The sequence below is a fragment of the Panthera leo genome, chromosome C2 (genome assembly GCF_018350215.1).
Source record: "Panthera leo isolate Ple1 chromosome C2, P.leo_Ple1_pat1.1, whole genome shotgun sequence".
NCBI classification, from domain to species: domain Eukaryota; kingdom Metazoa; phylum Chordata; class Mammalia; order Carnivora; family Felidae; genus Panthera; species Panthera leo.
This window is the reverse complement of record NC_056687.1, coordinates 99,778,449-99,850,537: the sequence shown is the minus strand read 5'-3', so window position 1 is coordinate 99,850,537 and position 72,089 is coordinate 99,778,449.

Sequence of the window (72,089 nt, the reverse complement as noted above, 5' to 3'; positions counted from 1 at the left end):
GCTACTCTGTAAGAAGATACGTAAACAGAAATCTGAATGAAGTGATTGAATTTACCTGCCATGCAAATATGTGGAGGAATGGTTTTTCAGGTTGGGGAATAGCAAATGCAAATGCCCTGAGACAAGGGTGTGCTCACATTACTTTAGAAATAGCAAGGGGACCATTGTTGCTAGGGTGAAGTAGATAACTAGTAGAATGGGAGGAGATGAAGAACAGAGAAAATTAGAGGTAAGGCCAGGCAGTGGCTTATAAACAATAATAGGAACTGAGGAACTTACTCTAAGTGTGATGGGAAATCATTGAAAGCTTTTGAGCAAAAGAATAACATTATCTGATTTACCACTTAGAAGTATCATTCTTGCTGCTGTGTGAATAGAATGAGGGATGAAAGGAAGTAAGCAATGGGGCAAGTTAGGAGACTATGGGGGTTGTCCATGTTAGACATGATGATGACTTCAATGGGTTGTTGTTGGTGGTGGCGGTAGAGGTGGTGAGAGGAGTGAAAATAAGAACATATGCTCAAGGTAGCTCTGGTTACCTTTGCTCTCTGGCTGCTATGCACTGAGGGATTAGATACAAGGTTATGCAGCATTTAAATCCTGAGCAACTAGGTAAGTGGTGGCACCATCTTCTTTCAGAGGGAATACTGGAAGACAACAAAGTTGAGGGCAGAAAATAATAGGAATTGATAGATTATGTTTGGAGATATTGAATTGAGATGCCTAAAGACATCCAATTAGAGGTTATTGTGGTTTATGTTGGATCAATTGAGCTAATCTGGAATTGTTTCTCCAAATTCCCTTCTCTCAATTATTGTAGATGGGTCATAAAAGATTATTTTGCATTACGTATGGAAAGCAGAAATGAAGCAGTGGTCATACTGTTTTCATTCTCAGAAGGATAATGCAGGAACTTTTGCAGTGCACACATGTGGTCACTGATCTGCTGACTCACCTTGCTTGTGTGAGGCAGCAGTCACCTCTCAGATAAGTATAGAAAAGAAAATGAATATCTAGCACTAGTGACATATTTTCCACTGTTTACCTTTTAATGGATAGATGGAGAGTAAGAATGAAGCATATTATTAACTAATGTGACAAGGGATTTAAGTCATAATTAAAAAAACAGTCCTTGGTCAGAAAGGATAACAAATGCCTTTATACAAAGCTCTCATCGGTCCTAGAGCCTGGCAGGTGCTGGCAGCACCTTTAAGAAGCTACAGAGTGAAATCTGCTGCAGTTTTGCTGGGCCTGTTAAAAATAGCCCTAGGTCAGACACATACCATCCATCAGAATTAAGTGGATCACTCAGCACCTGCTTCCTGTACCCTGTCTTCTGTTATTCCATGTGCTTTCCCAGATACTGACAGGTCCTTGGCCCTTGCTTCTAGGTGTAACAGTGATCTCTGCCCAGGAGGAAGGTAATAATCCCTGGGACAAGATATGAGAGCCAGGCATATATTTATCATCTCAGGATTGAGCTTCCATTGCTAATAATAGCTGTCTTGTATTGAGTCCTCATTCTACGCCAAGCTCTTACAGAACACATTCCAGATCTTATCTCATTTGATCCTGGCAACAGTGGTATAAAGAAAGTTCTAGTATGATTCCCATTCTGTATTTAAATAAATTTAGTTGTAAACAAATTAAGAATTTTGTGCAAGATCTCACAGTGAATGACAGAAGAATAAGGACTTGACCAGGTGCCACCTGCCTTTAATGACTGACCTCACTATATTAAATTGCTCTCACGGGCTTAAGGAGAAGCTTCGAGCAAGCTTCTTTCTTTAGAGACCTCTGAGAGTATATGACCGGTTGCTTTGAAATTGAACTCAATGGCCCTTAGATTCATTGAAACCTTAAAGGAAGGAGAACCTGTAATAACTCTTGTGATGTTTCAAAGGAAATGAAGAGTTTCCATTTTGAAATAGGACTACAGATACATCTTTATGACAGAATCTTTTATTCTAGAAAAATTGCTCAAATGAACCATATAATGAGATAAAAAAAGTAGATTCTACCATCAGTGAAGTTATTCTGGACTCTTCATTGTAAGTCGTAAAAAAATGTTCTGTGTAATAATGGAAAATATGGTCAATATCATACTTCTTTGCAGACTGACATTTCTGGGGTTTTTGTTGTTGTTGTTAATAGGATAAAACTTGACTGTTCTAGGAAACAACAGCTTGTCCTGTGGAGAATTCGGAGTACTCACCAATGGAAAATTAGAGGCTACATACCAAAAGTCAAAGAAGCTGTTTTCCAGAGTCCTTCTGGGACCCTGGGTATAAGCCATGGTGAGCTTGGTGGCAAAGGTGATGTATGGAGCTGGAAAACCAATAGCTGGGAAGGCAAAAGGTATGATCGGCCAGGAATATGTAGCCATCATGAGCATGTATGTATTGAAAAAAACATAGCTGTAAATCATATACAGCAAAACTGTTAGAAACAGAACCTCTCAGGGGCGCCAGAGTGGCTCAGTCAGTTGACTGTCCGACTTCAGCTTAGGTCATGATCTCATGGTTCATGAATTAGAGCCCTGCATCAGGCTCTGTGATGACAGCTCAGAGCCTAGAGCCCGCTTCAGATTGTGTGTCTTTTTGTCTCTCTGCCCCTCCCTTGCTCACGCTGTGCCTCTCTCTGTCTCTAAAAACTAAATAAACATAAAAAAAAAAAGATAGAACTTCACAAAATAATAGATTGGAACATTTCTAGTAAACAAATAGTATAGAAATTTTCCCTCAAATATTCATAGAATGTTAGTTTAAAAATCAATAAAATGCAAGAAAAATTCATAGAAGTCATAGTACTGGAAGACAATAAAATTAAAATTTAAAAGCAAAGGGGCCAGAATTAAATAATGTTTTGAGAATAAAGATAAATGCTTTTCTTTATTATTTGTGTTAAAAACGAAATCAAAACTTAAATTATAGATTATTTAGAAATGAACCTCACTACATATCAAATCATATGTTAAAAATCATACTCAAAATAAATTTTATAGCATTAAATACTTTTTTAAAAGCCTGATAATAAATGAAAATTACATTCATCTCAAGAATCCAGCAAAACAACAAAATAAACTATAAAAAAGAGAGAGAGAGAGAGACGGAACCAAAACTAACATAATGTGTAGTCATTATGTTAAATAAAACTGGATCTAAGCATACTTTCTTGTTTCCCTATCAAACAATATAGAGCACAAGCAAAAATAAGTCAGTCACTTGCTCTAGGAAATACATGCTCTTGGAAGATAAGACTGTGAACCAACTAAAATAGCTTTTTAATGGAGACTAATAGCTTGTTCATCAATACTCATTTCAAGACCCTCACTTCATGGTGGCCATCAATCCAAAATTATTATTTCTCAAATCCTGCCAAATTCAAGCTGGTTTCCCTCCCGGCAAGATTCACTTTAAAATCATCCAGTCCAGGCACTAAAATGTAATAAACATATCTCTTTCCTTCTGACTCACTTTTTGAGACACTACACTAGTTTTCTGTCAAGGTAGTATTCTTCTTTACCACATTAGGTCTAAAACCTTAGTTTTGTTTAATTGATGTCATTTCTGGAGGCATTTTAGAAAGTTAACATTCAATGGGAGAAAAAATCCATAAAATTAGAAAAAATTTGAATGAAGTAAAGTGACAAATATTTTTCACAGAATTCCAAACAATATATGGGGATACTCACTCTTCAGGATGTGGGACCTAATTCTCTTCTCTTCCCTGTATCTCCCCATTAAAGATGTGCTAGACTTGCTGATATCTTTCAAAGAAGTATATAAGGAAAGGGAAAAATGGTAAATTTACAGTGGAAGAATCTTGACCAAATGATGAGGGTTAATATCACCAGTGATACCATGTGGGCATCGTGACCCCCTGATATGATGTGATAAAAAAAATACTTTCTTCTGTGGTATTCTTTCCCCAAACCCAGAACCCCAATCCAAACTTGAGAAAAACAAGACATATTTATATTTCGGAATGTTCATCAAGATACCTGCCTAGTATACCTCAAGGCTTTCAAGGTCATGAAAATTCGGAAAGACTGGGAAACTCTCACAGATTGGAAGATCTTGTGGAAATAGAACAGTTTTAAATCTACAGATTTAATGCAACCCATCTCAAAATGCCAATGGCATTTTTCACAGAACTAGAGTCAACAATCCTAAAATTTATATGGGACCACAAAAGACCCTGAATAGCCAAAGCAATTTGAAAGAAAAGCAAAGCTGGAGGCATCACAATTCCAGACTTCAAGTTATATTACAAAGGTGTTATAATAAAAAGAGTATGGTACTGGCACAAAAATAGAACAGAATAGAAAATTGAACAGAATAGAGAACCCAGAAATTAATAATTATATGGTCAATTAATCTTCAACAAAGCAGGAAAGAATATCCAATGGGCCAAACACAGTCTCTTCAACAAATGGTGTTGGGGAAACTGGTCAGCTACATGCAAAAGAATGAAACTGTACTGCTTTCTTTTACCATACATGAAAATAAACTCAAAATGGATTGACGACCTAAATGGGAGGTCTGAAACCATAGAAATTCTAGAAGAGAGCACAGGCAGAAATGTCTCTGACATAAGCCATAGCAGCATTTTTAAGGGTGCCTGCATGGCTCAGTCAGTTAAGCGTTGGACTCTTGGTTTTGGGTCAAGTCATGATCTCATGGTTGGTGAGTTCGAGCCCTGCATTAGTCTCCATGCTGGCAGTGCAGAGCCTGCTTGGGATTCTCTGTCTCCCTCTCTCTCTCTGCCCTTTCCCTGTTTCCTCTCTCTCTCTCTGTCTCTCTCTCTCTGTCTCTCTCTCTCTCAAAATAAATAAATAAACATTTTTTTAAAAAAAAGAATGGAGGGGCGCCTGGGTGGCTCAGTCGGTTGAGCGTCCGACTTCAGCTCAGGTCACGATCTTGCGGTCCGTGAGTTCGAGCCCCGAGTCAGGCTCTGGGATGGCCCAGAGCCTGGAGCCTGCTTCCGATTTTGTGTCTCCCTCTCTCTCTGCCCCTCCCCCGTTCATGCTCTGTCTCTCTCTGTCTCAAAAATAAATAAATGTTAAAAAAAAAAAAAGAATGGAAATGTAAGGAAAGCCATGAATTTGTTTAAGTGTTGGAAATGAATTATTTAGAGTGGTGGGATATCTCTGGCAGATAGCTAACACACTATACAGTTACATTAATTAAAACAATATAGAAGAAAAGTGTTGTTTATGGATAACTACAACCATGATTAGTTGCTAAATGACAAAAAACATAGTAAAGTATGCATTAATAGCCATTATGTATTAATGAATTATGAAATCAGTGAGAAAATATTTAAACAACATACCAGAGCAGTGAACAAAGAAAGTGAAAGTATGTCATAGAAGGAAAAATAAGTAAGAGTAACAATCATGAACAAGATAAACTGTTGATAAGGAAATGTATGTGAAAACAATGAAATACAGAATTTCTCTAGGAGGTTAACTTTAAAAAAAAAAAAAAAAAAGCAATGATTGGTGAATGTGACAGTGTGGGGAAGCATAAACAGTTGATGGAAAGTAAATTGAAGGACAAAGTACCTTCTCCTACCAACATTTGAAATGTGCAGATGCTTTGTCTCAAAATTTCCACTTGCAGAATGTAATCCTATAGAAATTCTCCCAGTTAGCTGTTAATGATTGCATCATTTTTAGGAAAGAAAGAAAATGAAGTCCTCTCATTTTTTATTAATATGAGGATGGTTTAATAAAGTGAGGCTTACTTACAATTTGGAGTAGTTGGCTACTGTAAGAATGAGATGGTCTGGTGTGCAAGGAAGGCCGTGGCACTTTCTTTGTGGGATTGAGAAAAAAAGCTGCAGAGCAGTATACATAGTCAAGTTTAATTTTGTGAAAGTAAATATATTCTTGTGTATTTTTCCTATCACCCAGTATGCATGCATATACATACACATATATACTTGCATGTGCAAATTCTAAACTGTACACCTGGTGCACTCACAGATTATGACTAGTGTGTAAGCACTTCAAGGATAGGTATGACAAATTTACTTTTACTGTATACTTGTCATATTTTCAATAAGCAGTCACTTTTTTAAAGTTACTTGTTATATTTTATTTATTTATTTTTAAAGCTTATTTATTTTGAAAGAGAGAGCACAAGTAGGGAAGGGGCAGAGAGAGAGAGAGGAAGAGAAAGAAAACTAAGCAGGCTCTTCACTACCAGGACAGAGTCCGACACGGAGCTCGAACCCACAAACTGTGAGATCATGACCTGAGCCGAAGTCAGACACGTAACTGACTGAGCCACCCAGATATCCCCCAAGGTTACTTATTTTAAATTGTTGGCCAGTGTTACTGGAAACCTGATACCCTCCGCTCCCTGCCTTAGTAAGATTAGATGCTCCTACTGTTATTGTAGTAGTTATCACTCTATGCACTCTATATAGGAATTTCTATTTAAGCCATCAACTGCAGCATAGTAGGTATGTTATGACCACAAAATATTCTTAATGCTTAACTCAATGTAAAATGATTTAAAAATGTTGAACAATGAAATGAATAAAAAAAGAATGAGTGAACAAATGATTCAACAGGAGAAAGAATGAATGGAAAAATAAAATAAGGTAATGGCAGAGGAAATAAAGAAAAATGAGTATGACATAATTAGAACGTTACAATCTTCTATAAAGGACAAAAAAATAAAAAAAATAAGTAAGCTAAGCATCAAAATTTAATTGGGCAGGAGTAGTAACTATTTGAAAGTAGTGGAAATTATTTACTATTTTTGTTTATTTTGCAAGCAAAATAGAACCTGATCATGTACATTATGTAATGAAACAAATTAACTTTGCTCTAAAATTGATTAAATTGTAATAACATTTATTTCATTCATTGAATTTCTTCAAAGCATTAGGATTTTCTTATAATTACATAGATGTATCACGAGTAGAAAAATTACTATTTTGCTGAAATAATTGAATTATCAGTTTTTCATAACATCTGGACTAGTCAAATTTAATATGAAAACTTATTTTTGAAAATTATGCACTTCCCTTGGTTATTTGTGTATTGGTTTTCTATTAATAGCTTTCAGTTGGCAAGAAGGGTCAGTACCTGATATGTTACATTTATTCCTTCTCAGGGTAATCATTGTTCAAAAGATGTGAAATGTGTGGTCCAGAACCCAGAGTACTTAGAATGTATTACTAGATACATCCATGCTGACATGGGAAAGCTGGTTTGCTCCCATTACTAAAATATGTTACCTTACGCATTTTTTTTCTTCCAAGAAAAGTAGGCACATTCCTAAAAATATAGCCCTGAAACTTTCTGAAAATTTATTTTTAAGAGAGGAAAATGAAACACTGGCTTTAGGAATGGTGATTGTTTCTTTTTCAGTATTTTATAAGCTGGTTAATGTAGGGCATTGTGAGTTCTTTGGGTTTTGTTGTTGTTGTTGTTTTGGTTTTGTTTTTTGTTTGTTTTACCCATACAAAGCCTGTCTTTTTTACTTCAGGTAGATTTTGTTCAACTTGTTTAAATACTAAACTATTTCTGTACTGGAAATTTTTATTTGTCCTTTCATTTTTTTTTTTTTTTCTGAGTAGTAAATTAGTGGCATTAGGTTCCCTGTTTTAGAAGTTGGAGTAATAGGCGACTTACTCTTGAAATAGTTTATTAATAACATATTAACTCAGTCCACTGAGCTACTTCAGAGGTCAATAAACTACAGCTCATAAAGTCAGTCTGGCCCAGTGTTTATTTTTGTAAATCAAGTTTTATTAGGGCGTGTTGGCCTTTTTTTACATATTACATGTCATGTATTTTTTGCTGTAATAGTAGAGTTGAGTAGCTGCAACAAAGATTAAATGGACTGCAAAGCCTAAAATATTTATTATCCAGACCTTTCCAGAAAACATTTGCTCACTCCTGATCTTAATTAATCAATTAATTAACTGTGTCTTCCCCATCACTGTAACAAACTAATACCTAGAAATCATAGGGAGTATACATAAACTACAGTGGCATTTCTTATACTTGAAATATGAAAATAATCTCTTTCAAGGATGAAAAATATTCTCTTAGACTATGAGTAATGACTTAAATGACTTTTATTACGTATCTGAATGAGCATATAACTAAGTATATAATTATATATATTACATGATTATATTGTATATATTGCTAAATGAAGAGGAAAATTAAACTGTTCTCACTAAGAACTTGTAGATTGCTAACATTCTTTTGTTTCAGAAACACTGACCCACACCATAGTGAAAATATTTCAAAATAAAGGAGTTGCAGGTTATTGGTTATTCAGAAAAATAAGGATGGAACATGCTATAATGTTACTTAATGCTGGAATAGCTTTTATTTCAGACTTCTAAGAGACTCAGAAGCAAGTCTCTGTATTTCAACAAAATCCACCTTCCTAGAAATAACCTAACAAATTTAATAAAATAAGCATATTAGTAGTTAACTCTGCATAATACAGAATTACGAGGGAATTGAAGAGATTATGGAAGATATGCTTCCTGTACTGTAAATGTTTATAGCCAAACTAGAAAATAAACCAAAGTTACCACATTAAATGGCTCTCTAGTACAGGATTTCAACTCTATTTATGACTAAGTGCCAAAACAAATGGTAAAAATAATCAATACTTTAAAATTCTGAGGGAGTTTGATTAATTAGAAGAAATGATACAAGGTAAAGGAATTTTCTATAGCAAAAGTTCTTATAATAATGAGCCACAGTAAAATTCCAATTACTATAATGTAATACAAATCCATGTAGTAAAACAACTGGTCAAATTATTATATTTCATCAAAAAATGGATCAATATCAAATTTTAACTCACACTGAGACATATTTTGATGCTGCTTCACATCTTTAGAGATGATTAACTGAGATCATTATTTATAAGACTATAGAATTACTAAAATAATTAGGATATTATGATTCTTCTGGGTGATTCATCTCTGATTTGAACATGTTCCAGCTACCAACAATCTCCACAGTTTAACCAACTGTTCCAGAACAGACCATAGAATTTGTCTGGCGTGAGGATATCTAAGAATGATGAATTGAACTCAGTGCTAGCTTACTTTTACTTTTACTTTATCCAAAGCAATAAATACACAGAGCGGCTAATGTAAATGAAATAAGAAAGGTGGATACAATGACATGATTTGCCTCTTGCACTTCACCAAGTTATTTCAAAGTTTGGGGGTCTTGGCAAACCACTAGGAATGAGATGTTGCCGAGACAGAGTGGAGATCTATGGGCTCACAGCCTTTTATTCTTTAGTATACTAACAATAGTCATATTAGTACCCAGAAGCAAATTACATTATCTTGAAAAGCAGTAATTCCATTATTCAGGAAGTTGCATCCCCAGCCATCTCTGCAGAGCCTGGGAGGTTCACTTTTATGCACACTTGGGCATAGTTGGGCCTATCATACCAATATATTCTGCATCTCTAATTACCAATAAATGGAAAAATTACATATTGAAACAAAGGGAAAATGCAGGTACAAGGAATAAGGACAACGAGAAAGAAAAACAATGGTACATTTTTAAATAAGTTCCTAATTATTTTGATAAAAAATATACTTTAGATTATTATCCCATCATAGATTACCCTGCAAATTTTTATTAATTTGTAATTCTCTTAATAATGTCCATAATGTACTCAGGAAATTTAGTACACAAATAAATTTATTATCCCAAATGCAATAATGGCCACATTCATATCAAGAAATGATATATGAACTCCATCTGATATGGTAGCATCTTTTACACTCCCTCTTCCTCTCAGAATAGACTGTGGCACATTATAAAATAGATTCCCTTTAGTTCATGACTTGTTCAGTTGCAAATTCATGTAAACTACAGGACCAGTTTGGCACCTGCTGTGATCATGAGTCTACTGCTGTTTCTCTAATCAGAAAACATTCCTATTAGATAAACCATCTGGCTTGAAAAGCATCCCCTTTGCATTCAAAATGGTTTTGGTAGAATTCAGCCAAAGTATATTTTAAAAGGAAAGATGTGTCAGCAAGACTAGTCTATTTACTAATGGAATAGTCCTCTATTACAATACCATTTGTGGATAGAATGAAAATACTACACAACCTGAATATATTCTAGTTACATGTGAAAATGCAGGTGGTGGCAACCTTTTGTCTAGGGCCATCCACTGAAATTGTTGGAATTTAGTCAGTCATAGTCATCATCTGGTCAGAGCCAACTAAACTGCATGTTATTCTGATTGCACTCATTCTCATTGAAGCGTGACATATGAAAGTTGCTTCATTACCAGTGGGTACTAGGTTACTACTTGGTTGCCAACTGAATCATGTTTATTCTTGTGGATATGTGTCATTTTCATTTATGGTCATATTCTTCAGGCTATGTACATTTGATATCACTTAGTCAAATAATAACAACATAATTCCACTTTAGAAATAATTCATAGTGGGGTGCCTGGGTGGCTCAGTTGGTTAAGTGTCTGATTTCAGCTCAGGTCATGATCTCACAGTTCATGAATTTGAACCTTGTGTGGGGCTCTGTGCTGACAGCTAAGAGCCTGGAGCCTGCTTCCAGATTCTGTGTCTCCCTCTCTCTCTGCCCCTCCCCTGCTCATGCTCTGTCTCTCAAAATTGAATAAACACTTGAAAATATATTTTAAAAAATAAAGAATTCATAGGCACCTAAAATATCTAGCCTTAATATTTTGAGTGAATTTTGGGCACTACTAACAGGAGAAATAAAATATTGAGACATAAGACTCTTAAAGCTAATTTAAAGCTTGACAATTATGCTAAAAGAAATGCTGTTCTTTGATTTTTTCAATTAATGTGTTTATCAAGATCTTATTGTATGCACACACTTGGTAAGATATTCTTAGTTATAGTTCCAAAAACAGAGACCTGGTTTCTGCCTTCAAGAAGTTTGAATGAGGGGTGCCTGGGTCGTTCAGTTGGTTGAGCGACTGACTCCTGATTCCTGCTCAGGTCATGACCCCAGGGTTATGAGTTGAACTTTGCACTGAGTGCAGAGCCTGCTTTGTGTTTTTCCTCTCTCTGTTCCTCTCCTCTGCTCGCTCACTCTCTGTCTCTCTCTAAAAAGAAGTTTGCATGTTTTCAAAGAAAGCTAATATTACAATAACTGCCTAGTCATGAAGGAGTTCCTGTGGATTTTTGAGATTCACTTGAATATATAAAGATCAGAAAAGGAGAAATCAGTATGGTGGACATAGAATTTAGATTGTTCTGATGATCAAGTTGGTGATGGAAGCACACAAAGCAAAAAGGCAAGACAACCTGGAGGGAGCACAAATAGGAGAGCAGAAATGTAGGATACAGGTATGATGATATTTTATAGAGCATAAAATGCGATTTGCATTTGGATACATCAAACTTAAGGTATTTTTTTCAAACGTAAGGTATTGATAGCTATCTAGAATCCTTGAAATATTAGTCAAACAGTTTAACGTTTGCCCACAGAAGTCAATACTTTCATTTTTTGTTTTATTTTCTCAATTGGACTGTAAGCTTCTTGCCCACAGGGCGTATATTATTATATTCTGGAGCATATCATAACTTATGATGCATTGAACACTGGGGCATTCACATGATATATTTTTCAAAGAATGAGTGTTTAAATGGGCACATAATAAATGCTGGTCGTGGTGTGTGTGTGTGTGTGTGTGTGTGTGTGCGTGTGTGTGAGTGATTAAAAGCACCTCTGTCATTTTTTGCTAAAGATCTAAAAACTTTTTATATTGACAATGCCTGAAGTGAGTATGATGTAACTTTGTTACATTAGTGTAAAGATATGGTTATTGCTAAAATGAAAGAAATTGTAAGGATGAAATTGGAGGATCCCTGAGAATCGCTTTTTTCATCCTACCTCGTTATCATTTCTTCTTTTTGCTGGCTTTAAATTCACACCATTGAAATCATTCTTTTGGAAACTATAACAGATTTGTCTCCAGGAGGCTACCAAGTACATGCTATATATATTTGGAACTGTTATATATTATCTGGATCTAGAAATAGGTGCTGGAATACATTGCCATCACATTATTAACAGGGATGTTTTCATCGTATTTAGTTAAGTAACAACTTTGCAAACAGAGAGAAGAGTTTTGTTTTGAAAGAAAATGTTGAAGTACAGTTAAATGTCAGTAGGCAAGGAAAAAAGTTATTAATTCCAGGACTTACGAAGGGTGTGCCATAAGTAACTAAGCATAAGGAAAGACACATCAAAACAGGTCTACCTGCATATTCAGTGTGTGTGTCTGTGTCTGTGTGTGTATGTGTGTACATATACACTGGTATGTGATATGCAAAAGTTTTGTCACCTATAAATAATTTAGCAAAGAACAAGAATAATAAATGAAATAGTAAATAAGAAATGAATGAATGAAATATAATGAATGAAATATAATGAATATAATGAATATATATTATATGTAATGAAATATAATGAATGAAACAAAAAATGAAATAATAAATAAATAATAAATAAGAAAAATAAATGAAATAATAAATAAACACATGAAATAATAATACATAATTACTTTAAATAATTGATACTTCTATTCAATCTCAATATAAGAATCTTCTATTTTCTAATAAAGAGTACCTTGAGAGCTGGTACTCAATAAAATTAACCAAAAACCTGTTTCTGATAGACACATAGGTTTAATAAGACTGACATAAGCCATTTATCAATTATTTACATATGTCAAATACTGTGCCAAGTATTTATGTTCATATTTTTAATTTACTTCTAATTTATCATATTTATAATTTATTTCAAAGTAACTTATTTTGCTTAAGTGTAAAATTTATTTTATCTTCCTATGGCATTTTATAGATGAGGAAACTGTCACACAGAAGTGCAGGAGTCTCTGTAATGAGGTAGAATGGGGCCTATGAATTTAATTGCCCTGAATCCCAGATGCATATTGATGCAAATCTAGAAGCAAAGGAGAAAGTGGGTGACTCCTAGGGTTGTTTTCTTTGTTAACGTTGAGGTTTTCCAGACCTAGTGGACTTCCAAATCAGGATACTGTCAAGCAAAATACAATCCGTGAAGTTACTGGAGTGAGCAGCAAGTAAGTGTTGCCACTTGAAGGATGAGAACCCAGGATGAGGCAAGACTTCTTGGAAGTGATCAGTAAACCTGTAAGTGTGGACCTAACTCACAGCACCCAAATCAGAGTTATTATAGCTTCAGGGCCTTATTTAAATAGTCACAAGAATATAATGTTGGATTCTTCTGAGCTCACCTAAAAGAAATGGACTAAATAGGAAAGTATTCATGAATGCGCAGTTGAATAATGATATGTTTTAACCATGGTTATGCATTTGTATTTTATTTATTTATTTTTATTAAATTTTTTAATGTTTGTTTTCTTTTTGAGAGAGAGAGAGAGAAAGAGAGAGACAAAGTGTGATCAGGAGAGGGGCAGAGAGAGAGGGAGACACAGAATCTGAAGCAGGCTCAAACCCACAAACTGTGAGATAATGACCTGAGCTGAAGTCAGACACCTAAATGACTGAGCCACCCAGGCACCCCATGTATTTGTATTTTTAAATCATCATGGATTTCTATGCAGTCCCAAGCAGAATAGTATAGTGATTAACATCACGAGCTCTTCTGTCTGTGCTTCATTTTGAATTCCAGATCTGTCACTTTCTAGCTGTGACCTAAGGTAAGTTATTTAATCTCTTTGTGCCTCAGTTTTCTCATCAAGGGTCAGTTTGAGGGTTAAATGAGTTAAGAACTTAAACACTTAGAACTGTACCTGACACATGATGAGCACTAAATATTGTTAGTCACTATTACTTTGGTTTTTATGTAGATACTCTTATGTGAGATAGATGGATACGTTGATTATATTAAATCACTGATTTTTGACTGGGTGAAAAGGTGACATATCTAAGGAAGGACCAGGAAAAGGTTTTTCTCTATCTAAACCTCCCTGGATATTATAAGTCCTCTCTCTCCCAACTCCTACCCTGCCCCATGCCATGATCCTTATCCTCCATCCAGCAGAGAGTCATAAGTTCTAATTAGAGATCTTACTGGGAGGCCTTTCTAGCAAATGTGAATGGTACAGAGACAGAACAAGATTAGAAGCGTTGATTTAAGTAGGGCTGGATCATATGTTAGCTGCCTAAATAATAGTTTTTTCCACTCAGGTTTTTTACTTGCTTTATGAAACAAGCATTGAACCTTGCTGTGAAATGTAATCCTCAACAGTGAGTGTAATATCCACTTTAAGTGCCCTCAGTTTGAATCTCCAAGTGAGAAGCTGCTTACTTAGCAGCTCCAGAGGTAGAAAATGTATGTCTCTTGAAGAACAGGAATATTCTCTCCTCATTGGCAAGAGCTTCATATAACTGATTGTCTCCTTGTCTTTGACTTCCCTTTAATGATATGCAAAAATAGTGAATACACATATTTTTAAATATAATATGTCAGAGACATAAGTTACCAAGAGGTTGTAAGGAGCATAATCTCCTATAACTGGAGGAAGCCCCCATGAGATAGCAGTTACAGTATTCCTTTGTGATCACTTATTTTTTAACTTAGAGAAAAGTATTTTTTGCATTATCACAAAAGAAAACTGTGAATATGTTTGTAAAGTTCTAGCCCCTGGTAGTTGCGAATGTGACCTTATTTGAAAATAGGGCCTTTGCAGATAGGATCAAGTTAAGATGTGGTCATAGTGGGTTAGAGAGGCCACTAAATCCAAAGACTGGTGTTCTTCCAAGCAGAGGTGGGTTTGGACACAGACACACACACACACACACACACACACACACAGGGAAGATGTATATGTGAAATGGAGGTAGAAATTGAAGGGTTGCAGCTAAAGCCAAAGATGCCAAGGATTTCCCACCACCAGTACAAGCTAGGAAGAGGCAAGAAAAGATTGTCCCCTGGAACCTTCAGAGACAACATGACCAGGCTGACATCTGGGTTTCAGAATTTTTGGTCTCTGGAACTGCTAGGGAATAAGTTTCTTGTGCTTTAAGCCATCAGCTTGTGGTGATTTGTTGTAGCAGACCTAGGAAACTAATAACAGTTTGCATCCTCCACGACACTCCAACCACAATGACCTTCTTTTAGATCCTCAAACACATGAAGTACTGTTGTGCCTTGAGGTGCACAGGCTGTTCACTCTGCCTAAGGTATCCTTCCCCAGGTACCTCCATGACTGGCTTTTGCTTTTCATTGAGGAATTACACAGACCAGAGACCCTCCCTGAGGACCTAAGTTCAAGAAGCCATCATTTACTCTACACTGCATCAGTTTAATTCCTACGTAGAAATTATTTTGGATATTTTTTCTTTTTTTTTTCTTTGTGTGTTTACTTAGCTTTTGTTCTTACACCATTAGAATATAAATTATATGAGAACAATTTTATGCATTTGTTTAGTACCCAGAATAGAGTCTGTAGAATGTAAGCACTCAATAGATATTCACTGAATGAATGAATGAAGTCATAATTTTTTACCCCTTGAAACACAGTATTGTGATGTCATAGGACAAGGCCCTGCAATATATTCATTGTCTTAGTTTTATAAACAACTATTGTATAGCTATTACACATCTCTATGAGCATGACATTTATGGTATTTTATTTTTATTTTAGTCAGTAAATATAGGCTTGCAAAAAAATTATTTCATAGGTATTCTTTTACATCTGAATAACTAGCAGATATTGTCACTATGTCAGGAACTAAAAAGTACATTTTCTATTGTGTGGTTACTCTTATTTTTTCCAAGTTAGCTACTGACAAGAAAATAAGCTTTTAGTAAATTTTCCTTCTTTTATTTTTAATTAATAAAAAATTTAATGTGTAATTATTTTTGAGAGAGAGAGACAGAACCTGAGCAGGGGAGAGGCAGAGAAAGGAGACACAGAATCCAAAGCAGGTTCCAGGCTCTGAGCTGTCAGCACAGAGCCCAATACAGGGATTGAACCTACAAACTCTAAGATCATGACCTGAGCCAAAGTCAGACGCTTAACCTACCGAGCCACCCAGGTGCCCCATAAAATATCCTTCTTTTAGCCAACATATTCCTAGAGATAGTCGTCAATATATTCTGTAGTGTTCACTTGTCATGAATATAGAGTAAAATCTGATTTGCTCTTTCTTGATAACCTTAATGTAGTTAGGTATAATGTATGAATATGGAATAGTGTGCTTATGAACGAAGATGATGGGCTGGATGGACTGAGAGCTTCTCTAATTTCTTCTCCAGGCAATGTTTTTCAAAACTATTTCCAACTCTATTTATATATGTCAGATACACTACGACTTCCTCTATTTGATAACTGTGGGTGAATTCTTGCTTACAGCAAGAATTTATAGAGTATGGTATTAACATCCTTCCTAGAATGTTCTGGGCATTTGAGATATTTTTAGTCTTGAAACGACCAATATAAGCTAGTGTCGTTAACTTTGACATTCATCAGAATTTGTGTGGGGATTATTTTAAAATGCAGTTAACTTAGAAACGTGTGTTATTTTGTCATGTTGCAAGTTTGATTTACATGAATGAGTTAAGTATGTTAGTTCTTTTAAATGATACCTTGAGATCTTCCTCCAATATTTTCTTTTTTTTCTTTTAGGTTATTTTTTTGGGGGACACCTGGGTGGCTCAGTTGGTTAAGCTCATGATCTCACTGCTGGTGAGGTCAAGCCCCTCATCGGGCTCTCTGCTATCAGTGCAGAGCCTACTTTGGATTCTCTGTTCCCCTCTCTTTCTGTTCCCCACCCCCTCCTCGCACATGTACGTGTACACACTTTCTCTCTCTTTCAAAAATAAATAAGCTTAAAAAATTTCTTCTAAAAAATTAAAAAGTTTTTTTTAGTTAAAAAATGGGCAGAAGACATGAACAGATATTTCACCAAAGCAGGCATCCAAATGGCCAACAGACACGTGAAGAGATGCTCAGCATCACTCATCATCAGGGAAATGCAAATCAAAACCACATGAGATATCACATTCACCTGTCAGAATGGGTAAAATAGAAAACCCAAGAAACAAGTGTTAGTAAGGATGTGGAGAAAAAGGAACCTTCTTGCACTATTGGCAGGAATGCCAACTGGTGCAGCCCCTGTGGAAAAGAGTATGGAGGTTCCTCAAAAAATTAAAAGTAGTCAATGTAAGTAAGGCCTTTCAATTCTTCCTGCTTTGCCCAGATCTGCTGGTTGTCTTCTCAGTATTAGATTATAGCTCAAATATCACCTCCTCAGAAATACCAGTCTTTAACTTCTCATGTAAAATATTCCCCTTCACTGTCACTTTCTGTAACAGACAACTCTTCATCCTATTCATTTCTAACAATGCCCTGAGTTTTTTGACCCACTTTGCATAGCCACATGTTTCAGAGGATGGGGACTCCATCCCCACTAGTCTAAATAAATCTTATGGTATTAGATCTTTATAAATGTAACCCAGTAATTTTCAACCAGGACAGAACCCCATACACAGAGATGTTGATACCATTATTTTGAGGTTAAAGACCATTTTTTCTAAATCAGTTATGGTATTTTGAGTACATTTTAAGTGATCTGGTACAGGAATGGTCACAGACTGCAATTTGCTAAATGAAAAATGAAAGAAAAATTGCTTATGGGATTCTGAGAAACGCTCTTTGTCTTAAAAGGGGATGAAAGAAGATCTAAGTTCTCAACAATCAGCTGCATTTTATTGTGTAAGAATGTGAAGTACGGTACTATTGCAGCTTTCTTAGGCCTAGAAAGGTGAAAGCCTGAAGGATAAAAGCCAACATCGGGATGGCAGAGAAAAAAGACAGACAGAATCAGAATCCAAATGATATTGATGAGTTAGGTAACTCCCACACCACACCAACTCTAGGGGTTTTGTTTTCTTGTTTTTTGTTTGTTTTTTTTTTTTTTTTTAATGTGAGATAATAAATCCCGCTCTTACTTAAGCCATTTAAAGTTGGGCCTCGTATTTATTGCAGACCAAAGGACCTTAATTGATATGTTTTCTAGTTCATTACACAGTCCAGTTGTCTTAGTGCAGGCAGTAAAATCTGGAATTACCTTGCTTATTTGTGCATTTCTTTTTTTTTTTTTTCTTTTTTTCCCTACATTTTAAGAAAAAGAACATTGTTTTATATTCACTTCTGACCCAAGGCCTAGAATGTTGTTTGGCACATTGAATGAGTATGTAAAAATATATGATGAATACATTCAATCTATCAAATTTATTTCCTAAATCTCTAAAGGTAAGCTTTTCTGTGCTCATTTACTATCACAGCTTTAGTTTATTAATTTTTTCCAGAATGCTTTAATACTCTCTATTAAAATATGTTTTCCTACAGTCATGCTTCACAAATTCATCTTCCACACTGCTGTTAGAGCAGAAAATATCTTACCTGCTTAAAATCTATCTGTGGTGCCCTATTAACTCCAGAGGCAAATTAATATTCTATTGCATGTATACATCAGGCCTCCACCTACTTATCTGGAGCTTGTCTGCCTCTAGTTTGTACTACAATCATAACTAAGATTTCAAATCTCTTCCAACAAACCATATGTAGTAAGCAGAATTCTAAGATTGTTCATAAGATTTCTACTTCCCAGTGTCCACACTTTGTATAATACTTCCCTTTGAGTGTAGGTAGATCTAACTCAATCAGGCGAGCTCTTTTAAAAGAGGACGTGGAAGTAAGAGACAAAGAATCTAGAGATAGACAAAGCTGCAGCAGATGCCCTCCTGGCCACAGGAGACTTCAGTCCCATAACCACAAGGAATTGAATTCAGCCAACAACCTGAATAAATTTGGAAGCAGACCCAAAACTCCAGAGAAGAACTCCATCCTAGCTGACATTTTGATTGCAACTTTGTGGGACACTAAACAGACAATTCAGCTAAGATATACCCAGAATTCTGACATACATAACTGTGAGATAATATATGGGTGTTTTTGTTTTTGTTTTGAGCTAAGTTTGTGGTAATATGTTTTGCAGCAGTAAAACACTAATACATCATACGTTCTCATTTCTCCTTACCTTTCATTCATTGTTCTCTTTAATTTCAGTTCATGTCTTCCTGATATTTATCCTTCCTTATTTATCCTTCAAGATCCAATTCATCCATTACTTTATTTAGAAATCCTTCCTCTGCAAAAGACCTTTCTCCCAATGCTCGCTTCTTTTGCCATGCCTCGTTCTCCCCTTCCATGGTTTCTGTTGTTCTAACATTTCCTCTCTCGCATGTCTATTATATTAGAAAAATAGCGCTCTCATTTTGAACTGAAGCTATAACCTCCTCTCTTGGCAAAACCAATGCCATACTGGAACCAGGTTATCAGGAGTATCCTAATAAAAACACACCCCAGGTATGCTGAAGATACTTGATTGATTCAACAGCAGTGCCTCAAGTTTTTGTGAGGGTGTGACAGCAGTGTTACTGTTACTCAGATTTCCCTCCACATTAACCATCAGCAGACTAATGGACACAGAAGATGACTGAGTCCACATATGACTGAGTCCACAGATGACAATGGACATAGAAGAATGTAACAAAATTTTAGGAACTGACTTGTGTTTTACAAAACATAATAATAACATCTGTATTGCCTTTGCCTCTTCTCTCTGAAATCATTCTAAAACAATGACAATTACAAGAAAGCATTAAGAAACACAGCTCCATCTTTGGTGAAACTAGAAACTATCTATAACCTTAAAAAATACATGAAGAATGGCTACCAAATCCAGTGGCAATAATAATATGATCCAAGAAAACGTTGAGAAAAGAAACTTACAGCTGTACCATCAGGTAATGCTGGCATAGAGAAGTCTCCAGTGTAGGTGGTCACCTGAGGAATAAAATATCATTAACAATTGCATTTTTATATGGTAGGATGAGCTGTGGGAACTTCTCTAGACTTTGTTTATCATCACAGAGAAATAAAGAGATGTTTGAAGAAGAAAGCACACAAATATGGCAAAAGTACAGAAAGCAATCTGCCAGGGAGACCAGATAAAGGAAAGCCTTTCAACTGTAAGCAGCCCTGAGACTGCTGATTTGTTTCAGTTGGAGAAGTAAACACTAAATAACCACTCTCTGTTTCTGTATATTTCTATGTGTACACATGTGTTGGTGTAAATCATAATCACACACACACACACACACACACACACACACAGAGACTCAAAACCTTGTGTCATAAGAAATTTCTCCATAAGCCAGGAAGACATCCTGGTAATCTATAAACTTTTCACTCCTATAACACAGAAACCTACTACCAAGAGATGGTAGTATAGACAGAAGTCACCTTACTCACAGTTAATTTTAAAATATTCAATTAAGCATCCACAGATATTTCTACAAATTAAAAATTATGGAACAGACAAAAATTCAAGTGGCAAATTAGGAAGACCTAAGCAGAATAATGTCACCTTGGAGAAAATACAAAAATTTGACCAAACTATATGGAAAATATACAATCGAAAGTAAGAGCTCAAAGCAGAGAAATAAGAGAATGAGGAAGACATTGGATACACACATACCTACAATATACAAACATACATACATACACCTATACATCTAAAGAGACAAGAATAAGAGGGGTGCCTTGGTGACTCAGTCGGTTGAGCGTCTGACTTTGGCTCAGGTCGTGATCTCACAGTTCATGGGTTCGAGCCCCATGTTGGGCTCTGTGCTGACAGCTCAGAGCCTGGAACCTGCTTTGGATTCTGTGTCTCCCTCTCTCTATGCCCCTCCCCCATTCATGCTCTGTCTCTCTCTCTCTCTCTCTCTCTCTCTCTCTCAAAAATAAATAAACATTAAAAAAATTTAAAGAGACAAGAATAAGAGAAAACTGAATCTTCACAGAAAACATCTAAGGGAAAGAAATAGATTCTGCTGGAAAGAAAGTGAAAAGTCAGACTGGGAAAATGGAGCAAAATGGAATTAAAAAGAGAATTAAAAGAATTACAGAGCACTGGTTGATAAATAAGAAACTCAAAGCCTATCATCATTATATCACCAAAATAGATGTAATTGGTATCCTTGAGTAATAAAACTGAAAGATTAAAATTTCAATGTATAATTCAAAGAGTTTGTATAACTTTAAGTATTGATAAGAAAAATGTTAATGCATATATTGAATGAGAAAACGATGTCTCCGGTGAAACTGCAGCAATGCCTATTATATTTCCTGGAGTTAGAAGTTAAAATATAATCCTTCAGGCTTTGAGGCAAAAGGATAAAGATGCCTAGAGTGGGTAAAGAACAGAAGGCCTCACAGATCCCCAGCTCTTTTTAATTTCTCAAGCAAAGAGGAACCTGAGTATTTTATACTCAGTCAAAATTTCATTCCTGATACACAATTTCAAACACCTAACAACATAGGGATATATTCTTCATGAGTGCTGGGGAAGAAATTTCTAGGTGACAAAATTGACCAATATAGTAGTGAGTATAGAGAGAAAGGCAAATGATTGGCAATTTAATTGCAGGACTAAAATTAATCCAATTGTGGAAATTATAGTTACAAACAGACTACCATAAACCATTCCAAGATAGACAACACCATTGCTATTATCAAACCATCACTATTATCAAAAGTAAGTGGGAGCAGGGCATCTGGGTGGCTCAATCGGTTGAATGTCCGACTTCAGCTCAGGTCATGATCTCACAATTCATGGGTTTGAGCCCCACATCAGGCTCTTTGCTGTCAGTGCAGATCCCACTTTGAACCCTCTGTCCCCCTCTGTCTCTGTCCCGCCCTCTTGAAAATAAATAAACATTTTTTAAAAAGTAAGTGAGAGATAAGGGAGTAAGAAGTATTATAACTATGATAATGTCTTCTGGTTTTATAGCTGAGTCAAAAGATGTTTTTGAATCTGAAAAAAATCAAGGAATGAATGTAACATGTTAATCTTGTTTAAATGTTTATTTATTTATCGAGAGAGAGAGAGAGAGAGAGAGAGAGAGAGCATGAGCAGGGAAGGGGCAGAGAGAGAGAGAGGGAGAAAGAGAATATCAGGCAAGTTCCATGCCCAGTGCAGAGCCTGATGAGGGGCTCGATCTCATAGCCATGAGATCATGACCTGAGCTGAAATCAAGACTCAGATGCTCAACCAACTGAGCCACCCAGGACACCCTATTAAGGTAATTTTTAAAAAAATGTCTGGATGCCAAGGTAAAATCAAACAAGATGCTGTGAGATATGTTTAAAACTAAGTGATAGAGAAAGTAAGAGTCAAAAAATTTAAAAAAGCATCAAATAGAGCAACGATCACAAAAAATCGCCACAGATATGCTGTTAATATGTTGATTCAAGGAAAATGCATCATAATAATAAGAATTTCAATTCAGGAGATTTTGTAGTCACATATAACAATGTATAAGTAAATATAACAACAAAATTCATGAAATAAAAACTGCAAGGAAATTTTCAGTAGCATTTTGGGAGTAGGATATTCTAATTAATTTATCTCTTTTGCTGGTGACATTTCAAGTAGATCAAAAATAAATACAGCTATAGCAGTCCAAAATTATGTAATATATAAAGTATATCCAATTGCTATATATCTTCTGAAATACACCTCAGATATTTATAGAGAATCATTTTCCTAGGAAATTGAGGTTCCTAACCCAAGGTTTTCAGTAAATACCCAGAAATGTAGGCATGGGATGTTATCAGTTATATGCACATGATAAGCAGAGATATTCAAATCACAGTCACCAGGAGTTTGAAGGATTCAAGAAATTATAAAATCCTACTTGGGAAGTTAGGGAGGAAATATTTCTGAAGGACCTCACAATGTCCTCACTTTGAGCAGGCAGTATTATAAGCAACCTGCTCTTCCAACAGAAGGTATTGCTTCATGTGGACATGAGTAGATGAATTGCCTCCTTTGTTGGGGTCTCTTAATCAATCTGGTCACTTTCTCCTTATGAAATCTATGCAATTATGTATCTTTTAATATAATTCCAAATAACTAAAAGAAATATTTATATCAACAGTTCAAAGATGATTGAATCAATATTAAGAAATCAATAACCACAATTTACTATAATATTAGAGAAAAGGTTTTATTCATTTATACTGAAAATTAATTTGATCAAAGGCTATGTTCATACTAGATAAGATTGCTAAAGGATGTACTTTCTTAATATGTTATATAGATAAAGGGAATTCTTCCTTATATGTGTATATTTTGCATGTGTATATGAGTGATATATATGTTATATGTAAACATTTGTAAGTGTATACATATGTGTGTCTTTTATGAGATAAAAGAGAATTTGTATTAAAGTTGAGAATAAGGAAATTGTCTACCATCACTCGTATTTAATATTTTTGTTAATGTAATAGTTACTGGAATTTACATGATAAAGAAATGAAGTATAAAAATTGGAATGGAGGAGACAAAGTTGAAATCATTTATAATGATGCAGCAGAATATCTACAAAAGTCAAAAGAACCACATAAAAAATTATCACAAGCAGTAAGAGATTTCAGTGAGGTGGTTGTGGGTAAATCAATATGCCAAAATAATACATCTATTATAATTATATATATTAATGTTATTATATATATTATTTTTGAGAGAGAGAGAGAGAGCGTGAGTCGGGGAGGGGCAGAGAGAGAGGGAGACACAGAAGCCAAAGCAGGCTCCAGGCTCCTAGCTGTCAGCACAGAGCCCGATGCAGGGCTCGAGCTCACGAACTGTGAGATCATGCCCTGAGCTGAAGTTGGACACTCAACCTACTGAGCCACCCAGGCGCCCCTATAATTATATATATTGCATCCATAAAAAGTTTATTAGAAAGGATAATGAAGTAATGTTTTATTTACAGTAGTCACACAATCATGCCTGTGAATAATCTAAACAAGAAATGTAGCAGCTTTTTGTGAAGAGATATTCATAATGTTACTAAAGGATCCAAAATGAAATTTGAATTATTAGAAAGGAATGCCTTCTTGTTGGATAGAGAGACTTAATATTAGAAGAATCTCAGGGCACCTGGGTAGCTCAGTCAGTTAAACATTTGACTCTTGATTTTGGCTCAGGTCATGATCTCACAGTTCATGGGATCCAGCCCCATGTTGGGTTCCGTGCTGACAGCACAGAGCCTGCTTGGGATTCTCTCTTCTCTTTCTGTCTCAAAACAAATAAATAAACATTTAAAAAATATATATCTTTTAAAAAAGAAGAAGAAGAATTTCAACAAATCCTAAATCGATATGCAAGGATGATTCCTGTAGTATACCAACAGGAAATGTTTCATTAGTGCTAGAAAAACTGATTCTAAAATTCATGTGGATAAACAAATGTTAAAAATTAGCTAAGAAATTTTTGGAAAGTAAGAGTAACCAGGTGAACTTTAATACCTAACAATACTCAAGTATATTATGAAACATTATAAATCTTAATATAGTAGTGATTCATAAATAGAATACTAACAAGAAAGAGTCCAGATATAAATACAAATATGTATGGGGATTTAGTACATCATAAAAATGGCATTTTTTTATCAGTGGAGAAAATGTAGATTAATAATGGTGCTGGGGCAATTGGTCAGACACATTAAAAAATAAATTTGTACAGCAACCTCGTTTCTTATCATCAATTTTGTTGAAGCAAATTTTCAGTTGAAGCAAATAATTAAATTAGGAATATGGAAGACGGGGAGAAGGAAGAGAGGAAGAGAAAGAAAAACACTGTAAAATTATTAGAAGAAAATTTGGTTTTCTTTTTTTTTATATTTTAACAACAATTTTGAGATGGAAAAGATCTCTGTAAATATTATATAAAAAACACAAGAACTGAGACCACCTGCCTCATTATAATTAACTGTTAGGATTGAGAACTATGACCACGTGTGTCAACATGAATTTACCTGTTCCATGAAAGTCTCACTCAAGAAGATAAGACTAAAAACCGATAAATAACTTCACTGTTTGCTGTTGGAAATTCTTGCAAATCAGTTCATCTGGGCAAGCAGTTTACTCGCCTAGATGAACACCTTATTTAGTCAGGCAATAGTTTGCTCACCAAGACCTGCTTCACCATTCTCTTGCTTTGCTGTGTACCACTTTAAACTTGGCCCAGTTCTGACCACTTCACCTCCTTGAAAAACATGCCTTAAGTCATTTGAGCATAGACCCAAAACACCTTCTGAATATCATTTCCTGACCTCCTCCTTTTGAGATACCACTAAGGATTCTCAAGGTAGTGTTTTCCTTTTCTATAGTAAGCTTATTAAATTCAGCTTTGATCAGGAAGTTTTTCTGCTATTCCATTGTAGATAGTAGAAGATCCAAAGCCATTTATTTTTTTTAAATTTTTTAAATGTTTTTATTTGATTTTTGAGAGAGACAGACAGACAGAGTGTGAGCAGGGGAAGGGCAGAGAGAGAGGGAGACACAGAATTCAAAGCAGGCTCCAGGCTCCGAGCTATCAGCACAGAGCCTGACACAGGGCTCGAACTCATGAATGGTGAGATCATGACCTGAGCCAATGTCAGACGCTTAACCAACCAAGCCACCCAGGCACCCCTATTACAATTTTAAATGTACATTGGCTTTGACTAAGGAATTCTACTTCCAGGAATCTATCTTCCAGATGTATTCCCATAAGTGCAAAAAAAAAAAAAAAAAAAAAAAAATATATATATATATATATATATATATGTTATTTCTGGAAATAACAAAGGATTAAACCTTTAAAATATCCATTATATGGTATAATAAAAAGTGACATATTTGAAAGCAGCTATTGTAAATATGCACTAATAAAGACTTGTACTAATGCCCAAGTTATATTAAATTAAAAAAAAATATTGCACAGGAGTATGATTTTTATGCTATGACTTTAACAAGAAAGCATATAAATACGGTATTCAAAAGATCTCTGTAAAAGCTGTTGCTACTGAAATTAATTAAATGGTTTAGAGGCAGCAGTACCTTCCACTGCAAACTCTTTTGAACTCTTTGTCTGGAAATATGCATTTATTATTAACCCTGCCTTCATCCCAATGAAATTGAGAAAGGGAGCTTGTGTCACTACAAATTGTAAGGCACTGGAACTTTGAGTAGTATCACCTCAGAACCTTAATGGAATATGATACACTTAAAGGGGGATAAGAGATCCTTTTTCTTCTTCTGCATGGTGGACAGTGGGCACAGGCACACTGAGTGTGTAGAGAAGGGAGGCTCCTCCCACCTAGGGCATTCACAGGAGGGTGTCAGTACCCAGATGGAGACTAATGGACTAATATGGCTGGACGCACTGGTAGCTTTAGGTAGGGAGCCAAAAACTTATCAGTGGATAACACAAAAGAGATCTCAGCAGGAAAATCGTAGGAAGGTGAATTCACCTTGATGCTATCAAGACTGTTTACAAGCATGTGTGGAATCCCTCTATAACCTTACCTCTGGGTAACTCCGGCAATTGGGGAAGACTTGGCAGGAAACTGGAAGTTTCGCAAAAGCAAGTTGAAGTATGGTATTAATGCTTATGCTACTTGAGCATTAGTGTGTGGTCAGGGCATAGAGGATCATGGTAAGACACATAGAATAACAAATTATAATTACTTCATAGTAGCTTTTAGCAATAAAAAATGTATGTCAGAATTACCCAGGAGCTCATGTTTGGGGCCAAGTCCTCAGATATTAAGGTATTTTAATACAATTAATAAAACATGGCTCCTACAGGCAAAAGAAACACAAGATAAATTAAGCATATTATTTGCTCAGGACTGAGTTCCACACAAGTATTTCTGAATAGCTCCCCTTCACTGAGGAAGGAATGGCTACTAGTGGGAGCGATAGGAAAAAAACAGATGGCATTTAAATATTTCATCAGTTCCCCACTCCATCCTATTTACTCAACTTTATTTTACTTTTATCTTCGCTATTCCACCAACCCCAATGCTCCTTGCTTCAGTCAGACTATTCTTCTGAGTCCTTGTTCAAAGTCATTATGCCCTGGGAGCGTGGCTGCCCAGAGCCGCTGGAGCCCTTCTCCCCAGGAAGTGCCGTTTGCTGAAGGCCCAGAATAACCAGCTGGAAGAGTGTCTTCAAAGCTGCCCAGCACCAAAGGAACAGCACGTTCCTCCACTGCCTTCGTGGTCCCTTTGCACCTCAAGTCTGAATAATGTTCGGGCTTAAAACAAACAGTACCTTAGGAGGATTATTAGTCTGGAAAATCAAACAATAACCAACTTGAAATTAATTAATTCCCTATCAGTTAAACACTACATTAAGGTTGAAGTATAACGCAAAGAATTGGATGGAGTAACAGTTTCAGCCTATAGTTAGTTTTGTTTTTCTAAATTACTTTAGCATTTATTGCCTTTACCCCTCTTGAAATGAAAGACAAACAAGTGCTTTTAATTTTTTGTTATTTTGTATCTGCTCAATATGTGTTTGTGACTTATTTCAAATGCCAGTTTTCTGTGGAAACCTGAAAACCTTTTGAAATAACAAGATTAAAATTTTCTATTAAATTTCTAAAATGCCTGAATTTCTATTAATAACAAGATTAATTTTTTTTCTACTAAAATGCTTTTATGCAGGAAGTAGAAGGAGAATAATACAGTAAAACTTTGGTTTGTGAGCATAATTCATTCTGGAAACATGCTTATAATCCAAAGCACTCATATATCAAAGCAAATTTCAAGAACCATTGGCTCAGTTGTGATCATGTGACATTTGGCATCACGTATTACTCATATTGTAAGACATCACTCATTTATCAAGTTAAACTTAATTAGAAATGTTTGCTCATCTTGTGGAACACTCACATAACAAATTACTCTCAATCCAAGGTTTTACTGTACATCTTACTGATAAATTCTGATCTAATCAATGATTTATGAAGTGGTCTCCATTCATTGTAGACACTACATTAACTGTGGATCTATGTCCTGATTTGAAGCACAGATCCCTTGAAATGGGCTGAATTGTGTCCCTGAGAATTCATCACCTGGAACCTCAGAACTTGACCTTTTTTGGAAATGAGAAGGCCTTGTGAAGACCTACTGGCAGGAAGTCCATGTGAACATGGAGGCACAGATTGGAGGGAGATGTATATAAGACAGGGAATACAAGCAACCACGACGTTCAAGGACAGAGGTATGAGATAGTTTCTGTCTCACAGTCTTCAGAAAAAACCAGCCCTGTCAACACCTCAAATTCAGACTTCTAGCGTCCAGAATTGTGAGAGAGTAAATTTCTGTTGTAAGTGACCTGATTGTAGTACTTTGTTACAGCAGCCCTGAGAAACTAATACAGATTTTGGTACTATGGAGCTAGGTGCTGCTGTAGCAAAATACCTAAAACTGTGGAAGTGGCTTTAGATTTGGGTAATGGGTAATGGAGCTTCGTAGAAAAAGCCCACATTGTCTTGAGGGCAATGGTACAAGTATGGATGTTAAAAGTGATTCTGGTGAAGGCACAGATGAAAGTGGACAGAACGGTAAAGAAAGTTTCTATTATCTTAGAGAATACATGAACAGAATGCTGGTAGAAATATGAATGTTGCAGGTCCTTTAGTGAGTTTTCAGAAACAAATGAGAAGCATGTCAGTGGACAATGAAGGGAAGGTGATTCTTGATTCTTATTATCAAGTGGCAGAAAGCTTCGTTGAATTGTATCCTAGTGTTGGGTGGAAAGTAGAACTGGTGAACAATGACCTTGGATACTTAGCTGAGATTTCTAAGCAAAATATGGAAAGTGTGGCTTCATGTCTTCTCACCGTATACTGTACAATGCAAGAGGATAGAGGTAAATTGAGAACCTATGAAGCAAAAAGGAACCAGAACCTGATTTGGAAAATCCTCCGCCTTTTAATACTGTAAAAAATGTAAAGTATTCACCGCAGAGAACTCTAAGACTGTGGCTGAACAACTCTCTGGTGAAGAAATTAGGTATGTGACTCATGGAGCCAATGGAATATCTCAGGAGAAGCCAGGAATAGAGACAGGATTATCCAGAAGGAGCCTGTGTAAAATTGTCCTAACAGTGTGGATCCTCCTGGTGTACATGGAAGACTGACAACATTTTTGAGATTTTATTTTTACCAATAGAAACACTAACAATGAACTCGGAGGGAGCAAAATAGGATGAAATTAAGGAAGAATGACTCTGAGCAGAGGCCATGACTAGTGGGAGACCTTCACTGCCACGGAGAGCAAAGCATCCAGCCACAGATCATTATTCTCAGGCCTTAAAACCTAATGGAACTTGCCCTGTTAAGTTGTGACCTTGTTTTGGACCCATAAGAACTTGATTCCTTCCATCTTCTCCCTTTCAGAATGAGAATGTCTGTTATATGCTTGTCCCACCATTGGATTTTGGAAGCAGACAACTTTTCTTCAGTTTTACATGCCCACAACTAGAAAGGAATTTTTCCCTAGAATAGATCATACCCAGCATTTCAACCATACTTATACAGATTATTTAAATGGGATTTGGAACTTTTTGAGCTGATGTAGTGTTTATATAAGAATGGGCTAATAATTTCAGGGATGCTAGGGTGGGATCAATGTCTTACGTGTGGAATAGATATGAATTTGTGGGCTGTGGGGGGGGAGACAGAGGGCACACTGTATATGGTCGAGTAATTTCCACCTCCAAAATTCATGTCTACATGAAACCTAAGAATGTGGCCACATTTGGAAATACGATTTTTGCAGATATAATTGGTTAACAAAATGAGGCCATATAGGATTAGAGTAGGCCCTAAATCCAGTGAGTGGAGTACTTGCCAGAAGATGTTGTGAAGACAGAGGCAGAATTTGAAGCAGTACATCTAGAAACCAAGGAACACCAACGATTGCCAGTAACCACCAGAAGCTGGAAGAGAAGCATGAGACAGTTTCTCCATCAGTACTTTCAGAAGGAACCAACCTTACCAACAGTTGAATTCCCATTTCTAGCATCCAGAGCTGTGAGAGAATACATTTCTGTTGTCTTAAGCCATCTAGTCCGTGGTACTTTGTAATGACATCACCAGGAAGCTATTGTTCCCTCTCAAAGAAAATATGCCATATATACACTTTTTATATTCAACTTAATTTTATTGTAATGCTAAAATTTTTGCCGCTGCTGACTACTATTATTGAAAGCAACTAACATTTACTGAACAATTCTGAATTTCCATTAATAATCCTCACAACTACTGAAACAGGCATTATTATCCCTAGTTTACAGATTTGGATATTCTAATCTGTATTAGGGGGAGGGATCTTACAGTATTAAGCAGGAAAGTCAGTATTTAAATTCATATCTGTTTAAGTCCACTGTTTATAGTCTACTTATTAATTTATAAAGAGAAAAAAATGAATTATTCTAACATATAACAAGACTTTAACTCACACTGAGCAAAGAAAAGAGCACTCATCCTTTATCAGTGTCCAATCTATATGTATTTAATTTTCTTCTCCGACCCTGCAAGATGTTGCCCAATGTGTCATCAATCAGGATGAGCTTACAAATTCATTTAGAAGGGCAAGCACATTCAAGTGTGCCGTATAGTCAATTCTTTTTTCAATGAGAGTTCTCTCTGACAACCACAAAGCTTTTATATTTAAGCAAGCCTAATGACAAGACCATTACTTCAAGTATTGACCAGAACTTGCAAACAGAAGAGCAATGGGGAGGTTCTCCTAAAGCTGTTATTCCAAAATGGGAGCAGGTGAATAAGTGCATTACTCTCTTTTAAGTAGAATTTGTCTTTTGCTCTATATTAGTTCATATTTGTGAACTCTAATGAGGCTGATTTATAGCAAAGTTATTCTTACCTTTTAAAAGGTGCATCTGTTCTAGTGATGGTACCAACAATAGTGCTGTGACGTTCATTAAAAGTAAAATAAGAGTGTTTGGGTTGAGAAGAAAGATTGTGTGGCTCACCTCCAGTTTAAGCTGCCTCCAGCACTGGAGTTCAGACCTGCTGGATATGTCAGGGGGACAGAGGACTGGAGAGACTTCTGAGGGAGAATTCATTTTAAGGAGTGATGAGGACACCCAAAATAGGGCTCCTCTATTAACAAAACTTTAGCTCTAAGATGGGAGATGTATTAGTTTGCTGACACTGCCATAACCAAGTAACAGACACGGTGGCTTACCCGACAGTAATTTATTTTCTCAAAGCTTTGGTGGCTGAAAATGTGAGATCAGTATGCTGGCAAGGTTACTTTCTTCTAAGGCCTCTCTCCTTGACTTGTAAATGGCCATCTTCTCCCTTTGTCTTCACATGTTGTTCTGTCTGTGTGCAACTGTGTCCAGATTTCCTCTTCCTATAAAGACATCCATCATTTTAGAATAGAGCCCACCCTAGTGACCTCGTTTTACCTTGAGCCTCTTTAAAGGCTTAAGCCTCTTAAACAGTCACATCTGAAGTACTTGGGGTTAGAACTTCAACATATAAATTTTGGGGAGATCCAAGTATAATAGGAGAGATGGTTCTAAGTACACTATTGTACTTGTCAAAAAATCAGTCCCTGACCCAGATGCCCATAGATTTATGTGTAATTCCTTTTGAGGTTTGAGAGATGCAGACTATGAGGCACTACAATAACTCTGTGGTAAAACAGAATAGTAGGAGTGAATGAAGCATTTTTCACTTCTGCATTGACCATAGTGCCTGTGGAGAATGCACTGGGTTCAGAATGTTAGAGATACTGAAGGAATAAAAAATTTTGCCTGACTGTAGCAAGACTTTGCTTTCAACTTTTGCTCCTCTACCTATTGCTAAACCCAGTGATTTGATGGATAGCTGTTAAACTGGATTCAGTCCTGTGGTCCCTACACATTTTATGATTAACACAACTTCAATTTATTCATACTTTTCAAGAATTTGGACAGTGTAGGGCACCCTGGGTGGTTCAGTCGGTTCAGTGGCCTACTCTTGATTTCAGCTCACTTCGTGATCTCATGGTCCTGAGATTGAGCCCCTCTTCTGGTTCTGCACTGGGCATAGAGGCTGCTTAAGATTCTCTCTCTATTTCTTTCCCTCTTTTCTTCTCCCACTCACATGTGCCCTCTCTCTCTCTCTCTCTCTCTCTCTCAAAATAAATAAACTTTAAAGAAAAGAAAAAAGTTTCTGTCTCTCTCCTCTGCCCCTCCCCCACTCACACTCACTCTCTCTTTCTCTCTCTCTCTATCTCTGCCTGCCCCCCCCCAGATAATTTGGACAGTGGAAATTATCTTTAAAAAATGGATTTTGCCTAGCTATCCTCAAATATTCTTATAAAGTACTTAAGCATCTTGCTATCCACAAAAGTCATGGCTGTTTCCATGTTTCTATATTTCAGTAAAATGCTTGAGCTAATGACTCTTTTTTTTTCTTCTTCCACAAAGAACCACATTGGCTCTCTGAGGTATCCATTTCAGCAGGGATAAGTTTCTGGCAGAGGAAGAAGCAACAATAATGCCCAGCAGAAGTGCCAGCAGCAGCAGTAGACATTGGTAAAAGGGATGCCAATGTCTGATGGAGACGGTTCAGCCATGGGGAACAGAGTGTAAGTCAAAGCGTCTTCCTACAGTTTTCAAACAGAGTGGTCTTGACAGCAGACATCCCTGGGAGAAGCTGAATATGGAGATGAAAAAGAGGGCAGAATCCATGTGGCTGGTTACAGGCTTTATCTATGAGTATATAAAGCAGCCTTTAGGAATATAGGATGTTTTAGGGTACTTTGACAGGGACTGAAGTTTCACTGATAACAAAATGAGGGGACAGGTGTATAAATGGGCTATTATGATGTGACCTAGGACAACAACTTTGTATGATTACTCTGGATGATGCTTTCTAGAGTTGTGTTCTAGGGGGATTATTCTGCAGAATTCTGCATTGTACCACAGTCTACATTCATACTATATTCTACAGATATGGTTCTGCCTGGAACAGCGCAACTGCTCATGTACATGAAATATAAACCAATTTTGAGTCCTAATTTGGGTTGCTTTTAATAAATACCTTGGATGTACTTATTAATTTTTCTGGTTTACAATGCATTTTCACATATATAATTACATTTTTATCTTTTTAGCCTCACAAACTCTACTAGGTAAGCATTATATAATTCATATCCATTGGGAAATTGAAGAGTTATTTTGCTATTTCTACCATAATATATTGCAATAGCACAATTTCTAGCATATAGAAAGTGCTCAATAAATATTTGATAACCAGGCATAATATAAATTCATGCATAATATAAACCTATGAAAAATATATGTTCAAATAGAGATTTAATTATGATAAAATAGATGTTTTACATCTTAATGGATATGATAACTGTATTCATGGTCATCCACACAAGTAAGAAGACTAGAGAGCATCTGTGTTTTTTAATTTCATGAAGATAAAAAAGATCCCCAAGATTTCCAAATTGCACCATACTCAATTGCAAATAAATGATATTGTATTTTATTTTCTTCTAGTAGGACTGACACAGGGGACCAAATTAGAAAATAGCTTTCCCATTTTTTTCTTTTTTTTTAATGTTTATTTATTTTGAGAGAGAGAGAGAGAGAGAGCATGTGCGTGTGGGTGGGGGAGGAGCAGAGAGTGGGAGAGAGAGAATCCCAAGCAGGCTCTGCACTCTTATTGCAAAGCCAGATTCCAGGGCTCAACCTTACAAATCATGAGGTCATGACCTGATCCAAAATCAAGAGTTGGATGCTTAACTGACTGAAGCCATGCAGGTGCCCCTAGCTTTCTCATTTTAAGATGAAAATCCATTCATTCATTCAACAAATATGTATTGAACATTTGCTATGTGTCAAGTGTTATTCTTGATGCTGATGAATTGTCATTGGAAAAAAGATCCCTGTACTTAGAGACTTTAGATTCTGTATTTAATTACTTCCTCTTAGGGTTTGCATTATAGTGATTTCACTTTGGAAATCATCATGTAGTTACTTATATAATTTATAGTTAGAGATAATATATGATTCATACTTGTCTTCTTGCACATGACAGAATTCCAACTCAAAATGACTCTAAAGAAAAAAAAAATTATTGGGTACATGGCTGAATACATGAACTCATGTTGAATCAAGAGGTCTCTGGCTTCCCCAGTATTTACTATATTTTCGCTTGCATTGGCCTTGTTTGCTAGAAGCCTATCTACACAGGGACTTCTAGACCTACAAGCTTACATTCTACCAGATTAGTAATTCAAGGGAACAGAACATCTCTATTCTAACAAAAGTCCCAGAAATTACTATTGCCAGTTATAGTTGGTTTCTATGTCCGTTCATGAATAAATCACTCCCACTGAGGCAATGGCTTCATCTCTTATGCCAATGGAGGGACTTGTCTCCTCTGAAAAACTTAAACTCTTAATAGATTGAAAACAAAATGGTGTGTTTTTTTTTTTTACTTTTATTTATTTATTTATTTATTTATTTATTTATTTATTTATTTTTTATTTTTTAAAATTTATATCCAAATTAGCATATAGTGCAACAATGATTTCAGGAGTAGATTCCTTAGTGCCCCTTACCCATTTAGCCCATCCCCCTTCCCACAACCCCTCCAGTAACCCTCAGTTTGTTTTCCATATTTATCAGTCTCTTCTGTTTTGTCCCCCTCCCTGTTTTTATATTATTTTTGTTTCCCTTCCATTATGTTCATCTGTTTTGTCTCTTAAAGTCCTCATATGAATGAACTCATATGATTTTTGTCTTTCTCTGACTAATTTCACTTAGCAAAATACCCTCTAGTTCCATCCACATAGTTGCAAATGGCAAGATTTCATTATTTTTCATTGACGAGTAATACTCCATTGTATATATATACCACATCTTCTTTATCCATTCATCCATAAATGGACATTTGGGCTCTTTCCATACTTTGGCTATTGTTGATAGTGCTGCTATTAACATGGGGGTGCATGTGTCCCTTCGAAACACCACACCTGTATCCCGTGGATAAATGCCTAGTAGTGCAATTGCTGGGCCATAGGGTAGTTCTACTTTTAGTGTTTTGAGGAACTTCCATACTGTTTTCCAGAGTGGCTGCACCAGCTTGCATTCCCACCAACAATGCAAAAAAGATCCTCTTTCTCCGCATCCTCGCCAACATCTGTTGTTGCCTGAGTTGTTAATGTTAGCCATTCTGACAGGTGTAAGGTGGTATCTCATTATAGTTTTTTGTATTTCCCTGATGATGAGTGATGTTGAGCATTTTTTCATGTGTCAGTTGGCCATCTGGATGTCTTCTTTGGAGAAGTGTCTATTCATGTCTTTTGCCCATTTTTTCACTGGACTATTTGTTTTTTGGGTGTTGAGTTTGATAAGTTCTTCATAGATTTTAGATACTAACTCTTTACCTGATATGTCATTTGCAAATATCTTCTCCCATTCTGTCAGTTACCTTTTAGTTTTGCTGATTGTTTCCTTCGCTGTGCAGAAGTTATTTTGATGAAGTCACAGTAGTTCATTTTTGCTTTTGTTTCCCTTGCCTTTAGAGATGTGTTGAGTAAGAAGTTGCTGCGGCCAAGATCAAAGAGGTTTTTGCCTGCTTTCTCCTGGAGGATTCTGATGGCTTCATGTCTTACATTATGGTCTTTCATCCATGTTGAGTTTATTTTTGTGTCTGCTGTAAGAAAGTGGTCCAGCATGTTGCTGTCCAGTTATCCCAGCACCACTTGCTGAAGAGACTGTCTTTATTCCATTAGATATTCTTTCCTGCTTTGTCAAAGATTGGTTGGCAATACATTTGTGGGTCCATTTCTGGGTTCTCTATTCTTTTCCATTGATCTGAGTGTCTGTTCTTGTGCCAGTACCACTCTGTCTTGATGATTACAGCTTTGTACTATAGCTTGAAGTCCGGGATTGTGATGCCTCCTGCTTTGGTTTTCTTTTTCAAGATCGATTTGGCTGTTTGGGGTCTTTTCTGGTTCCATACAAATTTTAGGATTATTTGTTCTAGCTCTGTGAAGGATGCTGGTGTTACTTTGATAGGGATTGCATTGAATATGTAGATTGCTTTGGGTAGTATCGACATTTTCACAATATTTGTTCTTCCTATCCAGGAACATGGAATCGTTTTCCGTTTTTTGTGGCTTCTTCAATTTCTTTCATAAGCTTTCTATAATTTTCAGTGTATAGATTTTTTCACCTCTTTGGTTAGATTTATTCCTAGGTATTTTATGGTTTTTTGTGTGCAACTATAAATGGGCTCGATTCCTTGATTTCTCTTTCTGTCGCTTCATTGTTGGTGTATAGGAATGCAACCAATTTCTGTACATTTATTTTATATCCTGCAACTTTGCTGAATTCATGAATCAATTCTCGTAGTTTTTTGGTGGAATTTTTTGGGTTTTCCATATAAAGTATCATGTCATCTGCAAAGAGTGAAAGTTTGATTTCCTCCTGGCCGATTTGGATGCCTTTTATTTCTTTGTGTTGTCTGATTGCAGAGGCTAAGACTTCCAATACCATGTTGAATAACAGTGGTGAGAGTGGACATCCCTGTCTTGTTCCTGACCTTAGGGGGAAAGGTCTCAATTTTTCCCCATTGAGGATGATATTAGTGTTGGGTCGGTCTATATGGCTTTTACGATCTTGAGATATGCTCCTTCTATCCCTACTTTCTTGACGGTTTTTTCAAGAAAGGATGCTATATTTTGTCAAATGCTTTCTCTGCATATTTTGAGAAGATCATATGGTTCTTGTCTTTTCTTTTATTGATGTGATGAATCACGTTAATTTTTTTGTGGATATTGAACCAGCCCTGCATCCCAGGTATAAATCCCACTTGGTCATGGTGAATAATTTTTTTAATATATTGTTGGATCCAGTTGGCTAATATCTTATAGAGGATTTTTGCATCCATGTTCATCAGGGAAATTGGTATAAAGTTCTCCTTTTTAGTGGGGTCTCTGTCTGGTTTTGAAATCAAGGTAATGCTAGCTTCATAGTAAGAGTTTGGAAGTTTTCCTTCCATTTCTATTTTTTGGAACAGCTTCAAGAGAATAGGTGTTAACTCTTCCTTAAATGTTTGGTAGAATTCCCCCTAGAAAGCCATCTGGCCCTGGACTATTGTTTTTTTGGCAGATTTTTGATTACTAATTTGATTTCCATACTGGTTATGGGTTTGTTCAAATTTTCTGTTTCTTCCTGTTTCAGTTTTGGTAGTGTATATGTTTCTAGGAATTTGTCCATTTCTTCCAGATTGCCGATTTTATTGGCATATAATTGTTCATAATATTTTCTTATTATTGTTTTTATTCCTGTTGTTTTGGTTGTGATCTCTCCTTTCATTCTTGATTTTATTTATTTGGGTCCTTTCCTTTTTCTTCTTGATCAAACTGGCTAGTGGTTTATCTATTTTGTTAATTCTTTCAAAGAACCAGCTTCTGGTTTCATTGGTCTGTTGTACTGTTTGTTTTGTTCTGTTTTGTTTTGTTTTGTTTTGTTTCTTAGTTTCGATAGCATTAATTTCTGCTCTAATCTTTATTATTTCCTGTCTTCTGCTTGTTTTGGGTTTTATTTGTTTATTTGTCCTTTTTCCAGCATCTTAAGGTGTAAGGTTAGGTTGTGTATCTTCCTTCTTTAGGAAGGCCTGGATTGCTATACACTTTCCTCTTGTGACTGCCTTTGCTGCGTCCCAGAGGTTTTGGGTTGTGGTGGTATCATTTTCATTGACTTCCATATACTTTTTAATTTCCTCTTTAACTTTGGTAGGATGTTCTTCAGTCTCCAAGTATTTGTTACCTTTCTAAATTTTTTCTTATGGTTGATTTCGAGTTTCATAGCGTTGTGGTCTGAAAATATGCACAGTATTATCTTGGTCTTTTTGTACTTACTTAGGGCTGATTTGTGTCCCAGTATGTGGCCTGTTCTGGAGAACGTTCTGTGTGCACTGGAGAAGAATGTATATTCTGCTGCTTTAGGATGAAATGTTCTGAATATATCTGTTAAGTCCATCTGGTCCAGGGTGTCATTCAAAGCCATTGTTTCCTTGTTGATTTTTTGATTAGATGATCTGTCCATTGCTGTGAGTGTGGTGTTTAAGTATCCTACTATTACAGTATTACTATCAATGAGTTACTTTATGTTTGTGATTAATTGATTTATATATTTGGGTGCCATCATATTTGGCACATAAATGTTTACAATTGTTAGTTCTTCTTGGTGGATAGACCCCTTGATTATGATATAATGCCCTTCTGCATCTCTTGATACAGTCTTTATTTTAAAGTCCAGATTGTCTAATATAAGTATGGCTACTCTGGCTTTCTTTTGTTGACCATTAGCATGATAGATGGTTCTCCATCCCCTTATTTTCAATCTGAAGGTGTCTCCAGGTCTCAAGTGGGTCTCTTGTAAACAACATATAGATGGATCTTGTTTTCTTATCCATTCTGTTACCCTATGTCTTTTTATTGGAGCATTGAGTCCATTGATGTTTAGAGTGAGTACTGAAGATATGAATTTATTGCCATTATGATGCTTGTAGAGTTGGGGTTTCTGGTGGTGTTCTTTGGTCCTTTCTAATCTTTGTTGCTTTTGATATCTATATATCTATATATCTATATCTATATATATATATAGATATATATAGATATATAGATATCTATATATATATATTTTTTTTTTTTTTTTTCCCCATCTTTTCTCCCCTAAGAGAGTCATCCTTAAAATTTCTTGCAGGGCTGATTTAGTGGTCACAAACTCCTTTAATTTTTGTTTGGGAAACTTTTTAGCTCTCCTTCTATTTTGAATGACAGCCTTGTTGGATAAAGAATTCTTGGCTGCATATTTTTCTGATTCAGCACATTGGATATATCCTGCCACTCCTTTCTGGCCTGCCAACTTTCTGTGGATAGGTCTGCTGCAAACCTGATCTGTCTTCCCTTGTAGGTTAGGGATTTTTTTTTCCCTTGCTGCTTTCATGATTCTCTCCTTGCCTGAGTCTTTTGTGAATTTGATTATGATATGCCTTCTTGATGGCTGGTTTTTGTTGAATCTAATGAGGTCCTCTGTCCTCTGTGTAGGGGTCCTCTGTGCTTCCTGGATTTTGATGTCTATGTCTTTCCTCAGGTTAGGAAAGTTTTCTGCTATGATTTGCTCACAAAACCCTTCTACCCTATTTCTCTCTCTTCCTCTTCTGGGACCCCTATGATTCTGATGCTGTTCCTTTTTAATGAGTTTTGATTTCTCTAATTCTTAAATCATTCTCTTTTGCCTTCATCTGCCTCTTTTTTTTCTGCTTCATTATTCTCTATAAGTTTGTCCTCTATATCGCTGATTCTCTGTTCTGTCTCATCCATCCTTGCCATTGCTGCATCCATCCGTGATTGTAGCTCAGTTATAGCATTTTTAATTTCATTCTGACCAGTTTTTACTTCTTTTATCTCTGCAGAAAGGGATTCTAATCTATTTTCTACTCTAGCTAGTATTCTTATTATCTTGATTCTAAATTCTGGTTCAGACATCTTGCTTGTATCTGTGTTGGTTAAATACCTGGCTGTCATTTCCTCGTTCTTTCTTTTGGGGTGAATTCCTTCATTTTGTCATTTTGAAGGGAGAAAAGGAATTAATGAGGTAGAAAAATTGAAATAAAAAAATTAAAATTAAAAATATTAAAATTAAAAATTAAAAAGACACAGACACACAAAAATCAAATAGATGATGCTAGCCCCTAGGTGTGTTTTTGCCTGGGTGTTGAAAGTGGTTTGACAGACTAGAGAAAAAAAGAGGGGGGGAGAGAAAACAAAAGAAAAAAAAAAGGAAATCGTTAGAGAGGTTGAAAAAAATGAATACACTGAAGTAGACCAAAATGAGATGGTGGGGTAAAATAGAATTTGAAAAAAATATACACAAAGGTAATGAACATAGTAGAAAAAAAAATCAAGACAAATATTTTTAATAAAAATTAAAAATAAAAATGAATTTTTTTCTGTATTCAAGAAAAAGAAATGAAAAAGAGAAAAATATTTTAAAAAAGAAAAAAGTAAATCATTTGAAAATTTGAAAAACTGAATACACTGTAGTAGACTATAATAAAAATGATGGAAGCAAAATAGAATTTGAAAAAATTTACATAAATGCAAAAAAAATATAGTAAAAAAAAGAAAGAAAATTATTTTTAATAGAAATTGAAAGTAAAAATGAAGTTTTTCTCTTCCTGCATTCAAGGAAAAGAAAAGAAATGAAAAAGAGAAAAAAGAAAAAGAAAGCAAAGAAAAAGGAATCATTTGAAAATTTGAAAAAGTGAATACACTGAAGTAGTCAAAAATAAAATGATGGAAGTAAAATACAATTTGTAAAAATTTACACAAAAGTAAAATATATAGTAATAAAAATTAAAGAAAAAATATTTTTAATAAAAATTGAAACTAAAAATGAAATTTTTTTATCTTTCTGTATTAGAGAAAAAGAAGTGTAAAAGAGAAAAATAAAAGAAAGAAAATTGAATAGATGAACCTGCTAACAGATTGAAGTAGGACTGAAATTATGTTTTCCCCTAGAAGTCAGTCTCTGTAGCACTTTATAGTCCATATACTGAGCAGGCGGTGAGACTTGTGTTCTTGAAGAGCGAAGTTGGCCCAGTTGGGCGGGGCTCAGTGTAACAACTCCGACCTCCACTAGATGGCGCTGCTAGCCTACTGGGGGTGGATTATTGTTGCGCTCCTGGGTGCATATGAGCATGAGCAGGAAGGGTGAAAATGGCACTGTCCAGCTACCCAGTCTGTTCTCCTGGATCAGCAATGGCGTACTGGTCCTCTGTTCAGCTTTCATCCACTCCCCACTTTTTCACCCTCCGTGACCAGGCCCCAGGCAGTACCTCTCGCCCGAGTTTTGTCTCAGATGCGGTGTTTTCCCCGGCCCCTTACTTCTGAAGGACTGCGGCTTTGACCCGTTCTGCCCCTCTGCAGGAGGGTCTCACCGAGCAATGGCTGAATGCTGGCTGCACCCAGGAATGTTTGCTGGACCCTGCTGCTGCTGGTGCCCTGAGACTGTGGCCGTGCCAGCCCGCCCAAGAAAAAGTTCGCGAGACAGTGTAGCAGCAGCTTTTCAGGGATTATGGAAAATCACAACACGCACCTGGCACCAGGCTTCACCCTTAACGACCTTGTTCCAGCACCAGCGAGTGTGGCCGTTTTCCGGGGTCTGCTGGGACCAGGTGGCTTCAACAGTCTCCACCAAATGTCCTTCCAGCAGTGGAACCGCTTTTCCCTGTGTGGCCTGCGAGAACCTCCTGGACCGCACTCTGTTCCTGGGGATTCGCCCTTCCCACCAGAGCACCACCAGGTATGGAGCTGCGGAGTTGCAGCCTTTGCTCTCCCCTTGTTTACACTCTTAATGGAATTTAAACCCTCTCCTTTCTCCTTTCTCCCTTTTTAGTTTAGTCCCTGCGGCTGTTTCCAATTTTCCACTTTGTCTCCAGCTGCCTTTGGGAAGGGTGCTTTTCCCGTATTCTCCCTCCCTCCCTCCCCAGTCTCTGTCCTTTCTCTGCCCGCAAAGCACCTCCCTTCCTGTGCCTTCTCCCCAAGTTCACCTCTCTGTGCCGTGTACCTGCTGAATTCTGTGGTTCAGGTTGTGCAGATTGTTGTGTTAATCTTCCAATCAGTTTTCTAGGTGTGTAGGATGGTTTAATGTTGGTCTGGCTGTATTTCATGGGCGCGAGACACAAAAAAAACTTCCATGCTGTTCCACCGTCTTCTAAACCTTTTTTCACAAAATGGTGTTTTGTTACCAAAAAAGTGGAATTTAATGATATAACTGACTTTTTACAGTGAAAATAAGTGACTTTGGAAACAAAGCCAAGTTGTGTCTTAGATTTCTGAGTCCTAGGCCAGAATTTTTCAATTGTACTTCACTGTCAGTTTTTATTATGGAGAGTAAATAAGATCATGAGCTTAATTGTTCTTTGAAAAAGTAATAATGTGCTGAATAAATAGTTGTTATACATGATCCCTAGGCAATAATCTTGAAAGTTCCAGATGTCCTGATTTAATTTGTACATTTAAAGTGTATTCAATCTGAGTGACTGTATTAGTAAAGTTATTTGGAAAATATGCTATAATTAGTGGGTTTGTTATTCAATAGGTCTTGATAATGACTACTCAGAGATTATAATAATCTTCTGGACTAACACATGAAAAGTTATCTCTAAAGTAAAGACTGAGAAGTGTTTGGGCAATGTTTCCCCTCCAGTAGGGCTCCTGGGTTCTCCCATAAGGCTCTTGAAAATGGTTTTTTACTTACTCCCTTCACTCAACTCCTTCCAGGCTGAGTACTATCGAACTTCACCACAATGAACTCCTTGGCCTGGTGGCTCTCTTCTCTATTCTCTGACCTACTTTTCTCGTAGGGGAAAGTATTCCTCTTTTATTGCTTGTCTGGGAAGAACCATATATCTTATCTTTTCTAAAAATATATTTTCTTCTTCCTATCTGGCAAGAGACACTTATGGCCTATTAAATCCAGATTTGGAAACATTATAAACCGAAAACCAGTTCTGCTTTCCTTTAGGAGAAGGGAAAGCTTAATAAAAATTTCTGTACAAGTGTGAAGAAATTTTATGGTCCATTCTTTTAACAGAGCAAAGCAAAGAAAATATACAGTTGTGTCATATTAAGATAGTTTGAATCATTTATTATAAAGGCCACAGCTCAGGAATATAGGCACACTAAAATTTAAGTAATGGACTTAGATTGGTTGCTTCCCCAACACCTAAGTTCACATCAATGGGGCATCTCTACAATAATAAATGGTTAAAATTGAAAGAATTGCAAATCTTAGACCTTATTTAAGAAGTCACTGGAGAAACCCAAAGACAATAGGGGAGACAAACACAAATACATCAAAGGAAATTGTAGTCTCCAACACAGCTACAACAAACAATAAACACAGCCTACTGTCTAGCCAGATAAATACAACCTCCCATCAAAAGCCTATTTACCTCAGTAAAAGGCTACCTGAAACATCATGCCAAGATTTAAACAAAAAAATTATAAAGCATACTAAAAGGCAAAAAAATTAAAAAAAAAAAAACAGTTTTAAGATACAGAACGGTATTAGAATTCCATATATGGCAAAGATTTTGAAATTGTTACCTCTGGAATTTAAAATAACTATGATTAACATGCTAAGCTCTCTAATGGAAAAAGTGGACAGTCTGTAAGAACAGATGGATAACATAAGCAGAGAGATGAAAACTCGATAAGAGAATCAAAAAGAAATTCTAAAAATAAAAACTATAGCAAAAATAGAAAATATTAAATTGTAAAATTTCTAGAAGATAGCATAGGAAAAATCTAGGTGACTAAGAGTTTGGCAATGAGTTTAGGTACAAACAGTAACAAAGGCATAAGCCATAAAAGAAAACCAAGTTGAGCTTTATTAAAATAAGACATTTCCACTCTGTGACAGACACTGTTAAGAAGATATAGACAAGTCACATGCTGGGAAAAATATTTACAAAACAGATATCTGATAAGAGACTTGCATCCAAAATATAAAAAGAATTCTTAAAGTTCAACAATAAGAAAACAACCCAATTTAAGAAAGGGGAAAAAAAAACAGATCGGAAATAATGAACTGTAATCTTATTGTTTAAATGAGATTTGAAATATGTTTGTACTTCAGCTCACTACTTAATTAGCTGATACATTCCCTAAGAAAGCTATTAAATCTCTCTGGATCTCAATGTCTCTTTTAAAAAGGTGGCCATAGTAACTACCTCAGAAAGTTACTGAGTGAATAGTAACAGATACACATTATATCAGTGTGGTTAATGTTATTATAAACAATGAACCAAACCAAAGAGCAGTAGAGTCAATATTTATTTCCTGAGGACTCAGTTTTGTCATTAGCAAAATAACGGCAAGGAATACATTACTGTCTCTCTAAAAATCTTTATAAATAATATTTAATTTAATTCAGTCTAGTGTTCCCTTGACATATTCATTAGGACCAGAAGCCCCTGAAAAATCTGAAATTGTGTAAAACTGTAATAAAATAGACCCTGTAGCATTTGTATGTGCTTCAAGGACTGTTACCTTTAATTACTCTGTTAACAAATACTCTTATATATGTAGGTTTTAAGACTTGACTTGAACACTTTTAATGCGGTAGTTTTTTGGCTAAGAACATTTGAAATTTTCTGCCCCATTCTCTATAATCTTTGGGTGGTTTTAAATTTTGATACATTTAGGGGCGCCTGGGTGTCTCAGTCAGTTAAGCCTCTGAGTTCAGCTCAGGTCATGATCTCTCACAGCTTGTGAGTAGGAGCTCTGTGTTGGGCCCTGTGCTGATAGTTTGGAGCCTGGAGCCTACTTCAGATTCTTCAGTCTCCTCCCTTTCTCTCTGCCACTCCCCTGCTCGTGTTCTGCCTGTCTCTGTCTCTCAAAAATAAATAAACATTGAAAAAAATGTTTTAAATTTTGGTAGATTTATACAAACTTATAATGAAAGCAACATCAAATTCAGATTCTACAATAAGAAAACCAAGATTGATAACTATATTGATAATCTATAGCAAATTACCCTAAAACTTTGTAGCATAAGCCAACCAATGTTTATTAAATTACAGTTTCTGTGGGTCAGGTATCTGGATGTGGCTAGTTTGAGAGCCCGGCTCAAAGTCTATCATAAGGATGTTCTCAAGCTGTCAGCTCTGTCTGTGATTTTATCTGAAAGATCCATCACAGGGAGGGAACTCTGCCTCCAAGCTCACTCATGTGGTTATTGGTAGGACTTGATCCCTCATTCCATAGGCTTAGCTACAGGGTTGTCATGGTGGCTAACTTTCTCTAGGTAAACAATCCAGGAGAAAATGTGAGAGAATATGTCTAAGACAGAAACCAGTCTTTTTATAAGCTAATCTTAGAAGTGACATTCCATTCTATACAAGTGAATTGGTAAGTCAAGGCTACACACAAAAAGAAGGAATTACACAGGGCATGGACACTAAGAAGCAGAGATTATTGGGCATCATCTTAGAAGCTCTTTACCCTAGTGCTTTCCATATTCTCCTAGATGAGACTTAAAATAACATTAATAAGTCACATTAGGAAATTGTGGATGTCCTAATTAGACAAAATAAGAATATGAACATCATAAACTCTTTAAAATATTATATCCAAGTTTACTGAAAGGTTTATAGAGGCAAGTAAAAATTATTAGGGAAATTTCTTATCCTTGGATTCCCCTGGAACAGTATTAGGGTCACCTAGATGTCTATAGTCTATACTTTGAGAACTGTTAATTCTCATAATTTTAAAATTATGAATACTTGAAGATTAATGCTGCTATTGTAATGTTAGTTAGAGTGGTTTTATTAAAGTAGTCAGTGACAAAGAAGCTCAGAGCATCGGACAACAAATGTGGACATTCACAAAACAAATGTAACACATCACATTGGTCCAGCTTAATTTTTTATGTTTTGGGAGCGATCATAGAATTAGTGCCAATTCAGGACTGTCTTAAGCCTGGAATTCTTGCTTGAGGAATTGCGGAAAGTGTGCAAGTATCTTAACTCTACGATGGTTTGAATGTGTACTTTATCTTCATTCTCTCATTCAAAGGGGAACAATCAAGAAAGATTTAGACCAAGCTACTTACCTTAATAAACATGAAGTTTTTTTTTTTTCAATGTTTATTAAAGTTTTTGCAATTTGTGGTAAACCATAAATTTATAGATATAATCTCCAGAGCCATAAGGATATTTTCATTGGTTTTGGTCTTTATTCTGATTTAGTGGGCTCTGGGCGAATCACCAAAATTGTTCAGTATGTTATAGCTCCCATAGGAGGAAATTCTATCCTGTTGACTAAAATGTAAATTAATTCACTTGAGTCATGGGTTGTTCACTTGTAGTGCAGTGCATCTAAATCTGCATTATAATGGATACCCTTTTTATTTATGGATAATAAGAAAAGAGAATTTACTTTTCCTCATATCATGTTTCATGTATTTACCTTGATCCTTTTGATTTGATACATTTGAAAAGTATAGCTATATAGTTTAAACTATTATGAGATTTTTTTCCAATTCACCTGCTTATACTCAACCAGCATTTAAAAAAAAATTTTTTAATGTTTATTTATTTTTGAAGGTGAGAAAGACAGAGCATGAGCAGGGGAGGGGCAGAGAGAGAGGGAGACAGAATCAGAAGCAGGCTCCAGGCTCTGAGCTGTCGGCACAGAGTCCGACGTCGGACTCGAACTCATGAAGAGTCATGAGATCATGACCTGAGCCGAAGTTGGACACTTAACCAACTGAGCCACCCAGGTGCCCCCCCGACCAGCATTTTTATGTTTACATGTCTTTTTAAAATTTAGGAGCAAATCACTATCAATGATCTATTAAATATGGAGTAGACAAGCTTCTATGTTGTGTGAAATCATATCACAAGAGAATGTATGAAATAAATGACTAGAATTTTCCGAGAGAAAACTAAAGGGAAATATCAGAATTTTACTTAAAAATATTGAAATATTTGAGATTTTGTGCTATTACAGAGATCATGTGTGAAACCAACAGTGGTAATTAAAAGATATAGTGTGGGTTCTTCAAGTAAACATTATAGTGATGGATGTATGTAAAAAAATTGTAATCAGCTTATGTTGCAAAAAACACTTTTTATGTGCCTTATGTATCAACTAATTTAATTCTCACAAGTCTAGAAGTTAAGTATTTTTTAATCTCTGATTTTTAAATGAATACATTAAGATACAGAAAGAATTACTAATTTCCCAAAATCAAATAGCTATGGAAATGGTGGAGCCAGACTTCACCATCAGGCAATCTGATCTCAGAGTCTTTGAGCTTAAGCTTCATGCTATTTTTTAAGGAAAAATTTCCTGGAAGTGACAGTGAAACACTAAGAAAATATAAAAATTGTCTCCTTGTCTATAGATACATCAAGTATGGGAACATGAATATCCTCCTTCTCTTAAGAAAGCTTCAAGGAGGGAAGAAAAAAAAAGTCAGGTCTTAGTCTCAGGAACGACAGGAAAGGTGAATTCTGTGGAGTATCAGGTTGAAGGAAGATCTCTGTATAATGAACAGGGGTTTTAGAGATCACCGTGGAGGTGTTGGGAGGAAGCACAGACCAGTGTAGGTATAAGAATATCAGTTATGGAGGCTCCTGGATGGCTCATTTGGTTAAACGTCCAACTTTGCTCAGGTCATGACCCCATGGTTCATGTGTTCAAGCCCTGCGTTGGGCTCTGTGCTGACAGCTCAGAGCCTGGAGCCGTCTTCGGATTCTTTCTCTCTCTCTCTCTCTCCCTCTGCCCCTCCCCACTCGCACTCTCTCTCTCTCTCTCAAAAATAAACAAACATTAAAAAAATAAATAAATAAAATAAAATAAAATAAAATAAAATAAAATAAAATAAAATAAAATAAAAATAAGACTATCAGTTATGCAGGATTTACAGGGATGTAAAGCATGGTATTAGTAACTGGCTTTGTAGTCTCAGGTTGAGTGAAATCTGCTGACACCTAGCAGCATACAGCACTTGCTTAGGATCCTGAGTAGAATATTGAAGAGCTGGATTGTTGTGCCTGAGAAGTCCCTCCTCTGATGACAGGGGAGTACCCCTTTTGGATAAATCAACAATGGCTAGTACACAGTTGTATATTCTATTTCTAATGGTTGTTTGTTATTTGATTTTATTATGTTTATCTTTGAAAGTGCTACCTTGATATATTCCTCATTATATAGAAAATTAAATAAAGATAATATATAAAGACGGTATAATTACAAGGATACAAATAATGCACATATGCCCACTATTCAAAAGTTAAGGAAAAGTTTTATGTTTACTTCAGATTATTTGCTCTCTTGTTTGAAAGAAATAATGATTTACAGATGAAGCTATAATCATCTATGTTCTCCTTGTTTGTCTTTTTTTTTTTTCCCATCTCCAGCTGAAACTACTGTTGGTTTTTTTCTTATTTGATTTCAATCCAAACTCTTTTCACAGTAATTCTACATAAGGGTACTATATACTTCATGAAAAAAACACTAAGTAGTTGATTAAAATATCTGCATATTTTATGTGTACTTTTAGTTTATATCAAATAGAAAAATTAATTGGATAAGTACTGTAATAAATCATAGTTAAAACTGTCAAGTGAAAGAGCTCTAGTGAGAAAATTATAAAATATCATTGAAAATCGTAAAAGAGGGTTCGAATAAATGAAAAGATACTCATGTTTGTGAATATTAAGGCTCAATACTGAAAGCATTAATTTTCCTAAATTAAAATATGATAATATAATTATAGTCCAAATTACAATAGCTATTTTGGAGGATGAATCTTGATAAATTGATTCTAAAATCCATACAAAAGTGTAAAATTCATAATTGCCCAATAAAATTCTGAAAAAAGAAAAGATACTGAAGACAGTGAGATGTTCTCATAATAAATCATGAGTAGGCAATTTTCCTCTTTGGTAAACATTGCCAGTTGTTTTTCAAAGAAATATATGGCTACTTGGTAAAAAAAAAAAAAAAAAAAAATCGGTGAGGAATGGATGTACTATTTAATAAACTGCATTAAAGTAACTCCCTTCTAGAGAAAAGAACAGATTCCTTTCTCATATTAAGCATCAAATAAATTCCAATTGGGATAAACATCTAAAACAATAAACCAATAATTATTAATGTTGAAATAATCTGTATATATCTTAGAAAACTTAGGATAAAGAATGGTATCTAGGCCAGATACAGAACTGAAATCATAAGGAAAAAAATTAATATATTTGATTATATAAGATATTAAACATTTTTATAACATAGTATTACATATGCAAAGGTAAATAAAAGGAAAGCTTGAAATAACCTATTTTCCACAGACCTAATAGAGAAAATATTAGTGTCAATAACATTAAAAATAATAAAAAAGAAGGAAATGAGTAAGAACATGTATGGATATTTCAAAGATAATAAAATACAAATGTCTGATAAACATATGAAGAACTGCCTAACCCAGTAGTGATCAGAGAGATGAAATTACAACAGCAAGATACAATTTTACACCCATAACATAGGCAAAAAAAAAAAAAAAAAAAAAATGTTAAAGATCTAACAATATGAACTATTTATGAATAAAGAAGTGGACAATCTTAAACACTGTTGATCACAGTATAAATCATAACAACAACTTTGGAAAGCAACTGACAATATTGAAAATAAGCACACTTTATATACTCAGATATTTTACTTTTTGTATCTGATCTAGAGAAACTCCTCACTTGTGTACAGAGAGAATGTTTAACAGTATTATTTCCTGCTTTCTCAGTGTTCCACTGGAGCATAGGTGCTTAGTTTCTCCAGCACCACACAGGGTTTGATAGAATCAAGATTACTGCTACTTGTATCTAAACTTAAAACCCCATGGGCCCAGATCTATTGACAGTCTATGGTGTGTGTATCTTTAAAAAATTTGAAGCTATTGTTGGCTCTGCAAACTGTGGATTTACAGTGCTATTTTATGTGGAAATTCAAGCAATCAAAATTTACTTTATTTTAATGAGATAAGCATGCTTTAAACTATTTGATCTTTAGAACAGACATAGCCAGCCCCTTGTCATAGTAATAAGACTTTTAACAAATAGCATTTATTCAGAGATTACAGGAAATATGTTGGACATTATTTCTCTTTATGAATGATAAGTGAGTTTGCATGTAACAGAAACCTTGATTAATGTTAGTTTAAGCAGAAAGACATTTTGTTATGTGATATCAAGGAATCCAGAGATAGCCAGTTTGTAAGATTGATACAATGAGTGAATAGTCATGGACAACATTATCTCCAAACCTCTTAGATTTTTCTTCTGCTTGTCCCCTTGTCACAAGATGGTTCTTTTCAATCTACATTTTAGGGGAGAAATAGGAATAATGGGCAGTAGGCAAAAGGATGGCAATGCCAGTTGATTATTTCTCATTTTATCTGGAAACCAAAAGTTTTCCTAGAAACCCCACCCAGTTTATTTCTGCCTAGATCTCATTGGTACTAACTGGATTATATGGCTGGTCAAAGGAAACAATATCACCACAACTAGGCTAAACCAATCAGCCATCCCTTAGGGAAATCCTCAAGATTAAGAGATCTCCAATATAACCTGAACAAAGTGGAGTTTTCATATAAAAGACAAGAGGACAGTGAACAGTGTTAAGTGCATACCTTTTTCTCAGTGCCTCATAACTTTTGCACTTTATACCATAACAGTTTATCTGCTGGACTTTGCCCTAGGTGTTTGAAAATTTATTGAAACAGAAACGATGTATTAGTTTGTATGGACCTAATATATAGAACAGTTCCCACCCCCCAAAACAGTAGGAATTCAATTAATATTTTTAAATTAATGAATGCATTAATGATAAAGAAATAATTCTTATATCAAGCACATGTTCAACCAGATGGTATCTAAGTTTTCTTTCAACTCTAAATTTCCTTTATTCTGGTAAGATTATTTTATTTTCAAGATTGTAAATAAAATTCTGATAAAAACATTATTTCCATGTATTTTGATTTTTCTAACTTCTGATCTAGAGGAAAATACAGCAAATATTTATAAACAATGAATTTTAATGAAAACACTGAGTTTGCTAATCAGGCCATTTCTGAAATGATTGCATATTCAGTATCATATCTTCTTTGTAAATAACAACAACAAAATTTACTTATCACTGTTTTTTCTTTGGAACAATAGATATCAGTAGTTTATGTACAGAGCGCTTGTCCTTTCTTGTTTAAGAAAACAATCTGTTAATGGGGCGCCTGGGTAGCTCAGTCGGTTAAGCGGCCGACTTCGGCTCAGGTCATGATCTCACAGTCCATGAGTTCGAGCCCCGCGTCGGGCTCTGTGCTGACAGCTCAGAGCCTGGAGCTTGTTTCAGATTCTGTGTCTCCCTCTCTCTGACCCTCCCCTGTTCATGCCCTGTCTCTCCCTGTCTCAAAAATAAAAAAAACGTTAAAAAAAAATTAAAAAAAAAAGAAAACAATCTGTTAATAGTGCTGCAAGTTATTAACTCATAAAGAATCTCTTTTTGTGTTTAACATTATATGCATCATACATAATAAATAAAGCAAGAGTAGAGAATTTATAAATGGAGGGAGACATACATAATTATTATCAAATGATTATTCACAAAAAGACAAAATCAGGAGGATAGCAAAAACAAACAAACAAACAAACAAAAAAACAGAAGCCATGAAGAATGAAAGAAAAATGAGACCACAAAAAGATCTTTTCTAGGGTTGTTAACCTTCCTATTAATTTATGACTCTACTTTTAAAGCTAACTTTGGATGACTACAGAAAAATTATCTTAATAATAATAAGATAATAAGTTTCATTAAGCTAGGCTATTTCTTTAAATTGTTTTATTTATTATGGTTTGTGCAACCTGTCTACTGCAGATTAAATGTAAAATTTAATTAAAATTAAACTTAAAATTTAATGTAAAGCAGAAGTATTGTTTTTTTGTTTTTTTTTTTAAATCTCTCACTGAATTTTATTTATAAATCATATAGGTCTCCTTAAATGCAGAGTCCATTCTTTTCAGTCCTGGAAAAAAAAAGAGAGAAAAAAGAAGTTAGACTAGAGATAAAGTTAAGAAATGTGTTGACATTTGTTTTTCAGAATTTATGAGTTCTCTAATATCCAAAACTGTTTTGTTTACTAAGCCCTTTATAGTTTTCTCTTCCTTTAATACTATCCCGTCAACTCCATCAAACATGAATATTTTTCTACAAATCTTAGTACCATATAGCACCCTAAGAAATACAGTGTAAATCCATAGTTAACCCCAAAGTGGGCTTCATTTCCCACATTACTTCTATAGTTCCCCCAAAGTCACTTCAAATTAAAAAAAAAAAAAAATTCTTAGCATGGGCATTTAACGTTTTTTTCAATGTACAATATGTATAATACAATATTTTTAAATAAAATTTTAAGCTTATTTATTTATTTATTTTTATTTTGAGAGACACAGAAAGAGAAAGAGCAGGGAGGAGCAGAGACGGAGAGGGAGAGAGAATCCCAAGCTGACTCCATGCTGTTGGTACAGAGCCCTATGTGGGACTCCAACTCACCAACTGTGAGATCATGACCTGAGCTGAAACCAAGAGTTGGCTACTTAACCAACTGAGCCACCGAGGCACCCCTAAAACAGTCTTTTTTAAAACTTTACCATCTAATTAATAACAGTGATGTTACTATGCAAAGGAGTCATGACAAGTTACCCAGTTTTCCCATGCAGTGATTTTCAAAGAGTGACTTTTAGACCAGCAGAATAACATCACCTGGAGGCGTGTCAGAAATGCAAATTATTGACTTGCCTCTCCCTAACCTACTGACTTAGAACCTCTGGGAATGAGGCCCAGGATCCTGTGTTTTAATAAGCCTTCTAGATAATTCTGATGCAAGTTAAAATTTGAAAAACATTGCCTCTAATGCTGCATCCATAGAAATTTTGGAATCTTGCCTGATATTGATAACAGCACATAGGAAAATAATCCAGTTTTGTATATTGATTTTTTCTTTTTACATATAGGATCAATTACAGTTCCTAACCACAGTGGAATTTTGTGCTTAGTCTTACAATTTTGGAGTGAACTGGAGTAGAAACTTTAACATCAGGTGACAGTGGAAACATGTTTTTAAAAAAGTGCTGTGATTATAAATCCCAGAGGATATATTTTGATGGCTTATAAAAAAATTTTTTAATGTTTTTGTTTTTTTTTTTTTTTTTGAGAAAGAAAGAGACAGAGCACAAGGGGGGGAGGGGCAGAGAGAGAGAGGGAGACACAGAATCCGAACCAGGCTCCAGGCTTTGAGCTGTCAGCACAGAGCCCGATGTGGGGCTCGAACTCACAAACCACGAGATCATGACCTGAGCCGAAGTCAGACGCTCAACCAACTGAGCCATGCAGACGCCCCTTGATGGCTTATAATATGTATGACATTTTACTATGAGGTATCCAGTTAAAGGTGTTCAATAATATGGGAATTTTCCATCAGTGTCTACTCTGCCTAACTTGCTGCCTCTGAATGTAGGGGAAAAACAAAACAAAACACTCCATAAGTACCCATGTTAATAGTGGCTAATGCCCTCTGGCAATTTATTGATGCCTCTAAAAAAAAATCTACAATATTTTTGGAAATATTGCTTTGGAAAGGTTGAATTTAGATAAAGTGATATTCTGTTTTGTTTTGGACTATGCTACTATTTTCTTTTAGAAGAGTAAAACAATTTACTCTAGTCAAGGATTCAAAAAATTACCAGCAATTGGAGAAGTCTAACCTGATTTGAGACTTGCTATTTTTAAATTATGTTTTGGCATAATGTTTTCATAATTAACTGAATCCTCTTATAAATTACTTAAGAATTCTAGGATTTACTACCTATAAATATTTGAGTTTCTAACATAATTTTTAAAGTTTTGAATGCTGCTTTCTCACTCCCAACCAGAGAAATGATTGCAGTTGATTCCACTGTTATCATAAAAATAGCAATACCACCCAGCTGGACTTGTTTCGTAAGAGAGATGACTTTGGGTATAATTTTAGGTAATAATTGTTCCCATAATTAGAAAAATAATTTTAACCATAATTAAATAAACAAACGCAATTAAGTAATAAAAAAATTGGTGATCACACAAAGAATATTGAATGCAGTTAAATCTCAGAATTAAGTAATGATGAAAACCCAACTGTGGCAATAGCTTACGGAGCAGATAGGATTTTGAAAACTCTTTGTTTTTTATGTTTATTTATTTTTGAGAGAGAGAGAGAGAGAGAGAGAGAGAGAGAGAGAGAGAGAGAGAGAGAATATGAGAGGGGGAGGGGCAGAGAAAGAGGGAGACACAGAATCCAAAGAAGGCTCCAGGTTCTGAGCTGTCAGCACAGAGCCCGACACAGGGTTCAAATTCATGAACTGAGATCATGACATGAGCTGAAGTCGGACGCTTAATTGACTGAGCCACCCAGGTGCCCCAGATTTCAAAGCTCTTAAAATTACTATAAAATAGCTCATGGAAAACACATATTTTCCATAGATGCATTAAGGACTGTCTTTAAATGTTTAAATGGTAGGATGGAAGCATGAGACAGGGAGAGAAGAGAAGGAAAAGGGAGAGATGTGAAAAAGAAGGAGGGAGATTATAAAGCAAAGTTTAACTGATAATTGGAACATTTGAATATAATATTATTGAATAGAGAGTCTAAATTATATAAACCAATCCATTTATCAAGAAAAATACCTCCAAGGGGCACCTGGGTGGCTCAGTCGGTTGAGCGTCTGACTTTGGCTCAGGTCATGATCTCACGGTTTGTGAGTTCGAGCCCCACGTCTGGCTCTGTGCTGACAGCTCAGAGCCTGGAGCCTGCTTTGGATTCTGTGTCTCCCTCTCTCTCTGCCCCTCCCCCACTTGTGCTCTGTCTCTCAAAAATGCATAAATGTAAAAAAAATTTTAAAATAAGAGAAATACCTCCGAGCTACAGGAAAAAGAGTGTCTTAGTAAATATGCCAATGCCAGGGTTGTCTATATCCTGCAGGATTTGAGAGAGGAAATTAAGGGCTCACAATACATGCATTGTCAGAATCAGAATGTTCTTTGTAGTGAGTGATTTTACATCATATGTTCTAAATTTATCTAGAAGTAGCATTGGCATTGAGTGTTGTCACTGAAAAGTATACTTTCACTAGAGGAAAAGGGAAAACTGAAAAAACAAACCTTAAACTATTCTCAGAGAGGACAAGTGAACTCTTGTACAATAAATGTATTTATAAGGTGATGTTATGGTTATTCAAAACTCTTTAAGAGATCATTTGTTTAGGTTCCTCATGTAAACATAGACTTTTTGTATATGTATGACTTTAAAAAATCTATTTCAAACTTCAGAATAATGTGTGATACCTTAAGTAACAATAGTATGGAATGTCTCATTCGCATACAATCTAGGACAATCCTTTGCACAAAGAAATTCTCCAGTTATTTGTTGAACAGAATTTTCAAAAAAACAACAATACATTTATAAAATGCATTTATATAAATAAAATGTCACTAAGTAAAGTATGTATGTATATATATATGTATATATATATATGTATATGTATATGTCTTTCTTTAGAATGAACATATCTTAAAAGGTAAAAATAAAGTTAGAAAAGAAATCACAAACTAGCACCAAATAGATCTTAGAAAGGTGTGTGTGTGTGTATGTGCGTGTGTGTAAACACACACGCACACACACATGCAGGTGTGTGTGGCAAATCTTTTTAAAGTCATCTGCATGAGTTCTTAACATTTATTCTCTGGCAAGAACCATATGTAGCCCAAGGGTGTTGTAAGGGTAAATATAAATCAAAAAAAATTCCCTGGTACAAAAGGAGAGACTCTTTTTCCCACCCTTTTCTTTCAGAGCACTTCATTAAAAAAATTTATAATTGCAAATTCTTTCTCTGTCCCTTGGAGATGTATATATAATCTTTTTGAAATCTAAATAAGCCTCTTGTCAGCTTTACAAACCAGAAATGTTTTTCTCAAGGTCCTAGGAGCCATCTCTTTGAAATGTGATCATCGAGTATCTCTTAATTTCTATGGGAGGGTAGAAGCCTAACTCCAGTGAGCTCCTTGCTCCAAAATTACCTCCTGCCATGAAGATACGAGTTTATTTTTCCTTTGTATAAAACCAATTAGGTAACACAGATCATCATCCCATTTACAGTTGAATTTAGGGTGAAGTGTGCATGGCAAGTGGTGCTGTTAATTCATCTTACTTGAGGACCAGTGATTGTTTATTTTGAAGCCATGTATGCAGTGGGATGTCTCTGCTTGGCTATACAAAGGGTGAGATTTCTTTCTGACATCACAATGTCTTAGTCTATTGTCTGTGAGCATTAAGCTTATCCAAAAAAAGAAAAGAAAAGAAAAGAGAAAGAAAGAAAACAAGACTGTTTTTTTTCTCTTCTACCTCTGTGGAGCATTTTTCTGGGATTGGGAAGAAATGTTGTCTTTAGTTACATTTCCTCAACAGGGTGTAACAGAGGATTTGACATAATACTTAATAATTGGTTGAAACTATTAATACAGAGAAAGCAACTCAACCAATATTTAAAGAAAAATATTTTCTTCTGCATACTTGTATTAACATGTTTTTCTGTTAAGTATTAACTTTTAATCTTTTCATTTAATATCAAATTCAACTCAGGATTAAGGGTGAAAAAACAAAACAGCAATATATGGGAGAACTTCTGCTCAGGGTAAGGTGCTTAGAGGATAAAAATAAAGTGATGGAAACAAAAGTACCATTCGAATTGTGAACCATTGAGGAAATGCCTAAAAGGTAATGGAAAAGTTGGTAAATAAAGCAGCAAGGGTTTAGAACCATTAGATACAACAGACTATTCATGGTACTGGAATTATTAAAACTTATTCTGGAAGAAAGAAACTCATAAATGTAAAATAAGGGCAAAGGGGCCAAAGGATAATGGGCTAGTAAAATAAATAGTGCAAGCAAAAATAGAACAAAATGAATGAATCGAGCAGGAAATTTTCTGAGGACACTGAACTTGCGTAAAAAAATGTGAACAAGAGTAGATGGTTGCATAGCTGAACAGAATTACATATGTACAGATAGTATAATGGTTAAGATTGATCAATAAAATTAGTGTTCACCAATTATTACACATTCTGAATTTTCCTACATTTATTTAATATACTGATGTGAGGCATAGGAAAAGCTAATTGTTAGCAAATATGAAATATGAAAAAATGCACTTTATTTTCACAAATTTTCTTGAGTACCTATAGATGGTGAAGTATTACAGAAGATAAAATGATAATCTCTGCCTTTAAGTATAATAATCTATATGAGATAGGCCTTAGTCAGCTAGATTTTCATTCAGAATTTATTAATGGCTTTTGCTAGAAGAAGAAACTATTGTGATCCATGGCCATCACCGTGTAATTTTGGAAAATTTTCATACCAGTGCAACTAAAGGCATAACGTAGCAATACATCCTAATAACAAAGTCACAGTCACTAACAAGAACAATCCTCAAGTTAAAAAACTATAAGTAGACCCATAATTTTAAGCAAATCTACTCCTTTATGAGATCTTAAAGATGAATCACCTCAGAAATAAAGATTGATAAGCTATGGTAATTTAAATAGATTATTAATAAGCCAATATGAACAAAATATTTTGTTTCATGTGTTAAAATATTTTATCTGTGATTATTCCTTCTTTCAATGATATTTAATAAGTCAGCTTTACATAAGAGATTAAACCATATGTTAAAGAATTTTGATCCTGTTTTCTATAAAAAAAGCATATGCAGTGTTGAAGGTACATGCATTCAAGGTGCATGTCATGTATTTCTGAATGGAATGGGGGAGAGCATTACAGACAAATAGTTAGGAAAAGAGGTTATATACATTTTGTAGACAAGATACAAAATATGTGGAGTTTTCTACTTTACAAAGTATTCCAATATCCATATCTCCTAGGGTAAAATGGACCTTGTGCTGCCATCAGATTAGGTTATTACAGGAAATAATTCTGCAATATTCTATTGCATATACCTGATAAATCTCCATCTCCCTTCACTTGATTACAGAGACCATGCTGGTATCACTTCTGAATTAATTCATTAAATGATGAAGGAATAAGAATATCATACCAGATTTTTTGAACACCATATATGATGTTATAGCTATCAATTAACATGTTATGGAATACTACTGGTTTTTAAACAATTAATTTATGCCCGGTATCCCTGAAGCATTTGATTGTCTCCCATCCTCCGGACATGGTCACGACTGTATGTGGAGCATGGCCAACATGTGCTTACAAAACATAATCAAAAATATTTCCACAAAATATATTGATCACTGTAATTACAGCGTTCTTTCCAGTGACCAGAATATTTACTCCAAAGGACAGGAATCTTCAGCAAATGCAGAAGGAGTTAGGAAAGGTCCTTAGCTAGTGCCAGATCAAAAAAAAGAACAACTGAGGAAACTGAAAAACTGAGCTCTGTATCTTTTTTGTGTTTTTTTTTTTTTCCCTTAGCATTCAGGCTTTTGTGAAACCATACTCCTTGCTTCAGAAAATTATTGAATCTTATCAGTCATTATAAAGTTCTAAGGTGACTAATCTTCTCTCCTTTTTCTTTTAGTTCACCTCATTATTTGCCTTCCCAAATTGAACTATTTGGTAAAAAAGGCTATGACAGACATTGGAAATTTCCAGAGAGGAATAAACTAAAATCCAAGCGCTATGGGAAAAAAAAAAAATTAACCAAGAGCCCATAAAAACATTTCTGAAGTAGCAAATTAGGACAGAAGCTTGTTTCTCATCAGAAATAAGTGATTTCTTCCAAGTTTGTTTTACATATGGATCGAATTCTATCAATTGTTTATACTAGGAGAGAAGTGTTACAGATTTATTCTGAAAACTACATACTCTAAGAGATTTGTTTCTTCCTACAGAAAAAGAAGAAAGATTGCAGTTATAGGACTTTCTACATGAAAATTAAGGCTTCATTACTGTCCCCTTGTTTGGAGTAGATGATTAATTTTTAAAAAAAAAAAATTTAATGTTTATTTTTGAGAGAGAGACAGAGCTCGAACAGGGGAGGGGCAGAGAGAGAGGGAGACACAGAATCTGAAACAGGCTCCAGGCTCTGAACTGTCAGCACAGAGCCTGACATGGGGCTTGAACTTAGGAACAGTGAGATCATGACCTGACCCAAAGTCAGATGCTCAACCGACTGAGCCACCCAAGCGCCCCTAGATCATTAACTTTCTTGAAGCTCAAGTGCTGAATCTAAAATAAATGGGAATATTATTATATACTTTCTGAAATTGTATGGGAAATTAAATTAGGTAATATGTATAAAATAATAAGCATGGAACAAAAGAGTGGCTACTCAATGAATACTAATTCTCTAGTCTGATAAATGAAACAATCCGGGGAGTGTATCATTAATTCATATACAGTTTCATTTATGAATCACAAACCCAACTTGTCAGTTTAACTGGCATCTATAGAATACATATCCAAGAAGGCAAACTTACAATAGGTGTATATGATGGTGGTCTTGGAATTGTTTATTCCAAGCGTCTTTGGAATTGTTTATCATGAAAATCCATGCCTTCTGAATGTTGTTGAAAACGGTTAAATAGTTATTCATTATTTCACAGGGATTACAAAAAAAGGAATAAAACAAATATACAAGTAGAAAACAAGATATCATATTGTTCATATTCTAAAAAAATTTACTACATTTTTTGAGATTTTCCTAAAGGCGATTTTGGAGTTAAAATTTTAACACGAATGACTACAAAGGAAACTTCGTAGTTACAGATCTTAAACTTAACTTAGAGATCTTGAACCAATGATGAGTGAAAACGTCCATTCATATCCAGTCCATCGTTATGCTTCATCTTTTATCTCTATGATGTTGCTTAACTGAAAGTATACAATTTCCTAAATCTGCAAAGATATCATCAATGTAATATTAATCTGTATATTTCATGCATGTCTTGCCTGGGCACTCGATCCCCCAAAATTCTCCCTTCACTGGTGAGATAAAATCATTTTCATCTCCAGTCTCAAAGAGACTGTTACAGGGGTGCCTGGATAGCTCAGTTAGTTAGGCGACTGACTTTGGCTCAGGTCATGATCTTGATCTTGCAGTTTGTGAGTTCGAGCCTCGTGTCGGACTCTGTGCTGAAAGCTCAGAGCCTGGAGCCTGCTTTGGATTCTGTGTCTTCCCTTCTCTCTCTGCCCCTTCCCCTGCTCATACTCTGTGTCTCTCAATAATAAATAAATGTTAAAAAATTTTATAAAAAAAAAAAGAGAGAGAGAGAGAGAGACTGTTACAGAGTCTCCGGCTACTCTACAATTACTTTGTTGAGGAAAGATAACAAAGGATTAAAAGTGTATTTACCTGCCAGTTACATACAATTGTATGTACATACATGCATACAGTTACATACCTACATGCTGTGAAATTGATCTACCAATCTGTGAATTTAAAGAATCCTTTAGTATTTTATATACCTTTAAAATATCTTAAGCCAAAACTTCTAGAGCAAATACTTTGTAAACCACTCCATCATAGTTCTCCTGTCTCCCACCAACTAGGCTAAATACCCACTGACCCACAGTCTCATGGCAGTCTTTACACTGAACATAAACTTTGACCTTAACTATTGTTTAGTTATTATGAAACTCGAACAGAAAGGATCCTTAGAGCTTAGCTTGATTTCTATATCCATAACATTTAGCCATGAGTTTTGTCAGTATAAAGACAGTCATCTGCTGCAGCTGAGGTCTGAGTTGTCTTTTTTCTGTATATCACGACAAAATGCTTAAATCTTTTGTTTTGTTTTCTCTTGTATCCATTTCTGCATGCTGTCCCTGTACCTCTAATAACAGTCACCTATTTTAAAATGAGTACTCAGCGTACTTTTGACATAATTGAGCAGCAGTCTAGTCTGATGGGAACGATTTGCTGTGCTGGTTAATGATAGGATCACATGGGGTTATTTTAAACTGGGTGAAAACAAAGTCTGGAAATTCAGAGTTTAGTCCTCTCTGTTGTTCTCCATCCCTTTTTGCACTTCTAAAAATGTATATATAAAGCCATTCGATGGCCTTATTACAAATTTTAGAAAGTATTTTATTAAGCTTTACTGAAGTCATTGACTTTTTCTTTATTTTCCCTTTTAAACATAAAACACCTGAATTTAGATGGTTTGGGAAGACAAAAAGGTGACTTAATTTGATTTCTTTCTTTCTTTCTTTCTTTCTTTCTTTCTTTCTTTCTTTCTTTCTCATAAGTAAATGTGATGCACAATGACATATAATTAGTTATCAATCCTGGATGACAGATTAATTTCTATTCTTTTCCATACCTTTTCCTGTTCCTTAAACTGGAAAAAACTTTTAGTGACAGATCTTGCTTTATCAGTTAAATTTTAGGACAATTGATGTTGTTCTTTATTTTTTTTTTAATTTTTAAAGTATTTTCAACATCAATACACATGATATATTTGTTTCTTTTGATTTTCCAGAGATTGGTGTGTTTCTTACAATAACATTTGGAAAAATAATCTCTCAGTATGTTTATATTGAACAACCTAAGACATTGTTTGTGACATGACTTGTTATGACACAATAATGATTCACACAGAAGATTTATTATAAGACATCCAAATCTTCACACTCCTTTAGTTAGAAAAAAATTTATATTTAAAGAAACTCTGAAATATCCCATTCCTATAAGTGTATGTGATAAAATAGGTATATGTAAAAAAGCTTAACTTGCTGTCAGTAGCCCCAGGACATAGGAGCAGGGCTGCTATAATTTTGGGTCTATCAATTTAGCCAAGTCTTTTAAAAGCTTGATTTGGCATCAGTTTTTTTTTTTTTTTTTTTGTTTTGTTTTGTTTTTCATTTTTTGTTTTTTTCCAGATACAAAGTAACTGAGATATAATTGTTTTTGAGGTCACTTCCAAAATGATCATTCTGTGTTTCTCTAATTTATACATTTAAAAAGTATGATTAAATAAATCACTTTATATCTGGTAATAATCATGGCAAGATTTAGGTAATCTCCTTTAGCTTGAGGTTGCTAAATATTTTACTTAATGATTTCAAATCCAAGATTTGAAAGATATTTTCCAAGATATTTTATCTACCCAAATTAGGGATGCTTTCCCTTTCTAGGCTGAACAGCTTTTTAACTTCTTTTTTTTTTTTTTAATCACATTGAGATACAGATTTCAATGGGTAAAGAAAACGGTCAGAGTTTTACATTTCTTTTAAGTCTCTATGCATTAAATTCTCAAATAACTCAAACATATCCTGAGGTCCTATGAATTAAACTCAAAGTGACTCTTTTAAGTCCCTATGCATTAAAGCTCAAACAACTCAAAGGTACCAAGACATCTTTAGACCAGAGTTGGCATTGTTTGCCTATTGAAGACAAAGGACAGAGGACTGCTTTTAGGACACTGGCAGATATCCACAGGAAATTCCTGGGCTATAGGCCTTGCAAGGAGAAGGGTGTTCTAATCATTTCTCCTCTAACATTTCCTATTTTCTGACATGTGTGGTAAAATTGATAAATGTCACTCATAATGTAATTATATTAAACCCCTGACCATGGCAGAGACTAATTAGAGCTAAAGACATCTCTAAATAGGACAAGAAATCAAATTAGAATTGGAATTAGTTACTGATTCATTCTCAATGCAAACAATTAAGATATATTGTTTAAATTAGGATTTCATACATCATGGATTTAACCTACCTTGGTTAAGAATACTTGTTACATTATTATTATTTTTATTCCCACTGTAAAGAAAAATCAGCAAATGGCTGACATTAATAGGATTTCTGGTCTTATATCTGCAGCACACCCCTGAGGGTACTTTATTACATATTATCACAAATAAAATATAAGAAATTTATTGATCCTCCCAAGGTTCAATTTATTTATGCTATGGCAAAGATTCTTATAGTCACAAAACGATGAAGCTAAGAGGCAAAGGAGATTTCTGAAAGTATTAAAAATATGAAAAAGTTTTAAAAACCATTGGCAGTGATAAGTAGTGAAAGTGACACTGAGAAAACCAAACAAAGCAAAGGAAGGAAATCTTGGGACTTAAAAAATCTTGGGATTTACTTGGGAAATAAAAATTATAGGAAGGAATATAATTGGATGACAAAATATAGAAGTCCAGACTCAAGTACTAATAGTTCCTAAAGGAGGCAAGTCCTCAATGCTCATAAATGTACATGAACATTAATGAAAAACAAATAATAAACATTATTTGATAATTGAAGTAAAAATCAAAATCAAATCAAATCTATGTGAAAAAAGAAAATTCAAAAACAATGTCCCCAATAGAAAAAAAAAAAAAAAAAAGTCATCTGAAGACCAAAATGCCAACACAACTAACAAAAATAAACTTACAAAAGCTGGATTCTTAAAAACATTTTAAATTCAAATATAGCCTCTAAGCTTCTGAGGAAAATAATGCAGCTTAATTACTGAGACAGAAATCCTATAAGTGCCTGAATTAAAATAAAACAAAACAAAATACTTAAATACCAGAAAACTAAAGGAGCAATATCTGTAGAAACTTTTGATAGTAAGTATGAAACTTCCAAAAGTTTATATTGTGTCACTTTATGTTAAAGAGTAAATGAAAAAGATAATCACCTACGAAACATTTGAATATAAGCATGTAAATGACTTCCTATAATGATATTACTTAAATATACAGTTGCAGTTATTCAAAATTGAGGAAGCCAGAGGTCAAATGTCTGGAGATAGGTAATTGTGTGTTCCTAAATGACTAAGTCAATATCATAAATTTTCTTCTTTCAATGTATTTTCCATTTCTCCATTAAGAGTTGGAGTCTGGGTGTGTGTCCCTTTCCCATGAACCAGAGCAGATCTTTGTGACTGTCACAACTGTTCCAGGTTAAATTGTGTTCCCTTCTGCCTACCGCCCCCACCCCCTCAAAGATATCTTAAAGTCTTAACTCCCAGTACTTCAGAAGGTAACCAGATTTAAAAGAGAATCATTGTAGGGATGCCTGGGTGGCTCAGTCGGTTAAGCATGTGACTTCGGCTCAGGTCATGATCTTGCAGTTCATGGGTTTGAGGCCCGTGTTGGCCTCTGTGTTGCCAGCTCTGAGCCTGGAGCCTGCTTCAGGTTCTGGGTCTCCCTCTCTCTCTGCTCTCCCCTGCTCATGTTTTTTCTTTCTCAAAAAATGAATAAACATTAAAAAATAATTAAAACAGAATCATTGTGAATGTAATTGGTTAAGATGAGGTCCTACTAGAGTAGTGTGGTCCCCTAATCCAATGTGACTAGTGTCCTTATAAAAAGGTTCCCATATGAAAGCAGAGACACACGAGGAAAATACCATGTAAAGATAGAGCATTGAAGAGATGCATCTGTAAATCAAGGAACATCACAGAGTATGAGAAAACCAACACAAGCTAGGAAGAGACAAGGAAGGATTTAGGATTCAGAGGAAGGATATCACTGCTCACATCTTGATTTTGGACTTCTGGCCTGCAGAACTGTAAGACAACAAATTTCCATTGTTTGAAGCTACCTAGTTAGTGGTACTTTGATATGGTAGCCCTAAGAAACTAATATAATGACTAACAAATTATGGCAGAAATGATGCCATATGCTTATTCACTTAGGACAGACAGACTATAGATTTTCTACCTGGATCAAGACCCTAGAAAAAGTGTCTATAGAATGCTGAACTGGCATGCAAAAAGTTTAGGACTCTAAATCTAACATGCTAAGGAGACCACATTCTTTGTTTTCTTTGTTATGCAGAAAGCTTTTTAGTTTGATGAAGTCTTACTAGCTTGTTTTGCCTTTGTGGCCTGTGCTTTGGTGTCATATCCAACAAATTATTGCCAAACCCAATGATGTCAAGAAGCTTTTCTTCTGTGTTCTCTTTTAAGAGTTTTACAGTTGTAGGTCTTATATTCAAGTTTTTAATCCATTTTGAATTGATTTTTCTGATGGTATAAGACAAAGGGCCAATTTTTTATTTGTTTTTTGGCCTGTGACTATTCTTTTTTTTCCAGCACCATTTATTGAAGAGACTCTCCACTCCCCATTGTTTATTCTTGGTATCTTTATTTGGCTCTCTATTCTATTCCATTTGTCAAGACATACAAATGATCAACAGGTATATGAAAACATAGTCACATCACTAATCATCAAGGAAATGAAAATTGAAATCACTATAAAATATCACTTCATATCTGTTTAGAATGATGATTATTTTTTTAAAAAAGATAAAGTTGGTAAGGATGTAAAGAAATCAGAACCCTTATACACTGATGGTGGCAATGTAAAACTGTGGAAATGTAAATCTATGAGACAATGTAAATCTATGGAACTACCATATGATCAGCAATCCCACTACTGGGTATATATCTGAAAGACTTGAAATTAAGTTTTTGAAGAGATATCTAAACTTCCATGTTCCTCACAGCATTTTTCACAAAAGCCAAGATAAGCAAACAACTAAAATGTCTAGTAGATGGATGGAGAAAGAAAATGTGGTATGTACATAAAGTGAAATATTATTCAACTTAAAAAAGAAGGGAGGGGGCGCCTGGGTGGCTCAGTCGGTTAAGCGTCCGACTTCGGCTCAGGTCATGATCTCGCGGTTCGTGAGTTCAAGCCCCGCGTCGGGCTCTGTGCTGACAGCTCAGAGCCTGGAGCCTGTTTCAGATTCTGTGTCTCCCTCTTTCTCTCTGACCCTCCCCCATTCATGCTCTGTCTCTCTGTCTCAAAAATAAATAAACGTTAAAAAAAAAATTTTTAAAAAAGAAGGGAATCCTGTCATATGTAACAATATGGATGACCCTTGAGGACTTAACACTAAGTGAACTAAGCCAGTCACAGAAGAATACATACCTTATGATACCACCTATATGAGGTATCTAAAATAGTTAAACTCAGAATCAGAGAGTAGAATGGTGGTTGCCAGGGTCTGGGGCAAGGGGAAATGAGAGTTGCTACTCAATGGGCATAAAGTCTCAATTATGCAAGGTGAATAAATTCAAGAGAGTTACTGTACAACATAGTATCTGTAGTTAACAATATATTGTGCGCATAGAAAATGTTAAGAAAGTGTATCTCATGTTACATGTTCTTACCACAAAAAAGTGGGGAGTACAAGAAAACTTTGGAGGTGATGGATATTTATCACCTTTATTGTTGTTATAGTTTCACATGTGTATGCATATGACCAAACTTCTCAAATTGCATAAATTAGATATTTGCAGTTTTTTGCCACATAATTATACCTTAATAAAGCCCCCCTTTTTAAAAAGAATGTTCCAATTTTGCTGTTGCATGAAATTTCCCCCTTTTTATGTAGATAAAAATTGTGGACAGATGAGTGGCTACTTCCTTAGAAGTGTGACTAGACTCTATTATTTTAGCTAGGAGATGGGCAATATATTATCTATCAAATTCTTAGCTGTTTTTTTAACAGAAATTTCAAGGCTAAATCTAAAATTCTTGTGGAAATATAAACAGTCAAGATGATCTTAATGAAGAAGAACAAAGCTGAAGGTATCATGCCTTTCTATAAACCTACAGCAATTATGACAGTGTGATATTGACATAAAAATAGACAAAAGGACCAATGGAACACGAATCAAGACTCAGACCCACACACATGAGGTCACCTGATTTATGACATAGATATAATGTCATAACATAGTGAATCGCATACATCTGAATTGCATTGGGAGTAGAATGACCTTTTAAAAAATGGTCCTGTATTATTTGGACATCAGTACAGAACAAAATAAATTTTATTCTACCTCATTCTGTATAACATATTAATTCTAAATGATTTGCTTCTAAATAAAAAAGTTGAGACAATAAATGTCCTAGAAGAAAACATATGACAATATCTAGAGTAGACAAAATACATCTAGTGGGACATGAAAAATAATAATCATAAAGTAAAAATATCATAAGTTGAGTTGCACTAAGATTACAATTTTCTGGGGGCACCTGGGTGGCCTGGTCAGTTAAGCGTCCAACGTTGGGTCAGGTCATGATCTCACAGTTCATGAGTTTGAGCCCCTCATCAGGCTCTGTGCTGTCAGCTCAGAGCCTGAAGCCTGCTTCAGATTCTGTGTCTTCCTCCCTCTCTGCCCTTCCCCCACTCACACTCTGTCTCTGTCTCTCAAAAACAAATAGACGTTAAAAAAAATTAAAAGATTACACTTTTCTGGTCATCAAAAACCACTATTTAGAAAGTGAAAAGACAAGCCACACATTAACAGAAAATATTTGCCATGCATATGTCCAACAATGGATTTATATCCAGCATATATATAACTCTCATATATTTGTAAGGAAAAAATGGCCAAACCAATAAAAAAAAATCTGCAGAAGTCTTAAATGTATTCTTCAGAAAGAAGAAACCCAAATGTCCATTCAACATATGAAAAAAGCACTTCATTTAATTACTGACAGGAAAGTGAAAAAGAAAAAACACAAGAAACATGTCAGAGCTACCAGAACTGTTAATTAGGCCAAGAATTCCAAATGTTGTGTAGCAACTGTAACACTCACAAACTTTTGAGAGAATAAATTGGCGCAACCACTGTGGAAAACTAACGTATCTACTAAAACATGTCATTGACCTAGTAATTCCACCCTGATGTGTATACCCAACAGATGTGCATTTAGCTACATAAGTCATATATCAAAATGTTTATAACAACAAATAAAATAAAAGCAACTCTAACATCAGTCAGTGGTAAAATGGATTAACTATTGTTGGTATATTCAGTTGAATACTGTAAGGCAATGGTTCTTATCTGGAGCCAATTTATTTTCAGTGTGTTTGACAATGTCTAGAGACATTTTCAGTAGTCACACCTAGGGGAGTCCTACTGACATCTCATCCTTAGATGTCAGGGATGCTGTTAAATATCCTGCCCTGCACAGGACAGTCCCCCTAACAAAGTGTTATCTGGCCCACACTGTGAGCAGTGCAAGATTGAGAAAGCTTGCTATGGAACTATTGAGTAAACTAAACTACTCATAACCACATGGACAAAGGAAATGAGACAGGAGTTTTATACTGACTGATATCATTTACAAAAACTTCAAGATCAAAATAATCAAATCCATTATTATGTTAGAACTTGGCTTAATGGTTATTTTTGATGGGGAACAGTGATTAGAAGGGCCAGGAAGACAATCAACAATAATGGTAATTGTTGTAACCAGTATGGGTATTGGTTACACTTTTTCCCATTGAAAATTAATTTAGCTGTATACTTTCATTTCTATAGTTTTTTTACTTCTCTATTTTTAGTGAAAAATTTATTAAAAATTTATTAGATTAGATACTCCTCCTCTTAACGCCCTTCTGGCTGCACTCCATCAAGGGTAAAGTCATTTCCGATTCAATAGATCTTGTTGCTAGGAACTATAAAGAATATAAATTCTTTTCACTTTGTTGGCAGAGTGATTCAGGTCTCTCTAATCACTACACCCAAACTTAGCTCCAAATCAACTTTTACATATCAAAGGGAAGGACCTGTCTTCACTTAACATCACAAAAGGCCAGACTTAGAGAGTTTTTAAAGGATACTCACTTTATTTTTATAAGGCAATTATGCTTCCACATAGTAATTTGGAGGGTTTGTGTGTGTGTGTGTGTGTGTGTGTGTGTGTGTGTGTGTTAGATATACAAATTAACCATTACTTTCAAATATATGGAGTTACTCCAAGTAACATGGAGTTTTTAAACTTTGCTGAACAAATCTGGTCTAAGCAAAATGCAATTATTTCAGGGAAGTGGAAGATGTTTAAATAATCATTATTGTATCCCTGAATATAGATATAAATTTAATCCCATTTGATATGGTAGACATTGGAGGCAAAAACATTGTACATGCATATTCATAAATTCTAAAATTTATTTTACTTTAAATACAGCCCCCCAAATACAATATAGCCCTTAGTATCATGCTAAAGAAAAATCATTACACATATTCAAAACTTACCTTTAAGTAATCATTAACTCCAGCCAGAAAGTAAGTCTTTAACAGACTTTAGGGCAAAATATACATAGGATGTGATATTTTTTAAAACCTATGAAGATTAACAGAACAAAATTAGATCATATTTTTCAGTTAGTTTAGGTATCATTTTATATTTATAACACAGTACTGTGTGCAATAACATGGCATTTGTATTATTTAATAAGTAAAAGGTGATCTCTGATTCTTTACATTCATCTCTATAATACAGACCAATGGCCTCATCCCTGAAGCACCACCTGGACAGTGTCCAGTGCCAAATCAATTAAACCTGCTAATAAACCAATACCAGGTTACCTTTCACTTCGAGGCAAAGAAAGGAAAACACTGATCAACTGTGTGGATAGTTTCCTTTATAAATCCATGCTCTCTAACCTCTAATTGATGATGTAAAATTTTGAGCAGAAATCTGTTTAAAGATACTTTTTCTAAAAGGAAAGGACTCAGTACATATTGTAACCAATATTTTCCTCCCCTTCTAGGTTCTAAATGAAATAAAGTTTGCAATGTAGAAAGCATCACGTGGAAAACAAACTTATTAAATTCACCAAAGCTGGTTTCTCAAAATGAGAGTACTAGTTTCTTTTCAGGTGTGAGGGCGACCAAACTGGTTTCATAATTTCTGAGAGAAAGGAAGTCACGTTTTATCAAAAACAAATTGTCCTGGTGCCTGGCTGACTCAGTAGATGGAGTGTTGTTACTCTTGAACTCAGGGTGGTGAGTTCAGGCCCCATGTTGGGCCTGGAGCCTAGTTAAAACAAACAAACAAACAAACAACAAACAAACAGACAAACAAGAAAAAAACCCATTCCCTGTAGGGGTGTAAAGAAAGGAAGCACATGGCTGACCTCACTGCTCAGATCTGAGGAAAGGGATTTCTAAGAAGTTTGGCCAATACCATTTTATGAGCTGCAATACATACTGAGCAAGCATGCATGCTGACCTACATTGCAAATGCAGGAATGGCACTGAGACTGGAGACAGATTGTTTGAATGGCCAGGAAGAGAAGCAGACTTCAGTTCCTAGTTCATGAGAGGTAAAAAGACAGACCCATTCAAGTCCATAGCACCTTAAATATGGAAAACTCTCTATGCAAAAAAACAAAACAAAAAAGCCACTCATGATAGCATTTTTATAAGAGATAGGTCACGTGTGTCTCAGACTTACAGGCCAACGAAATCTTGATTGCTGCCCGTGTTCTTCCTCTTAGTAAATAGCAGCACCAGTCATTCACTTGGTAAAGTCAAAATCTTATAGTAATGTTTGACTTTTCCTCTTATGCTCTTCTAGTCTATCAGCAAAGCTGGTCACTTTTAACTTTAAGTAGATTGTAAACCTCATCGCTTCTCTCCTTTTCTCCACTGATCTACTAAGTCAGGTCTCTCTGATCTCGCTCCATTGCATGTGGAATATAGTCAATGCTCAGTGAAGAAGTGATGTTTTACTTGAAGAGTTGCTTGCAACGTATGTATACATGTATTCATAGGAAGGTCATGTAAAGATGCTTCTGTTTTATTTTAGTATAAAAGTAATTTAAAAGGGGTTGCCCATTGCTTAATGAACTTATCCAGCATGATCTGTATACTCTTCCTCTCTGCACAACTCTTCCTATGAAGAAATTTTGCTTATCCTTCATGGTTAATTCAAAATGTTCTCTTCTCGGGGTGCCTGGGTAGCTCAGTTGGTTGAGCGACCGACTTTGGCTTAGGTCATGATCTTACAGTTTGTAAGTTCGAGCCCCGTGTCGGGCTCTGTGCTGACAGCTCAGAGCCTGGAGCCTGCTTCTGATTCTGTGTCTCCCTCTCTCTCTGTCCCTGTCCCACTCATGCTGTGTCTCTCTCTGTCTCAGAAATAAACATAAAAAATTTTTTTTTAATAATTCTCTTCTCTAGGAATTTTCTCTCCTTTCCCCAAAGAAGTGCTACTTCTTATGCCTTTAAATCTCCACATGTACATTCAGCTCTCTCTCTGTGGAGCTTAAAACAGTTTTTCCCTGACATTTGAGTTATTGTTCTGAATACGTTTCTTTCCCCTATCAGATTATAAACTCCTTGAAGACATCTCCTTTTAAATATAAAGACACATCAGGATAGGCTATTGTTATATTAGAATGCCCTCCTTCCCCATCCCTCAGCGAGTTAATGTGTTTATAATGTGACTTGTTTAAACAAAACAATCATAAAACACATATAGAGCATATATCATATTTGAATCCCCTATATAGCTTTAATTGGTAAGTATTTTATGTAAGTGAATGAAAAGGTAAACACATGAATGAAAGAATTAAACATTCAATGAAGAGTAAAACATTTCTAGTTGGGTGAACTATAAAACAGTAAAATAGGAGTGTTTCTATTTTATGGTGATACATTTTAAATTTTCATATATGTGTAAACAGAAATGTGAGAAGATTAAGCTTCATATACTAATACGGTAAATGATTTATTACCTGTGCATGCTATAATTGGTTTGTTTAAAGAAACCACATTATAATGACATTAACTCACTTCAGGGTGTTTAATGTAACAATACCACACCCTGCTGTGTCTTATTACTTAAAAGGAGTTGCAATTTGGTTTTCCTGCTGACTATTCAATTGTATTTCCTAGACGAAGACAGATAGTAACTTACATCAAATTATTCTTGTTTATCTAAGGAGAACATTCATCAATACCATGTGATCTGAGGCCAGGTACCTCTTTTTCCCCAATCACACTGCATTTAAACAAGAGCAAAGATATCTGGCACCTCCAAATATTGGCTCAGTTCAGTTTAGCACACATGAGACAGCTCTGATGCCGTGTACTATGCATGTTATTGTGTGAGATCTTGAGTAGACAATCTAGTTTGGCAGCTTACTTTGCCTAACACTTTTCATAATAGATAGGATGCAGGACAGATAGTATTAATGACAATATATAGCTTTAGACACTAAATTCTAGAGATCCAGGATTCCATCAATGGTGGCTTAACAATTAACTCTGTGCATTTTGCAATATACAATTTCATGCTCCAAAATTTAAAAATTATGCCTGATTTCCTAGTTATCTCAATAACTAAGATGAGTTCCACATGTGAATAAAGTGTCCAACACCCTATCTTAATCCCATATATTTATTTTTGACCATAACTTAATGCCATCTCCTAAATCTTGTTATCACTCTGAATGACAGAATCTCTGAATTCAAAAGTTTGAAACTGTATGTATGTACAAGCTCTTTCCATATGAGTCTCTTAGGCCATTAGTTCTACTCTGGCCGATGAAGCATTCAACACCCTATACTCTCCCTATCTTTCAGCCATCTCTGAAAGCTTCTCTTGTTTCCTTACAAAATGATGCCGTATAACAACTCACTTTAATCACTCTCAGGCCAAAAGCATGAATCCATTTTCCCTCATGCAGCATCATGCTTGCTGTACCTTCTGCACAACA